Raw genomic sequence first — 72,089 nt, 5'->3', positions numbered from 1 at the left:
TCCAAGAAAGCCAGAGTTGGAAGAGACTTGAGAGAATTAATCAATACTCCACACACACCCCTACCCTGTTTGCAAGGTGAAGTCCACACTGGGGAGTGCCCTGCCCAGTGACAAGGCTACAAGTGGACATTCCTGGCTGTTGCCTGGGTTCCCTGGCTCCGAGCCCAGCATTCTGTCAACCAGAGCGGAGAGCGCTGTGTGTGTCCATCTCTGGTTTTCTCACATTCAAAACACTTCACTTTTATTTATCTCCTTTATTTTGGTCTGGACTTGTTTTTCTGACTAGGTGACTGCTCCCAGTGGGACAGCCTATGACTCATACTCTGTCCTTAAATCACCCCATTTAAAGTGAGCAAATGCTTTGCTGGGTTTCTTTAACCATCTGACTTCAGGGGACAGAATTTAACCTGAAGGGCCGGGCAAGTGTCACTTCGATGACATTGTTGTCAAGCCCTGCCCAGTGCCTTGTCTAACACAGCCTGTGAGTGATGTCCTGTCAGATGAACTGCGACCACCCCCATCACCTACCTTGGCATATTCTTAGCTAAGGTCCCCTGTCTCTCATAAAGCTGCCTCGTTTCTCAGCCAACCTCCAGTATTCCAAAAATAATCAAATTTCACAATTCCAGATCCATTAATTTAGTCTTTTTGATAAAATTCAACCAAGGCTTTAAATTTTTTGGTAAGCAGGGCAAGGAGGAAGACTAGTAAACTACCTTAAGTGAAACAACTTCTCTGGGCCAATATAACCTAGCAGTCGTGTGACATGAAAGTCTAGATTCAGATACCATCCATATAAAACCGCTGGGCTCGTCACAAAACCATTTTCACCTATTCTCTTTTAAAGGATCTCCGAGGAGCTATACCAAATACAGGTGGGTTAACCCAGTTTGAGTTGTGTGTACCTGAGAATTAAGAACTTTCTTTTTCATTAAATTGCAATTGAGACTTCGGTCATTTACCACCACATCTTAGCGTTTCTAAATGAAAAAACCTTCCTCTGAGCTTGCTCTGCAAAAGCACCACGGAGTGGTTCTGACAGGGGTTCAGGCAGGCACTCAGGAAATCTGGATTCTCCTCATAGTGCTTCCTACTTGCTTAGTGATTCAGAGAAAGTAATTAACCTTACCAGGACTCTCTCATCCAGAAAATAAAGACTCTACTATAGGTTGGGTTGACCTCATTAGACTTTGAGTGATAGAATGAAATCATTCAATCAACCAATCAATGAACACATCCACTGAATATCTACAATGCATAAGGGCCTTTGGAAGATACAGAAAGACATCATTCACTCACTCATTCATTCATTCATTCGGTGAATATTAATAGTACATCTCCTAAATACCAAGCATCAAACTAAGCCATTCAGGATATAGTGAAGAAATCAAGATAGACATGGTGCCTGAGCTCATTGAGTTTATTATCGTCTAGTGAAGAAATTTGATAATTAACAAGAAAACTAATAAATACAGAAAATAAATACAGAAAATACAGATCCTGTTGAGGAAGATGACATGATTTAATGTGAGGAGTCTGGGGAAGCTCTACAAGGAAGCGATATTTAAATTGAAATTTAATAGTTGCAAACGACCTGGCCATGAGAAGAATGAGCAATGCTTGGGGAAAAGTCTTTTCATCAACACAAGCCTTAGACGCCTGCAATATTGTGATTTATAAGAAATATATATATATTCAGAAGACCGAAATCTATTTCTCAGATGTATTCAGTCTTCATTCACCATTCCTGGCTCACAGCTCCCAAATCCCTTAAAATTTCCTAAGTGATGAGAATGATTATATTGTCTTTTGTTATGTTAATGAAGTATTTTTTTGACCCCCACCCAAGGGTGGGGACAGGTTCCCAATAGGAGCCTTCCATATGATTAGAAGATTGGAATGTTCGGTCTCTCCCACTGATTTCCAGGACTGGTGAGGGAATTGAGGTTGAATCAATCACCACTGGCCAATGACTTTGTCAATCATGACTACATAGCGTAGCCTCCTTAAAAACCCCAAAGGACAGCTCCTCAGCCTTTTTTCTGGAGAGCTTCCCTGTTGGGGGCCCAGAACCCTCCCATGTGCCACTGTGCCAGGCCCCAGGTTCTAAGAAGACAGAAGCTCCTTCGTTCAGGACCTCACCCTATAAATCTCTTCATCTGGCTATTGATTTGTATTCTTTAATGTCCTTTGTAATAAATCAGTAATCTAGTGAGTAAATGGGTTTTCTTAAGTTCCGTGAGCCATTCTAGCAAATTAATCAAACCCAAGGAAAGGGTCTTGGAGACCTCTGATTTGTAGTTGGTGAGTCAGAAGCACAGGTAACAACCTGGGCTTGCAACTGGCATCTGAAGTGGAGGGCAGTCTTCTGAGACTGAGCCCTGTGGAATCTGATCTTGTCTCTGGGGAGATACTGTCGGAATTAAGTTGAATTCTCAGATACCCTGCTGGCATCTAAACATTGCTTGTTAGTGTGGGGAAGCCTCACACATGTTGGAATTTGGTCTGGGAAACCTTTTTAGTGCCAAATTTCCAAGACGAGATATAGCAGGGAACATGCCAGTAACAGTCAGATGGGCAGTGTGGTTGGAGCTTACAAACAAGTTGGAGAGTGGTTTAGGCACAAATCTCATCCTTAAGATATTAGTCATCAAGATAAGTTATGTCTAAGCAAAGATAATTTAAGGTAAAATCCTTAAAAAGGACTAAATCCCATAAAAGAAGAACAGAAAGAAGGTTGCAGGTCCAGGCACATGGCAAGACGCAGTTGAGGACAATGGGAGAAATGGGGCTGAGTCGAAGCTAAGAGGATCACTCTATCAGTTGGCTCTTGCACATAACAAACCACCCCATAACTTAGTGATTTAAAACACAACTAGTGATTTATCTCACAACTCTTAAGGGTTGTCAGAATTATGGGGGATCCAGTTGGGCAATTTTTTCGGCCTTGGCTTGGATGGAGTGAGTCTCAGCCTCCATCAGTCTCTCATATCCTTCTAGCTTGTCCTCAAGTCAAGGTCACAGGGCAAGCAAAAGAAAGCTAACGATGCAAGGGACTAAGTGGAAGTAGACCAGGTTTCCTGAGACCTAAGCTCCAACTCAGTGCTGTGTCCCTTCTGTTGTGTTCTATTGGCTAAAGCAAGTCACAAAACCAGCCCAGGGTCAGAGAGTAGTAACAACAGAGTTACAGGGTAAACGGACATGGATTCGAAGAGGCCATTAATTGGTGTTATCAGTATAATCAGTATACCACAATTGCTCAATTAGAGAAGTATAAAGCATTGTCCTTGGAGGGAGAATTCAAATGGTGGATGATAGTGAGCAAGACTGCAGTCAAGGAGACAAAAATGTGTTCAATTTGAAGACTGAGATAGAGAAATGGGAGACTCAGCGATGGAGGTAGAGGCCAGGAGGAATAAATGGATGAGGCTTGAGGAGTGGGTTCGGCAAGAGGTCCAGAACTGCCTTCGTGCCCAAAGAGGGGACGTTGCTGAGGCCTGTTTAACTGTACCCGGTGCAGCCTTGTGTGCTGTCTGTTCCACGTTTTATCTCAAGGTCTCTTGTCACAGCCCCACTCCCAGTGCCATTTCCACATTGTGGAAAGGCTGTTGTCTGGGGCAAACAAAAACAAAAACAAAAACAAACCTCATCAAGGGGTCGTTTTTTATTTAGGCCTTGAAATTGAAGTAGGTTTTATGGACTAAACACCCTTTAGGCACTTACAGTATTGCATTAACATTGTATTTATTCTTAGGCGAGGAATTAACTGAAGTCATTGAGGCCAAAAGAAATAGAGCTTGTAGATGTCCCAATTCTTTTATCTCAATGATTTTAAACTTAGCCATTTTGTACAATAGAATTTTTACATAGACCCCGATAGAAAGCAGAAAACATGTATTAACAATACGCATTTGCTTCCTAAGTTCCTCTTTACAACCCTTGCTTAAAAACCTATCATTAAAACAATGAGGCTATTCTGATAATATAGTAACTCAGAAGGTATAGATAAGAGTTACGATCTTAAAACATCTTGAGCACCTAATATATTTTGCTATTTTGTTTGAGAGGTGCAGTATTGAGAAAAATCTTCTTTCACACAGATAAGTAGTGATATTTGCTTACAGAGTTTTATGTTAGTGGAAAATACTGACCTGGAGTTAAAACAAAATCCCACTGTAGGGTACAAGGTTACAGGCTTCTAATAATTAATGGCACATTCACATTTCAGAGATAGATGATTGATAGATAGATAGATAGATAGATAGATAGATAGATAGATAGATAGATAGATAGATAATAGGAAGGGAAGGAGGGAGGGGAGGAGAGAGAGAGAGAGAAACAGACAGACAGACTGACTTACTATGGGAGAATACACACACACACACAGACATACGAAAAAAATAAGTTAATTCTTTGATGGCCATTGTTGAAAGTTGGTTATATGATGTAATGAAGTGTGTACATTATTTTTAATGATAGTTTTTAAAGTAAGTTTTTTTAAGTTAACTTATACACTTGTATAGTCACAATTGCTTTTTTCCAGAAGCACCCACCATTCCCTAGAGCACAGCTTTCAAAGAACTATCCTAAAAGGATAGAGAAGGCAGAAATATAAACACGTGGTCTTGGGAAAGAAAGTAGAGGAAGAACATGGACTTTGGGGTGACATTTGTGTTCAAATTCTACCTGTGTTACTTACTGGCAATGTGATCTTGTCCAATTCTTTAACCTCTTTGAGCCTTAGTTTTCTCTCTTTATTGTTAGTATTCCAATCCTCATTTCATCCAATTGTTATGGATCCTTAATAAATGTTACTTCTTTTTTCTCGACTTTGTTCAATTTCTTATATCAGGAATGAAAGAGAGATCAAATGTTTGATTTGCTCAAATGTTTCTCTAGGTGCCCCGATGTTCTAATAGCATCAGCCTGTCAGGTTGTATCCACGATGTTTGTAATTCAGGTAGCAAATTGATTTTTGAAAGCACTCTGGGCCTGCTCTGTCCATGTCGGATAAGCTCCAAGCATTAATTATGCACCAATATCGATGTTTTGTCTGACAAGGTCTAATGTCACCATATTCAAATCTAGCTGCTTCCTTGTTAGAAAACCCTTCAAAATGTGGCCTTGGAAGAGACAGAATGTGTCACCTGCAATATCTGAGATGTCCCAGAACTGAAGCCTTCAATTAGAATTAAAGACAATGCTTGTCCTTGTCCTGGGCCCCAAAGAGAAGGAGCTGGGTGATAGCATTCGCGAAAGCAGCTTGAGGGCTATATCAAGCATTGCCTGAAAGAAGGCAGTCGTTTCTGCTGGTGTACTGCATGTGGTGGTGATGTGAACACTGACTACATTTGGATTTGCAACATACACAAGTCGAGTAGTCCAGTTTGTATTTGGAACGCTATTTATTTATAAGTGGTATGATCAACCACAAACATCCAGCCAGATCTGCCTGATTTCACAGAACCATTAAAAGAATTGGGATCAACTTATTTTTAAAGAATTATAATCGTACCAATGGCCAGTGACTTTGACTTGAACTGAGCAAATAAACCAATGACAATCTCAAATGTTCTTATTGGACCCGTTTAATTCATCCAACAAGTGTTCCCTGTGCTCTGACTATCTGCCAGACACTATTCTAAGCACTGGGAACACACAGGGCACAGACAGGCAACCTCTGCTCCTGTGCAGCACTTATTCTAATGAAGCATAGTTTAGGTGTTATCGTTTTCGAGACTTCAGCAAAGATGACTTTGTAAGGCAGAGAAAGGCAGCTGGATCAATTTCTTCTGTGAGTATAGGATTTTTATTAAAATCAAGGAGTTTGCTAATTTCATCTCAAGCAACTCCTGAGAAACATACTCAAGATTTCTGAATATAATTAATGTTTCACTCATATTGAGCTGTACTATGAATGTTTTCATGATGTCAGGAAATAGTAGGTGGGCTCTTACAAGGGATAATTGTCCTACTTGCTCTGCATTTTCTGAAGGGGAATTGGGTCAGAGATGGTTGGCAGTTTCTATTTGTCCACTGTCGTAAAAAGAAAAGGACCCTCACTTCTGGTTACGAATAGTTAATAAAAGCAATTTTACAAGTAACTGAAAAATACAAGGGAGAATTTTTTACATACCCTAAGATACTTTCTTTTTTATTGTTTTCTTTTTCTTTTTTCTTTCAAAAACATATTGAGTATGTGCCTTATTCTCGGTGCTATATGAGATAAGGGGGATACAGACAAGTGAAACATGGCCTTAACATTCACAAAATTCACAATCTCATTTTTAAAAAAATAAAAATATGAGTAAATGAAATCAATTTAGTGTAGGACTTACACTCGATTTCTTCTGGAATTCATCGAATGCTCACAATGTAATGGAAGGACTAACGAACCAGGTATCAAAAGAATTATTTTTGCATCTTTTCTGTGTTACTTGGAGTGGAAATTAGACCCTTATCCATTTTAGTTTCCTCACCTGAAGGAAGGGATTTCATAGAATTGCTTGTAAGAACCGTTTAAAACCGTGGATGTGAAATGTGATGGAAGCAGTAAAGCCCCAAATAGAAGCGATGGACTGTGATGGTTATAATTCATAGTAATTCCTATAAACCTTCCAACTCTGAGAAGATTGGCAATAATGATGACAGTAATAATAGCTAATCTTTATTGAATACTTATTTATTCCAAGTACTTGTCAAAGGAATTTATAAATACTAACCAATGTAGTATTCAAATTAGCCCCATGGGGCAGGTATTATTCTCACCTCCATTTTTAAAATGAGGATACTAAGTTACAGAGATGTTGAATGATTTTTCCAAAGCCATATAGTAAGTGGTAGAGATCATATTCGAAGCTACAAGTCTGGCTCCAGAGGTCTCCTCCAACATATTGAACACCTGTAACGTGCTATGTACTGTACTGGGTGTTGTAGGAACTATAAATATTAATTAACTATAGTCTCCATCTCAAAATGTTTACAGTGTACTGAGCAAAACAAAGAGGCACTCAATTGCATAATGGCACTGGGATATGGGGTGAATGGATTGAGTAGACAATTCCATGAATAGATAGGATAGATGAAGTTGAGAAGTAGTGATCTAGAGCATCATGGTAAGAGATGTGACCTTAGTCTTCAGCCAGTGAAGTTCTTGAGCTGGGGAGTGTATTTTAGGAAAGCCACCAGTGGCTGTGGGAAGACCGAATGGGAGAGAATCAGAGAAGCTGAAGATCAAGAGACGAGTTGGGAAACCATAGCATCGGACCAAGTGAGAGATAATCGGTCTGATGAAGAAGCTCAAAATTCATCCAGTTCCTAAATTTGTTCAAATTCTAGGAAGGAAGATGAAATCCAGACATAGAAGTCATCTTGCAGGGGAAAAGAATACCCAAAGCATTGGCTAGGAAATCCCCATGGGAAATATGAATATTGAGTGTGGAAACAAGGGGCACCTCCCTTGCCATGTCCGAGCCTCCTCCGATAGCTTCCTTTGCAGACCACACAGAGTAAGAGGAGTAGCTGTCTTGTAAGTCAGAGCTCTGGACACTACTCTGGCCACATTTTACTAAGGAGGGGGCTACTGAGCCTCCAAAGCAGGCCCCGTGTTTTCCTCATCACTTTCATATCCAGATAAGGCTGTCTCTTGGGGAAGACTAGCCAGTTTCTGGCAGCTTTACCTTCTACACCACCCAGAAAACTCTATAAGCTGAAGTAGGGTGGCTCTCAAGTCATGGCCGTTCCTCTGTCCCCACAGCACGCTGGCCTCAAGGAGTAGGTCTGATGCGGGTGGAATAGAAGGGTAGGGAGCTCTGCATGGGCCTCTGGCCTAAGCCCTGTGCTCGAATCTAACTTTTATCAGAAGGCTTTTGCTGAGAGAGCAGGCTCTTATAGAGTTATTGATATAGTCTCTTATCGTTCCATCCATAAAACTCAAAAAGACAACCGATAACAAATGTCGTCAAGGATGTGGGGAAAGGGAAACTTTGCAAACTGTTGGTGGGAACAGAGTATAAACTGGTGTAGTCACCATGGAAAACAGTATGGAGGTAGCTCAAAAAATTAAAAATAGAACTACCAGATCATCCAGAAATCCCCCTTCTGGGTATCTAACCAAAGGATATGACATCAGCCTCTTGAAGAAAATTCTGCACTCCCGTGTTCTCTGCAGCATTATACAAGTCAGACTCACAGAAGCAAAGGGTGGAATGGTGGTTTCCAGAGGCTGAGGGGCAGGGAGCAAATGGGGAGATGTTAGTCAAAAGACACCGAGTTACACTTATGCAGGATGAATAATTTCTAGAGATCTAAGGTACGTGGTGACTATAGTTGGTAAAACTCTATTATATACTTGAGATTTGCTAAGAGGGTAGCTCTTACGGGTTCTCACCACCCAAGTAAAAGGAGGAGACGATAACTGGGCTGTGATGGATATTTTAATTAGCTTGATTGTAGTGGTACACCTCAGATACATACAATTTTTGTCAATTATAACTCAGTAAAGTTGAAAAAAATGTTTTTAATTAAAAACATGAAATGATATCCCTAAGACAGTACCTGATTATAGAAGAGGCCCGAAACTGTTGGTTCCTTTCATCCTTTTCTTTAGCACTCAATAAATTTCTACAGAATCAAACTGAGTTGGTGACCCCACTTGTGAAGGGAGATTTATATTTCATGGTGGTTAAGTACATGGTAACTGAAGTAAAATCACTTAGATTGGAGTCTCTACTCCTCCACTACTAACAAAAGTAAACCAGCAAGTGTTTTAACTACTCTGAAGCTCCTGGCATATGTCATGGGTGTAACAGTAGCTACCCCATGGGTTTATTATAGAGAGGAAAAGCATGCAAAATGTCAGGCACACACAATTTATATCTGTCTGTCAGGACTTTGGGGGCTGTTGTCTTCCTCCTCCTCTTGTTCAGATGATTATCTTTGAGAGTGTGGAATTGCCATGCAATCCAGTCTGATAGTCCCATCCCACATCAACACCGCTGCCAATGCCAAAAGTGTCCCGTAGTATCAGAGGCTGTGAGAGCATTAGAACACTGTTTCCATTTTCTAGGCAGTTGTCTTCTATCGCTGCTATTGCCTTGGATGTCAGTAATCAGCATCACTAAGGCCGGCAGCTGGCCCCAGCTTCTGCAGAAATCTCAGCCATGGGAATGAAATGGATCCAAGGCTGGAAGCAGCTCCTGCAGGAAGGAGGCCCGGGTCAAGCTGGACTCACAGGAAGCAGATGGCATTCATATCTCCTTTGGTCTTTATATCTTACCGCTCTAGGGGCTCCCAAATTAAGAAATCAAGGTGCCAACAGACAGCCCTGTACATATCAAGCAAGAGAAAAATACGGGACAAGGAGAATCTCACATCCCTCAGAAACCACCAAACCTTAATGAATGACTTTCCCGAAGTTGCTCAGGGAGTGAGTCTTTTCTCCATGGAGGGCCATTGCGATACCCAAGTCCCAGAGGTGTCATTTACATAGACTGCAATGTGAACGGTGCCCCTTAGAGTATTGCATCAAAGCAACTCTACCTCTTATCTCTCATGTTCTTTTCCTCTATCAAAATCCACATAATTTATGAGTTACGAACAATTTTATTTCCTGGTAAGACCTCCCTTTCCTCTGTCTTAACACTATCATCGACAAAAGTGAAGTGGGCACAAGTCTTCTTCCTTCAACACACACAGAGTCCTCATCACAGTCTGCCTTGGGACCTTCAGGACGAATCCTGAAGTTTTGTCTGTATCCCTGTTTATATCGATTGCCACAAAAGCGAGGACTTTGAAGTCATCTCACTTAGCCAGACTCTCATTCCCATCCTGCTCTCCCCAAATCCCACTCCTCTTCCCGACCCCACAGGTCCTTCCACGGTGCCCGCTGCAGATCAGGGTCTTCCAACCGCAAGATCCCCTGTAACTTCGGCCACGTCACTGGAGGTTCCTTCAACAGCTGTGGTCTACCTGAACTCTAGCTGATCCCTGAGGAAACTTCTCTAGGAGTTCCCTCTTAGATGGTGCCTGAAGAAGACGGGGTGGTTGGTCTTCTTTTTCCTCACCACCTTTTCTAGATCATCCTATTTTCCTCCTTCACACTCACCCCGCTACACACACACATTAGCATTGAAGCTGATACCACTAGTCCATGCCACTTCTACCCCCTCCTGGTTCCCGTCATCACCAAACTCTTAAGGCACTAGCCCTTATTCTTTAAAGGTCTTAGTTTATGGATCACTGTCACTCTCTCCATTACTTAGAATATAATTTTTTTTTTTTTAGCACTTGAAGATAAGCCTCAATTTTATCCTCTGTAAAATGGGACCAATAATCCCAACCTTTCCTACATCAAAAGGGAGGTACAATTCCTGTGGCGAGAATCAAACGAGAGGATGCAAGTGAAAGCACCGTAAAAAGTACAGAATACCTTTCTAAAGATTTAATTTTTCAGGCCCTATAAGGTGTCTCTCAATCCCAAATGTGGGGAAAACAGATTAGGAAATAGTCATAAATTTAACTCTTTTGCAAATGTGTCTGTCTCAAAGGAAAGACAAGATCTGGCTTCATTTCAGCTGATTTTCTAGTCTAATGACCTAGAATTCACTGCTATGCTTTTATTCTCATCCCAATGTGCTACAGCCCACATGAAAATGTCTGATAAACTGAGAGCTTCTTTTGATGCATGGCAAAAGACGATGTTTTTTATTCCAAGCACCCATATCTTTTCAGAATATTTTTCTTCATATTCTTCTGGGAGTTTTGATCTCACATTATTTCTCTTTTGATTCAAAGGATGGAGGAAAAAAACCTACAGGACTTTTCATTTATTTATTGCAGAAGGCATTTAAGGCCTGGTTTCAAAGTTGATTTCTGGATTTCTACACTCTCTCATGCATGTCGGGAAGCTGGTCTGACCTCCTGGGAGGAGAGCTCCATGAAGGTCAAAAGATGTGTCTGACTGACATACAGGACCTCAGACGTTCTGACCCAGACCTCTGTCTCCAAGCTGGGGCAGCAGCATCAACGTGATGGAAGGGGCTGCTGGGAAAGTCTTTCAGCCACCCGACTCTGCAGTTTGGACTCTGACCTCTACTACGTTTCTGCCATGAGAAAGAAATGCACGCCTTTATTTTAAAATATTAGAACTTGATTCAATTTCAATTCGACAGATACTTATTGAGCACCTACACTCATTTTGTGCCACACATTGGGCTAAGAACTACAAAGATGCAAAATTATTCATCATGGGAAAGGAAATCAAGAGTACCAGGACTCGAAATACCTGAGTTTAAATTCCCAGCTCCACCACTCACTGGATGTGGGATTTTAGGCAAGTCTTCTCATCTCTCTGAGCCTGAATTTCTTCATGTGTAAAATGGGATAACAACAACAACGACAACACAATAATAATACCAACCATATGGTGTTTTAATCCATATAGAACACATAACACAGCACCTGGTCTATGACTGTCCATTAATATGATGAGGAAAAAGATAGGGTTCTAAGTTAAAGTAAGCAGAAGAAATATGATCCCTGTCTTTACACTCTAATGAGGAGCATGGACATTAATCAAATAGCTACATAAACTTATAATTGCAAAAGTGCTACAGTAGATTATGTTAATTGCCCTTCCGACATCTATCCCAACCCTCCCGCATCATGTAGTAGCCATGTGCATTTGGCGTGGGAGTAGAAACTAAACGCAGTTTCAGCTCTTCAAATACATCCTAAATGGCCGAATCCAATTGTGTAATTTCCATTCCATTGCCACTGTGATCGATTCAGAGGTGGCCACATGGCCTCAATCAGTCTAATCAAAGGGAAGCCCAGGTATTGTGTAGGGAGAAAGAGATCTCCCTTTCTCTGCCACTGGATATGACAGAGGAAGTATTTGACCCAGCAGCGGTTAGCAGCCATTTTCAACCACTAAAGGAGCCAAGCTTAGGAGGAAGCCAATACTGTGGAAGGAAGAAATAAAATTGATGAAGAGAATAGGTCATTGGTAATATTGTTGAGCCACTGGAGCTGACCTCACCTGAAACCCAAAATACCTTGAGAATATTCGGACGAAAAGCAGTCTTCCATAATAAAGAGAAAAACAACCAATTTAAAAGTGGGCAAAGGATCTAAATAGACATTTCTTCAAGGAAGAAATACAAATGACCAATAAGCACATGAAATGGTGCTCAATATCATTAGCCCTCGTGGAAATGCAAATCAAAACCACAAGGTATTACTTCGACCCCCTAGGATAGCTAGACTCAAAGAGTCAGATACCAATAAATGTTCATGAGAACATAGAGACATCAGAATCCTCATACACCACTGGTGGAAATGTGAAGTGTGGTAGTCACTTTGGAAAAGAGTCTGGTAGTTCCTCAAATGACTAAATATAGTTACCATGTGACCGAGCAATTCCACTCTTTGATATATACTCAAGAGAAGTGAAAACACCTGTCTACACAAAGATTTGTACGTGAATGTTTATAGCAGCATTTGTCATAACATCCAAGAGTCAGAAACAACCCAAATATCAATCAGTTGATGTACAAATAAATAAATTAAATATTTTTAATTTATTTATTTGTAAATAAATAAATTGTACAATTAAATATCATACAATTAATATTTGTATACAATTAAATATTTCATACAATGAAATATTATTCAGTGTAAAAGAAATGAAGTAATGATACATGCTGTGACATGAATAAATCTCAAAAACATAATGCTAAGTGAAAGAAGCCAGTCACAAAAGACCACAATTAAATATTTCATACAATGAAATGTTATTCAGTGTAAAAGAAATGAAGTAATGATACATGCTGTGACATGAATAAATCTCAAAAACATAATGCTAAGTGAAAGAAGCCAGTCACAAAAGACCACATATTACATAATTCCACTCATATGAAGTGTCCAGAACAGGCAGTATCTAGGGATTCTGTCTTGTCTTTAGAGATTCTATACTTTCTGGTATATCACTGGTTGCTTAGGGCTGAGAGGGGTGGGGACATAGTGGGGGATGATAGCTCAAAAGGATGGGATGTTTTTGCAGTCATGAAAATAGTCTCACATTGACTGCACGGATGGTTGTGAATATACTAAACACTGAATCTTACGTATCTCTCGAATGCATGTACAGTTCATGGGTGAATTGTATGATATGTAAATTATATTTCAATAAAGTGGTTAAAATGAATAAATCGCCTTTATTATTTAAGTCAGTTTTGAGTTGGTTTTTTGTTACTTGCAAGTGAACACTTTCTAATACAATTTCTATGAATAAAAACCCTGGGGGCCGTGAGAGCCTCTACCTCGGTTACTTGATCTAATGTGGACGTAGACGTGGGGGACCTTCAGAATACAAATCGAGAACAGAGGTCCCGGTGGGTGAAAAGTATCAGCCGCAGTCTGGCTCTGCTCCTCTACATCAGGCCTTAGAGGTTCCCTGTCTTCACCTCTCCCCTTTCTCCACGGAGGCCACCACTGGCCCTCACCTGCAGAGGGCTTGAGAGTCCATTCCAACATGAGGCAGGACAACCAGGCCCTCAGCATCATCAGCTGATCTTCTGGTATGTCACTCATTTTCAGCCTTAAAATCTTGACCCACTTCTCATCACTGTACCACCTGCTCCTTCTCAAAGCCTCATTCTCTCTCTTTTTCTCTAGCTCTATGTGTATGAGTTCCTAGGAATTTAGGTAGTTTTGTAAAATATGTTCGTATCCCAGGTCCTATCTAGGTCCAGGCCTTGACTTTCTCTTGTAATTGTCCATTATAAAGACATAAAGAAATTATACGTAGAAAACAACAAGCATAATGCCCGCCCCTAGTATGTGCCCAGTAAATGTTAGTTTTATTCCCTCTCAATAGACGTCCCATTTGCTCGCCAACTACCTGACTTCTGAGTTTCTCCAGTCTTCTGCTTTGGAATTTTTTTGGAAGGCTGCTTATTGAATCACCCCCCAGCTATAACCTTGTTCATTGAATATTCCCAGTAGGCAGTTAGTTCCCATGGGCCCTTCATCAGTGACTACCCTATCTGGCAATAACTAGAAATCGTGATGCCCAGCAAAATAACAAAGTACATCTACAAGGCTATAAGCTTGAGTATAAATAGCACAGGACGAAAAATGTCTATTCTGTTCACCCTGTACCACATACAATAAGACGAATATTGGCATATGGTCGATCCTTGGGAGATATTTGTTTAAAGAGATAAATGACCCCCATTTTACTGAAATTATCATCTAAATCTCTTTCTTATCTTCTATACTGGGACCTGCCAGTGGACAGCACTGTTGTTTGATCATCTTCAGTAACTCCAGAATCTAGCACAGAGCCTGCATCAGAGTAAGGCACTTAGTATATATTAGTTGAATTCTTGGCTTCTTCCATAAAGCCAATTGCCCAGCTAAATAAGATGCCTGTTCCCTCTGAACACTCACAACTTCTTGGATGAAACTCTTGATGCACTAACCCAATTCTGCCTTGTACTGTAATAACTTGCAAGAATGGCTGTTTCTTCTCATGAGATTATGAACTCTTCTAAAGCTGGGGGTTCCATTTCATTCATCTTCTGGGGCTCCCACTGGTGACACAGAATAAAAAGCAGAATAGAAGCGTAGTAAACATACTTGTCGAATAGCAGGTAGATGGTTGAATAAATGAATGAATACAAGGAGAGTGAATCACTTGGCAGAGGGAATGAAGCCATGGTGTCTGAAAGGTTGCAACATGGTCTGACCCCGTGAACAAGATATATTAGTTGATATCTCGTTTGCTTTATTATCTCCTTCCCCAACCGGGCTATAAGTTCCCTGAGAACACAGTACCCATATCTCCGGTGCTCTCCACTGCATTCTCACTGTTGAATACACAGTAAGTGCTCAGTAAATGTGTCGACTGAACAGTCACACACCCGGTAACTCACAAGGTCCCAGCACTCACTTTCACCTCTCCTGCTTTTAATCCTGCAGTGAGCAGTGGACGCTCGCTTTTTGCCTTCCAAATAAGAAGGATACAGTCACAGTGGTGCTCAGCCTCCTTCCTGGTCCCCCGCTTTCACCTCCTCACTCTTCCAACTAGCTTGAGTCGTTTCATCTGCAGTTCTTTCGGAGGCATCCAAGCCAGGCTTTGCTACATCAGATGATCAAGATAAACGACTAGAGTATTTTTATGAGTAAAATCTCTCCAGATTTCAGTACATAAATCATTTGTTGTGAAACTGTTCCTTGTCTTTAGGCAAGGCTATTACATGAGGGAAAATTCTGTCTATTTATGAATCAAAAGTCAGGGGATTAGGAACAGTTTGGAGGAAAGAGACTACAATATAAAAAGATTTATCTCTTAATATTCTACTTACATATATCCATTCACCCCTTTCTCTGACTTAATTTTCAGCCCAGAATAGGAATTCGATTTCATGTTTGTTCCACGGAATCACAGAAGGAAAAGCAGATCTTAAGAGGCAGAATTTAGAGAACTCTTTAGTCCCATACTAATTCAATTAATCCTGTTCAGATCTCAAGTTGAAAGTCACTTCCTCGGAGAAGTCTTCCGTGATGACTCAGGCTAAATTAGGTCCTTTGTATTAGTCACTATCATAGTACATGTTATTACTGTTTTTTTAAGTATAGTTGGCATACAATGTTATATGAGTGTCAGGTGTACGATATAGTGATTTGATATTTTTATACCTTACAATGTGATCACCCCACTAATTCTAGTAATCGTCTGTCACAGCACAAACTTACCACAATATTATTGATTAGACTCTTTCCCTTTTCACCCATCCCCCTACCTTCTCCCTTCTGGTAACCATCCCTCTGGTCTCTGTTTCATGTTATTACTTTTATTGCTCTTGTCACAGTTAAAATTGTTCTCGTCACAAATGAAAATTATATATTTGTTTGTCTGCTTGCATAGTGCCTGTCTCCCTCAATAGACTATAAATTCCTTTACAGAGGGATTATGGCTATATTTGTTTTCCACTGTATTTCCAACCCCTAACACAGTGCCTGGCATAAAGTAGACACTGAGCAAACATCTGTCTTAGATAAGTTCATGATGAGAATTTTCCCAGCTCTTTTTCAAAGTTGATCACAAGAAAAAGATGGAGCATTACTTAATTCTTTCAGGTATTTTAGATTTTATTGACTAGAAAATGTCACTTTTTAATAAAATAAATGTTTATCCTATTATATGAGATAACCGTTGCATGTTATCTCATATGATAGTCTCAACAATGCCAAAACCTGATACAATAGATATTATCCCCATCTTACTGACAAGCTTTAATGACTGGTCCAACATGTCAGCCAGTAGTGGTAGAGATGGGATCAGAACTCAAATATGTTAACTCTCAAGTTCAAATTTCTGCCACCGTGCCCTGTACTCTCCTTCCTGAAAATCACAGGGATATAGAAGGAATTTATTTCCTGAGGGAAACTCATTTCTCCTTTCTGACTCTTTATCACTAGGAGGAACAAAAGAAGTAAAAGCCACTGAAGACCAAAAAGAGGATTGTTTTCCTTTTCTCTTTACAACTTGCGGAAAATCAGCAGCCACAATTCTGGACATGGTCAATGTTATTTAGACTGTGCAAGCATCAGCCTGCAAAAGGGTTTTTCAGACGACCTTACAGGCTGTCAGCCCCTGGGGCCAGGTCTTGTTCTATGTGAGATTCATCTTTTGATGCATTGATCCAAAAGGCTTCACTTCCAACAAGCTCTAACAAAAGCAGGTAGACACAGAAGCGCACCCACCCTTGCACACACACAGAAGCATCTGAACTGAAAGATATACCATCAAAGCTCATAAATGTGCTCATGCACGTTTTCACAAGCAATACATCGTCCGCTTCACACCGTGATAATCACAGCATCAGATGAATGCACTAATTCACACATCTACACACAAATGTGTCCACAAACATTTAATAGTAACCCGTGTCAGTACACCATTTCGCAACATACAGTCCTTTTATGTCCATTTCCCCACTTTACTCCCATAATAACCTATGTGTCATTTGATAAAAAAGACATGTCAGCCCAATGGTTTAATAGGGGTCATTAACCCCAACCTCATAGGATGGGTTTCAGAGGGTCTCTGACCTCCTCTAAAATGAGATGTGTGTCCATTTTTTTTTTCCTGGCCGTTAAGGTCCTTGGATTTCATGTTTATGCCCCTTCTTTCCAAGAGACGTTTTGGACCACCAAGTTGTGGGGATGATCTCATTAACCTTAAACTAAAGATGCCAATCAATATAAAATTCACAAAGTGCTTTTCCTCCATTTCCTTACGTATTCACACGTCTGCAGCCTCATGGAGTGAACCTTGCCATTATGATTTCTTGATAGCTGAAGACACTGAGCACAGACAAGTGTAAGCTCATCTCCACGAACACCCACTCAGTTTTTTTTCCTGCCTGCCACTCTTCTGCAATGGGAAAAGAAGAAACACCGACATCTGAGCCCAGATAGAGAATTTCACACAATTTCTCCACCTACCCGAGCTATGAGGTCACACACAGGTTATTCATATGAAACCAGCTCACGCAACTAAAAAAGAAACTATTTAAATCAAAATTTTAGTTTCTTCCTCCCCACCAAGTGAATATAATATTTCGAACAAACAGAGGATAAAAATTCCCTAAGAGATTATCCAAGTCTGTCTTTGGCAGCTCTATAAGCAGATGTCCAAAGAGGCAACCATATTTTCTTCTCCTTGCCTGGAATACTCTTTGTCCAGATAGCCACATGGATCACTCACTCACTTTCTTCCTTCAAATCTGTGTTTGGTAGCATATTACAATGCACGACTTCCGTGACCGGACAGTAAAATATCACTCTGAACCCTTGGCAGCAGCCACGAATCTCATCTCAATTTATAAAATTTTCTGATTTCAAAAATGTTATATAACTGAGATCATACAGTATGTAACAATTTTGAAATGGCTTTCTTCACTTGGCTTAATTCCCTGGAGATTCATCCAGGTTGTTGAATGTTCAATAGATTGTTCCTTTTTCTTGCGGAGTACAATTTCATGGTATAGATAGATGTCCCACAGATTAGGTTTGTTTAACCATTTACCTGCTGAAGGACCTCTCGGCTATTTTCAGTTTTGGGTTATTATGAATGAAGCTGCTATGAACATTTATGTACAAGTTTGTATGTGAATATAAGTTTTCATTTCTCCGGAATAAATGCCTATGAGTGCATTTGCTGGGTCATACGCTTGAGTGATTCGGTTTCTCTGCAACTTTGTCAGCATTTGGTATTGTCATTAGTTTTTATTTTATCCATTATGATAGCAAAAATTAACAGGTGGGACTACATCAAACTAAAATGCTTCTTGACAGCAAAAGAAAACATCAACAAAATAAAAGACAACCTATGGAATAGGAGAAAATATTTGCAAACCATGTCTGCTAAGGTAGTAATATCCAAAATATACAAAAAAAAAAAAAAAAACAAAAAACTAAAAAAATCAAGAAAACAAGCAATCTGATTAAAAAATGGGTAGGGGAATTAATAGTCATTTTTCCAAAGAAGATAAATTAATGGCCAAGTATAGGAACCAGCGATCCTACTTTTGGGTATATATCCAAAAGAAATGAAAACACAAAGAGATACCTGCACTCCCATGTTCACTGCATTATTTACAATAGCCAAGCTATGAAAACAAACTAATTGTTCATCAATAGATGAATGGATAAAAAAGATACTATATATATATATATATATATATATATATATATATATATTCATATATATATATTCATTCAATGGAACATTATTCAATGGAACATTATTCATGAAAAAGAAGGTCATTTGCAACAATATGGATGAACCTTAAGGGCATTATGCTAAGCAAAATAAGTCAGACAGAGAAAGCCAGTTTCTGTATGATCTCACTTATATGTGGAATCCAAAAAAGAAAGAACACATAAAAACAGAATAGAGCAGGGGAGATGGGGAGATGCCGGTCAAAAGATATAAACTTCCCATTATAAGATGAATAAGTTCTAGGGATGTAACATACAGCATGGTGATTATAGTTAATAATGCTGTATTATATACCTGAAAGTTGCTGAAAGAGTAGATCTTAAATGCTGTGAGGAGAGAAAGGGGAATCGCGTAACGTGATAGAAAATTAGCAGATGCGACGGTGATCATCGCTTTGCAATATGTAATGTATCAAATCAACGCATTGCACACCTTCATTTTACCAATGTTATATAGCAATTATATCTCAGTAAAGCTTGAATAAAATCAATTGGCCATACTGGTGTGTGGCTCTATGTACCACACCATCTTGGCAGAGTGGCTATATAGTAAGTCTTTGTACCAGATACAGTGATATCTCTCACTTTATTTTTGTTAAGATCATTTTGCTAATCTTTATTCTAGAGCCTGTGCCTTTCTGTATAAATTTTAGAATAAGACTGTTTATGTCTACAAAAAAAGCTTTCTGGTATTTTGATAGACAATTGCATTAACCCTAAAGATCAATTTGGGGAGAATTGATATTTTTGCTGTTGACACCTCCAGTCCATGACACAGTATGATTCTTTGTTTATTTAGGTCTCTTTGGTTACTTTCATTAGTATTTTACATTTTTCAGCATACAGATAATGTACATGTTTTCTTAAAAGTATATTTAAGTATTTCATTTTCTTTGGCATGGTTGTAAATGGTATTTTTAATTTCATTATATGCATGTTCACTGTTTGTATATGGAAATGCAATTGATCCTTGTGTATTAATCTTGTATCCTGAAACCCTGCTGAATTCACTTATTAGTTCTTGGAGGCTTTTTTTTTTTTTTTGGTAGGTTTCTTGGGATTTTTAATAGATAACGATACCTTCTAAAAGCAAAGAGCATTTTATTTTTCCCTTCCTATTTGTATGCCTTTTTTTGTCCCCCTTGTCTCATTTCACTGGCTAACAACTTCTGGTACTATTTTGAATAAGAGTGGAAATCCTTTCCTTGGCCCCCGTCTCAGGAGGAAAGCATTCGATCTTTCAGTATTAAGTATTATGTGAACTGTACGGTTTTGTGGATGCTCTTTATCAGCTTGAGGATATTCCCCTCCATTCCTGGTTTGCTGAAGTTTTTTATTATGAATGACTTCTGGATTTTTCACCTGCTTTGTCTGTGTCAATTGACATGATAGAGTTTTTCTTCTTTAGTTTGTTAATATAATAAATTACACTGATTGATTTTTGAATGTTGAACCAGCATTCCCTACCTAGAATAAATTCCATTTACCAGCATGTAGAATTCTTTTTATACTTTGATGTATCTAACAAAGGACTCTTTTCCCAGTGCTCCTTCCTATACCTAGGGGCTCAAGTCAGGCTACCATCAGAATCACTTGAGGAGGAATTTAAAAATAGATTCCCAGTTCCCTGCCCAGATCTAAGGGGCTGAGTCTTCAATGGTAAAGAGACTTTTTAAATACTTTTTAAATACTACTTCCAGGTAATAATAAATGATAAGCCAGGTTTGGAAACTCTGTCCTATATCCCACTCCCTTGCCATCCCCCAAAAAGCTGTAATCAATACAGCTAATCGCTCTTAATAAAAAGCTCACCTGGAGAGCATGACCTTCTGCCTTTGGATGAATTTGGAAATTTCAAAAGGTGCTCAGAGAATAGATCTAGAAATGTGCACATAGCATCCTTTCATTTTCACTAGGAAGGGAAGGCTCTGTGCTGGGCCTGTGTTTCCTTTAGTATATGAAGCAAAATGGAATGGCCAAAGAAATGAGCAAAAACACAGCTGCAAGAGAAGCTAAAAGGAATCTCCCGAAAACTGTTCGTAAGGACATAAATTGCTACCTTCTGTTCATTGACTATTGAAATCTTACTCAGTTGGCTTAGGACTGACTGGGCCCAGTAGTGAGTCCTTCCATGAAGCTACCAGCTTTCTTCTTAGTAATTATGGTCTGCCCTGTGCTGTGGGTCCCTGGCAATATACAAGTATTTTCATCCACACTTACTGTCTATTGCAGTTTCCCAGTTATTTCAAGTGTACAAGATGTTCATTCTAGGAAAGAAGGAGTAGGAAGGTGGCGTCATTAGATCTGGTGTTGAGCTGATGCCATCGGCCTAGCTAGGGACCTTGTTACCTCGATCAATGACCCTGAGCTTCAGACTCGTTCTTGGAGGGTTAAAAAGAGTCTCCTAGAAGCCCTCCAGAAATCCCTGAAAGGATCAGTGAGATAATGGATGCAGAAGCACACACTGAAAAGTACCTTAGAGGTGAGAAATATCGTTAATGCTTACCAAGGGGGTTTGCTGCACTATGTTTTCATAAATAAGTACGAGATTCCTCATTTTGCGTCACAATAAAGCCCAAACGCTTTGACTCAGCTTTTAAGAACTTTCGAGAGTTGCTATCCACCCACCTGTCCGACGTTATCTTTGCTGCTCATCCATTCAGCTCATAATAATTGAGTACCTACTGACTTCCGGGGCCAGGCACTGGAGAAGCAGTGGCAAACGTGATGGGGCTTTAGTGTGTGGCAAGGAAAACAAAGATCGAATGATGATAACACCAGTGTGAGGGGTGTCACAACAGGCAGCTGCAGAGTGTAATGAGCATGTCTGATGTGGGGTCACAACTTCTTGCTAGAGGATCAGGGAGACCTCCCCCAAGAAAGACATTTAAATCCAGTTGCAGTTAGCTAAGAGGTGAAGGGTGAAGACAAGGTTCTAGGCAAAGGGATGAACATAGGTGAGACTCAAAAGTGAAGATGAGTCTGGGCCACTAAGGAGTTAAAAGGCCTTTGAGGCTAGAGGTAAAGAGCAAGGATGAGAGGGGGTGGAATGAACTAGAGAGGTAGCTCTGGGCAAAGTGACAGAGTGAACAATTCACTGTTCGCCAAGCACCAGATTTAATTTCCTGCTTCCTTGTTTTTTTTCTTCATATAGATGTTCGTCCTTGATTGCCAGCCACCTCGTGCCCACTTCTGGTGTACAGTCTTTACTTCAGAGTTCAAAGTTAATGGCAACACCTCCACGAAAGCTGCCCTGTCCTTAGAAGGAACAGACACCCCTCCTCCTTTCTCCTTGCATCATCGCAATTAGTGGACAGGTGTCCTTAGCATCCCTCTTCGCACGTTATACACATTAGGCTGACTGAGGATAGGTGCTGTGACATCCTCATCTTTGTCCTCTGTTACCCAGGTTACTACACGCTTGTTCTCCTTATATAAGAACATCTTTGATCTCCACCTTTGATTTCTTTCATTGTCCACATACCTAAATAGCAGTTAGTAAATGTCTATTAGATTTATTAAGAAATGGAAAAGAGAAAAATATCGTCTAAGAAACAGGGGCTGCCCCAAGAAGAACATGGCTGAGGTTGGCCCAAAAGATCTAGCAGATGCATGCTGTCACCTAACCGCAGTCCTTGTAGCTCGGCCATGAGCTCTTTCTAGAAGGATCTGAGCAGCAGCAGTGGTCGTTAGCCAATGTTGGACATTGATCAGCCGATGCCACTTGCAAGTTTGTCGGTTAGACATGCTGTAGGACATGTCTGTTTCACTGTGGCAGCATCCCAAGGGATTTCATTATTGTCACAGGCATTTCCCATCCCAGGCCCCAAGTGAGAGCCACAGCTGTCACACAGCCTCACCCTGTTATCAGCTGCCAGCCGGGCACTTCCCGACAGTGGCAGCTGTTGGCACCCTGTGGACAGCTAAGTCCAGGGAACGTCTGCTTTGTTCTGAATCTTGTCAGGGTACAACCGCACCCTGACCCCACCGGTCCAGGGAGTCAGGATGATGTCGTGTGCGCTCTATGGCTTCTGTCACAACTGAAGATCGCTTCAAATGCTGTAGGAGAGACGAGTGGAACGAGCCACAGGACCTGCTTCCCTCACGTCAGACACATCCCATGTGCTGAAAAGGAGCCCGTCCTCTTTTCCAGCGAAAGCATTTGGTTTTTTAATCCAAAATTTTAAAAATATAAATGTATATGCTTGATGGCGTTCAGAGTTGGAATGGAGGTAAAAGCTGTCATTTGCGAGTGAGAAGTTACACCTCTGATTTAGAACCCTGATACTCATACCAGCTTTGTGACCACAGGCAAGTCAGTCTTCACGCTCTGACCTCATGTCTGTCTAACTCAAATGTGATAAGGAAGGAAGGGATGATTCCCGAGGCCTCACCTGCCTCTGACATTCTGGGATCTCCTACTGTAGAGCCAACAGGAAGCACCTTCTCTGGGCCCACAATTGTGTTGAGTCCTTGCACATATATAGTTTTTAATGTTCCTAATGCATGTTCCTGTGTTCTCCACAAGGAACCTGCAAGGCAATGGGGGTAGAGGAGTGACTTTTCTGAAGTCATCCAGGTGGCCCAACTCACGTGACATCTCCCCTGACCTCAAAATTATCCTCACGTTCCTGTGACAACACCGCTACCACCAGAATGCACAGTGCCCTATGTCTGTCACTAGTTGAAGAAGGAAAGGAAGGAAGAAGGAAGGAAGGAAGGAAGGAAGGAAGGAAGGAAGGAAGGAAGGAAGGAAGGAAGGAAGGAAGGAAGGAAGGAAGGAAGGAAAGGGTTGATTAAGCTGCAGAATGAGAAATTTAAATTAGAGTAAAAAGAAAAACAGCCTGAAAGTATCTAGGTACCAGAGTAGAAACAAGAACAGGTTCATTTTTGAAAACATAGATGCTCGTTAGCCTAGAATGTTTGAATCTGGTTCAGGCTGGAAATTGAAGCATAGGTTAGGAGGTCTGGAAGCCTCTTTTCATGGCCGAAGTAAGAGTAAAGTTTGGAAATGAAGATCAGCAGAATGAGAAGCAGAACTATTCTTGATGGTCTTTATCTTCTTAAAGGTTTTCTTGATGAACTAAAAACCCCCGATCCCTTCATTTTATAGACTATCTTTTATTTAAGACGCTGTTTCATTACTATGTCTCATATAACTCAATTTCAGAAATGTTAAAATTTGCACAAAAATTATTTCCATGAGATAGAAACATTGTTAACTACATTATGTATATAAGAAAACTGAGACCAAGCAAGGAAAAGTTAAATTAGACGAATTTTCTCCTGATCTCCAGATTTATAGTCTTCACACCTCACTGATAATGGCAGAGACTCCTGGGTGCCTAGCCAATAGCCATGTTATTCCATTTTTTCCCTTACTGGTAGACTCTAATTTTATTTGGAGCATCAAGGCATCAAGCACAAAGATTATATTTCCAAGCCTCTCTTTCCACGACGGTTGATCACATGACCATGTTCTGAACAAATATTAGACTTCTGTGGACAATTCCAAGAAGACCTTTTAAATAGAATTGAATCAATCAGAGGATTGTTTGTGACCCTCTCCTCTTCGTCCTGCTTCCTGGCATGAAAAGCTGAAGCTCCATCTACCATCTATGTTGAGATGACCTTGAGGACAAAAGCCAGGTATTAGGATAGAAAGCCAAAATAGTAATGAGAGGCTGGGGTCCTGAGCATCCTAAGGCTGCCATGCCAACCTTGGCTTGCCTTTCTCTGGAATTCTTATGCGTGAGGAAGAAATAGGTGATTTTTGTAAAGCCACTATTATTTGGGTGGCTTCTTTTACATGTAGCTAACCTTTATCCTAACTATTACCACCAGACAGTTTAATTAGAGAAGTAATACAGAAAAAAAGACCCTATCCACTGTGAGACCTGGTTCTTTCACTTGGTTCACATGATCACAAGAAGAAGTAAGAAATGATGAACGTCACATAATTCAGCAGACTCCGGATGCCATCAACTGCACGACACACTATCATTTTATGCATCAACAACAAAGAAAAAAATGTTGCCAATTATACTCTGACATGTTACTGATTAGAAGATGCAAATCAATATCAGAAATGTTAAAATGTGAGGAAAAAACAACGTATGAATTATGTGTACTGAGAGTTCAGTGAAGCACAGAGTTTAGATTTAAAATTCATCAAACCAAACTATCCTTCTATCCCTTTTTTAAAGAAAAGAAAACTGAGGCCCAGCAAGGGACAGTGACTTCTCCAAGTCCAGCAATGGAACCAAGACGAGAATTTTGACTGCATATCAAGAACTCCTTAACAGGTCCCACTAGATACAAATTTTTGCTCATGTTACCTTGACTGATAGTGACATGTTTATTTAATCGACCACCTGTTCCTATTTTTTTGCCTCTAAAAGATGTGGCATTGAATAGGCAGAGACAAAGGCCCTGACCCCTCCCACACACAAATGGAGTCAGCAGTCACGCAGGTGATGGAAACAGATTTCACAGCAAATTTATGCTCTGTTCATCTGTTACTAGGCCTACGCCTTGGTCAGCAGCTCTGGAGGGGATGGGGAACATGGGGAGGCCACCGAGAACTGCACGTAGGAGCCTTCTGAAACAGGACGTTGTGGCGACACAGCAACAGCCGATGGCTGGGACCCCAAGGGGACTCGTTCAAACCTCTGTCCCCTCCTCTTACCCAATGAGGAGATACTCTGGTCCATGGTGCCCATCATGGGGGCCACCAACGGTCTAGACTAGACTCTCAGGGTATCTGAGATGGAAGGGGCCTGTGAGCTCATGCATCACTCCAGCGAACGCTAAAGACAGAAATGGTTATCATCTCTCGTAATCTGACTTGGCTTAGAAAGACCACGCTAATGCCAATGCGGTTGATTCTGGAGGCAAAGAATACACTACTGAGGCCACTTCAGCTGTTTGAGTAAAGGATACTGGGGACTAAATATCAGTAACACTGGAAAGAATAATAGGGATGATCTAAGCAAACATCAGTGAAGCTCCAAAAACATCAAGCTTCTGAAATCATTTTCTTGTTCTTGGTATTAAATAGCCTATGTCCTCACTCTCTCAACACCCTTCATGGCAAACCATCCTTATTTTAGACTATGCATAAATAAGGTATGAAGGACTAATCACGGCGTAGATGGCTGATGACAGCTGCACTCAAAGAGGGAATCCAGGAGTTAAACTAAATAATGCAGTTGCGATGGCAGAATTTCAAACATCGACCTGAGGATGGAGAGGCACGTGAGTCATGGGGGCTTCCCACTGCTACTGGCATCCTCAGAAGTCTTTCCTTCTCTGAGAATGCTCACATGAAAAGTAAGCATGTTTTTCCCATTTTTTTCCTAGCAAAAATCTCAGCCTCTCAATGTGTGTGTGTGTGTGTGTGTGTGTGTGTGTGTGTGTGTGTATGAAAGAAGACTGGGAATGAGTGAAACTTTTACACAATGAAACAATGTAGAGAAAGGTGAAGGATTACTTTTCAAAATATACAATAGTGTGGATTGGATGCATAGCAGGGGAGAGCAAAAGTGTCTAAGGGCCCTGCTTTAGCCGAATACCTAAGAATGGTTTATAATTAGCAGAAGATTTGGAAATGGGTCTTTCTCTGGTGCTGCGATCAAATAAGATGGAGTTCATGAAAAGGCTTTAGAAACCAGAAAGCGCTACAGACATGTTTTCCTTAACACCACATGATTCCTTGAAACGGGCTCACCCTTATAGTGCGCTGAGTATATTGCAATTGAGTCCTCCCCACAATCAGAGCCAGGATTATCTTTATTTTACAGAAGGGGAAACAAAGCCTCAAAAAGTAAGCAGACCAAGACTGGGACTGTGGTTACCACTCAAGGTGGGGACAGGGTATTAGTTTTCTCCTTGTGACTGATTCTAGCAAGAAGAATCCAGGACTGGTATTTATCGAGCACTCTCCATGGTCAAGGAAAACTTGTAAGCATCACCTCATGTGGTCCCCAGAGCAAACCTGGGAAGTAGGCACTATCATTATCCCCACTATAGGGATGAGAAAGATCAGGTTCAGAGAGGTTAGGAACCTGCCCAGGGTCACACAGCCAGGAAGTGGCAGGACCAGATCTCAGACCGAAGTCTGCTGAACACAAAGACCTAGCTACCTTTTCCCAGTCCAGAATTTTCCACCCTCGTAGTCATGAATATACAGTTGGTGTCTTTGGAATAATAATGCCTCCCAGCTTCCCTGGGGAGAAGAGGACCCAACGGTGCCTTCAATCTGGGTAGATATCGCCTTGCCAGGAGTTCGTTTATAGAGTAAGCAAATAGTCTCCTCTGTGTAAACCTGCATTCCGCCAAATGAATATATAATGAGGCCTTCGGAACATTGAGACATTATTTTCCCTGCAAATTCTGGACCATTTAGAAGGAGATCAGACCTTGCTTTGCTTGGCAAGGAGTTGTGTTAGTGATTCATTCCAAAATATAAAAAGATGATACAGAAACAGTCACTGGAAGAAAGGTGTCAAGAGCCAAGAGAAGAAGTCAAGGTCAGGGGTGAAAGGGAAATGAGGAAGAGGAAGGAGGAGGGAGGAAAAGGGTGGAAGGAAGGAGGAGGCAGCTACTGTGAGCGCTAGGCAGAAGATGCCTTTGAAATGCAGACACCAGGTCAGATCTCAATATAGCAGCTGATCCTAAGCTTCTAGAAAAGGTACTGGAGTTAGCACTTCTGTCTGGCCACAAAGGCAACTGGAAGATGGAGATAAAAGAACAGGCCACTGGCTCTCTCCCCCCACACCCACCTGCCTCCATCACACACAGCTTCGAATGCCTCCAAATGCAGGGGAGAGAAGGGATGCCAGACACAAAGATGGGGGTGGGCCGGAAGGAGGGAGAGGCCTGAAAGCTGATCAAAAATGCTTTCAAGTTAAGATTAAACTCCACAGATTGCAGGAGGCCAATTTAATGGGAACCATTCCCTGTTCTCCCTGTCCCCTCCTCTGGCTTCCCATGGGAAGGGGACTGGGCTGTGATGTTGCTCATCATAGAAACCCCTGGGTACCAGATCTTATCCAAATGAGCAGCTGTGAAAGGCTAAAAAGATAGAACTGGGGGAAAAAATAGTTTACAAAGTGTCGAAAGGGAGAGAAGGGTGGGAAAGAGGGATTTTAATTATCCTGCATCCTTCCTGTTGGGCAGGACACCCATGGACATTTAAAGGTCATTAGCTCTGTAGGATGAAGCTGGCTGGTGCAGGGAGGCCCTCTGACCTGAGAAACAGGGTACCTGGGTTCCAGCTCCAGCTTAGCCATTTTACTTTTCCAGGTCTCAGTTTCCCCATATGGAAAACGGGAAAGGTGGGGTGCTATTGGGATTGTGCTGTACTGAACCAGTACACACAGTGGGTAAGCCTATGAAGTCTGCTCGAACCCCTCCTCTCACACCGTAAGATGTGTGACCCTGACAATTGCCCCCAACCTCTCCGAGCCTCAGTTTCCTTTCTGCGAAATGGCAGTGATGGTCATTGCATCCTGTTCTGCCTGTTAGGAGTATGGTGAGGGTGAAATGAGTTAAACCATGAGACAGGCATAAAACAGCTTATGGCCCCGTGCACATGCAGCATATAAGTAACTGTTATCATTATTATTAGCTGATTAAAATCATCCTGCAAAATTTGGTGGGATTTTAAGGAAGGGAGGACTCCTTAAGGGCCCTGCAAGTTACCTAGATTATCCCTAAGCCTGACCTTTTTCACCCAAAGTGATGGACTTGTGGGTTTTAAATAAGGTGAGCGACTGCCAAGTGCTCTGTAAACTCAAGGTCAACACTGGTTCTCTCTTACCACCGGTGGAAATGGGAAGCTATTTTCAATGGGTATGATTTTCAATTATGCAAGGTGAATGAGTTCTAGGATCCACTGCACAACATGGTGCCCGTAGTTAATAATACTGGTCTGTGCACTTAAAAATTGTGTCAAGAGGGTAGATTTCACATTAAATGTTCTTACCAAAACAAACAAAGAAGCAAGAGGAAATTTCTGTAAGTGAGGTATATGCATATTTCCACATTCATTGCATTATACATACTAAGTATGTGCCCTTTGTTATGTATCAATTATACCTCAAAAAATCTTTTTAGAAAAGAAAATGTTGTTATACAAAGACAATTCCATCTTATGAATATATTTCAGAGAGAAAAGGATAATTAAACAGAAAATGGTTAGATATCCCATACCTTTTCAATAAACATAAGTTGGATTTTGCTTGGCATTCAATACTATATTACTGTGTATAGATAGATAGATAGATAGATAGATAGATAGATAGATAGATAGATAGATAGATAGATAGACAGACAGACAGACAGACAGACAGACAGGCTGATAACTCCTGTTAAATCTAAAGGACTTCCCATGCTTAAATTCTAGGGTGATATTCTGAACCCTTTAGAGTTGTGCATCCTCCTGGCTGACAAGATCCACATGTGGTCGAGTCTCACCCCACAGTGCTCCAGGAGCATGTTAGTGTGTCTCCAGCTGGACAGGCATGAAATTAGAGGCAGAACCGAGTGTGGCTAATTGGATGTCTTGCAGGGTCTCTGCAGGCAGGGCCTCCAACCTGCTTGGGAAGCTCCATGGCCAACAGTGGTCACAAGCAGTAGGGCATTTTCTGCCTCCATTTTTCCAGTGGCCAGAATACAAGATGCTTGACCTGGAGAAAGGCTCATTCAAAGTCACTACAGCCCCAAGGGGGTTGACCCGCTGTCAACTTTTCCTCCCAATCGACAGCGTGTTCTGGTCTTTTCCATGTTAAGAGCAAAGCTTGTTCCTTCTATTCAGTTACATCACTTGCTGCAGGAATTGGTGCCATATAAAGGATAAGGGTTCACATTCTGACCTCACCACTGACACTTACTGTGCCATCTTTTCAGCCCTCTCCCCTTCTCTGGGCCTCGATTTCTCCATGGAGAATTGGAGCCAGAGATTCCTAAACTATCTGGAATGTATAGTGGTCTACGTCTATATTTCCAGCCTCAAAGTGAGCATCGTATAATCGTGGTGGACAGATATTAAGGAGTCCCTATTGATCCCCGCCTGCTGATGTTCACGCCCTTGTGTAATCCCCTTTTCTTGAGTGTCAGAAGGGCCTGTGACTTGTTTTGAACTAATATGGCAAAGATGATGCGGTGCTTTTTCTGTGATTAGTTACATGAGACTGTGACATCGGTCTTGCTAGGAGACTCTCTCCCTTGATGCCTTTAGATAAACACATGATTATGTTGGGGAGGCCCATGTGGAAAGAACTGAGGGCAGCCTCCTGCAGATAGCCAGCAAGAAATTCATGTTCTTGGTACCATAGCTGCAAGAAACTAAATGCTATTTAAATAAACGTTAAGCTCTCAACCCCTCACAACTACCAAGTCAAGCCTTGAGAGGAGAGGGCAGCCCAGCCAACACCTTGATTTCAGCTTTATGAGCCCCTAAAGCAAAGGGCCCAGTAAAGCTGTAACTGGACTCCTGACCCATAGAACCTGTGAAACAGTTAACACGTGTAGCTTTAAGCCATCAAGCTTGTCATACTATTGGTAATGGCAATAGATAACTAACACAATACGATGAAATGTTTAACTCTGTGACTGTGGGACATCCAATGAATAATTGTGGAATGAACTATGATAACAATCGTGGTTCTCAAAACCTAACATAGATATTGTTCCGTGCCCCCTGGTGAGGGGAGCTGCCCTGCACATGGTTCCCGCCCTCCAGGCGGGCCCCGTTCTGCACGATGTGACCTAGTTCTCCAGCCCCACTCCAGCAACGAGAACCCAGCACTGTCCAATGGAAATACACTGCGAGCCGCATCTGCGATTTTAGATTTTCTGGTAGATACATTAAACAAAGAATGTTGGTTTTAATACCATATTCGATTTAATCAATATGTAAACACATGGCATTAGCCACACTTCTAGTGCTCAGTAGCCACATGTGCCTGATGACTATGAACACAGGGCAGGGGTAACTGGACACCCGAGGCAACTTGTCCATAGACTGACTATTCATCAGAGAACCAAGCTGGACCACTCACCATTTTTTTTTCTCTAGGCAATTTAAACGAAGAAACATAAAAAGACTGCCACTTGTTAGGAGCTGCAGCTGAGGGGTGAGGATGGGGCTTCAGAGGCAGTGAGGGACAAGGAGCGAGATTTGGTATGTAGGAAAGGATCTCAGAAACTCCGGAAGCAGAGAAAAGCAAAAGAGTAACAGAAAGCAGCATATAAAGGGAGTGAGCTGGAGGCATGTAAATAGCAGGTTATTGGAGTAAAGAAATAATCCTTCCTTCTTTCATTCAACGAATATTTATGGAGGATTTCCCATGCACTAAGCACTGTGCCAGACAGTGGGGGTACCATAAATAGCAAAGCAGATACAGTCTTTGCCATTGCAGAATTGACTATATGTATTTATAATGGGAAGTGACAGATATGGAACAAATAGTTGTCCAAGCAAATATGTAGTTACAAAAGAATGCTTTGAAAGAGACTTAAAATCTACTTAACATGTATGGGGGCCGGCAAAGTCCTCTTAGATATAACGGCAATGAAGCTAGATCCCGATAAATAAGCAGAGTTTTTCCTGCTGATAAGAGGGAAGAGAGCATCCATGCAGAGGGACACATGCAGGAGAGCATGAAGGCAGGGAGGACCCGGGCGCTCAGGGGCTAACAGAAGGCCACAGACAGGAGCAAAGTTTGATTAGGCACAGGGGTCTGAGTTGAGGCTGGAGAAGTAAGCAGGAACGTGAAGTGAAAGTCTCAGCCAACCCCTGCCAACTTGTCCTGATGCTCGCGTGAGACAGGGAATGCAAAAGGCTGGGAAGGATAAAGGTCCTCAGTGGAACAAGAAAAAATAAAACTAAAGAAATAAAAATAAAGACAAACCGACATTGATGGTCATTGGTTCCAAATCAGATTCCTTCACACCGAGTACCTGGTACCTAGTGGTTAAATAAATGAATAGGCAGATGGATAGATGAGTGAATGGTGGCTGAGAAGAACGCTGGACCAGGGATCAGAAAACCTGGGTTCTAATTCCAACTCAGCCAAACCAGAATCTTACCCTCTGCCCACAGGGAGCACCTAGTCCCTTCAGACTCCATGTCTTCATCTCTAAACCCAGACCTACACCCAGAGCCGGATAAGCCCTGTCGCGGAACCCTGAGCATCCCAGCTGCCTTGCTGTGTGGAACTCGGAGAGCCTGGGACCCTCGTTTCTGATACGATGCAGCAGGGTGAAGGTAGCAGCCCCAAGCATGCTGAGAGCTCCTTTGCCGACCCCATGACAAGATCACTTTGCATCCCTCTCGCCCTGGCGTGAGGATGTCTGCATTGGTTCTCGCAGGCAATGCAGAGGGAGTCCTTTTCCACCAAATGCCGTTCACTAGAAGTGTTTTTCAGTGGGACTTTGAAACTCAGAATCAATCGGTGTGCAGAGAAGTACCCACACTAGGGTCTCCTGTCATGAAGTCTTGTTGGTTCTGCTGGTTCAAATCCCATCTCTATATCCTGTATTCCTTCCTTCCTTCTTTCAACAAGTATTTATTAAGTGCCCGCGATGTGCCAGGCACTGTACTAGACACTGGTTATTCGTGGTGGACTAAAGAAACCCATCGTCTGTTCTCTTGATACCAATAGTCTCTTATGGGTTCCAGATTACCACACAAGTAAACGAGCACAGTCATCACCACGATGCTAGGTACTGTGAAGGAAAATGCAACGAGCATGGAGGGTGTGCCCACAGAGCCGAGTCTGGTCTGGGAAGTCAGAGCAGACTTCCTTGAGGAAGCAGGTTCTGAGCCGAGACCCGAAGGACGTGTGGTGAAGGGGCGGGTGGGCATCCAGCACCTCTTGTTTACAAGAACAAGAAAGGGCATCATCTTTTTTCGTAGCGTCCCCAGCTCCACCAGCCACTCCTCCTCACTTCCAGGATGCAAACGTCCTGAGCTCTTATTGCAATCTAATCTGTCAATTTTTCTAAGTCTTTATCACACTTTATCAAAATGTGTATCAGTGTGAGAAAGCGAACGTCTGCCACCCCTCCCCTCAGGCAATTGCAAAACTGAAATCCTGCGAAGACAGCAGCACGTTTCCTATTTTAATTATTTTTGCATCTTCCTTGGCTGGTCTCTGTTTTATGATGACTCTTTTCATTCCCTCCGAGAAGCAGACCCCACTCCCTCCCTGGGTGGAAAATATGCTCATCTCTACCGATGTAGAAAATGTTTCGAGTGTGTCAGGATGTCGATCGGAGAAATAGTGTGAGGGAAGAGTCTGCTCTCTTCGACGTGCTAGCCGAAAGCTACTTAAGCAAAGAACATTTCCAGGAACTTGGGGATATTCTAAAAAGCACTGAACTTAGAGGTGAGCTAGGACTCAAATTCTGACTAACGCTCTAACTAGCAGGATGACCTTGAGTCTGCGAGTTTACTCGGCGCCAGAGCCTGTTCTGAGTGCTTGACAAGGACTGGCTCATTCAGCCCCTAACACAGCAATGAGATAGGAGCTGTTGTCATCTCAATTTATATTTGTAGGGAGGTGGGGTGGGGAGTGGCGGGGGAGGGGAGGAATAGAGGCATACATGCCGCCCCAAATTCCCCAGGGGGCAGTGGCAGAGCTGGGAGAAGAACCTAGGTTGTTTGTTTCTTTGCAGAATCCCTGCTTCTACCACCAGGCTTGACTTCCTCAGTACAGTAAAAATGTGATTCTCCTTTTAAATATAAGGAACTTTGAGACACAGAAGGGCTGAACACTTGCCAGAGTCTATACAGCTAGTAAATGGCAGAGCTGGGCTATGAACCCAGGCCTCTGGCTTCAGAGCCTTCTCTTACGCACTCTATGTGGCTGCCTTTGAAGACAGCCATGCCTCCTTAAGCCTGGATCCCATTCACCGGCCACTGGCTTAGTGAAGGATTCCTAGGTTCGGTGGTGATAAAGAGGAATAAAATAAGCAGAGTCACTACCTTCCCTGAGATGGTGGTCTATAGGGGAAGACGGTTGTCAGGCAGACAAATAAATGGCAGGCTGCTCTGGGAGCTGGAGTTAGCTTTAAATAATGTGATGATGACACGCGGTCTAGTTGAGTGTCTGGCTCATCGTAGAAACCCAGTAAGTGGAAAGGATTCTTTCTTTCTTGGTCCATGAACATGGAAAGGTTAGGGGTAAGAATGAAGAAGAGGAAAAGGGACATCGAGGTGGGAAAGACATCAAAGTGGTCAGTGGATAGAAGCCCAATACGCAAAATCCTTAACATTCTCCTAGTCACTGTGCAAACGCCTTTCGTGACAGAAAACTCAAGTCATCAAATAAGGAATGAATGCACTCTAAGTGATAAAAATCCTGAGGCTGGGGAGGGGTTAGAATTTATTAATCTCTAAAAATGGGGGAAGATTATCTTCCCGTCAGAGTTTTGTGAGGGTCACTTAAGTGAGTCCACAAAAGCTCTTACAACAATGCTTAACCCATAGTAAATAACCAATAAAAGTTAGTTATTACTGTTCACGACGTTGCTGCTGTTGTCATTGCTGTTTTTGTGTGGGGCCTAAAAGCACCAGCTTCAGCATCAACAAACCTGGACTCAGACCTCACATCCATGATTCACCAGCTGTGAGACCATTCACAAGTCATTTACCATCTCCAACCGTCAGTTTTCCCAGCAGCAAAATTTGACTAATAATATCTGCCCCAAAGAATCAAAGATTTTCGTGCCTGGCATACTCAGTCCTGTGCTCTGACTCCTAGTATGTGTTCGATAAATAGAAGGTATTTAAAAAATTTTTTTCACCACTCGAAAAGCATTTATGTGTATCGTGTTTTCTCTTTTTAATTTTTATTTTTCAATTAGAGTTGACATTCACTGTTATTTTATATTAGTTTTAGAAGCCGTCCTTATGAAAATGAAGTGGACAGTTGGGCCTAACGTATGAAGAGGTGTCATAACCTGCTTATCCCAGAAGAGAGAAATTCGAGAGCTAAGGTCGCAGCTATTTTTTCGGAGGGAGCTGGACCAGAAACCATCTCGGTCCTACTATTATCCTATGAAAATAGGATAATAGGCCCCACTTATTCTATGAAAGCCCTGGACTCCCCGGAGAATGAGGATCATTTTCTGACAGCCAGAGCTGCCCAAAGGTGAACCTGGCCATCTTAGAAGGGAGGGAGGTTCTGCCAACGCTAAACCTCCACGACGAGATGCTATCGAGAGAATTCAAACACTGACTCGGGGGAGGAAGGAAGAGCATGAAAGGAGAGCCGGGCAGATGGTGTGGAATGGAACAGTGTTAACAGACTGTGTGTCCCCTGGAATTCTGACCCTAGTCTGTGTCCTCAAGTTTAGCCACAGAAAATGGAGGAAGTCAAATGGCCGAGGGTCCAGGCTTTCCTCCCCCTTCCTCAACAAGATAATCTTCATTTGTATCTACTTACTTATTTTGGGGGATGGAGGTTTATATTCATTAGCTATTGCCACAAAATTGCTGTTATAAAATACCACAAAACTTCAGTGACTTCAACAATGAGCATTGTCTCTCACTTGTCCTCATGGTTCAGCTGTCCTAAACTGGGCCATTTTGATCTTTGCCATGCACACTCTTGATGGGGGAATGGGGGTAGGGAAGGGATGGGGTCAATTGATCTAAGCTTGGTTTGGCTGGAACCATTTGGCTCTGCCCCATGTGTCTCTCATTCTCTTTCTGGAACCAATAGGATAGTCTAGGCATGTCCTTCAAATAACTCATCGCATGCCTCTCCCATATTTTGGACTCTTTGGAAAAGCAGATACTTCTCTATATGTTTAGGCTCATAAGAAAAGCAGATGGCCAAGAATATTGAAATCATTTGCCTTTTTGAATTGGATTTGGTTTTTACCACATAACTGATAACTGCAGACTGGGGAGCTGAAGCTTACAAAAACAGAATTTTTGAGAGAGATGACTTCATGGTGTCCATAAACATGACTTGCATGGTGTCCGTAAACATGAATTGTCCCTTAGAACCCGAGGGACCCAGAAAAACAAGTGGAGTGCATAAAACCGCAGAAAGGGGAAGAAAATGGATAGTGCTGGAAGAAAACTTCCCCTCCCCTGAGAAAAGAGATTAAAGTGTGATGGGATGACAGGAGGAAAAGCACCAGAGGAAAAGTACTAGATCTTGGGGTCCCCCAGGTTCCCGGCCTCCTGAGCTAAGTTACGGGCGTGGGAGTGTATCAGTTCCTTATTGCCACACAAACACTGTGTAACAAACACAAAATTTTACAGACATATTACAAGAAGTTTTACGCCCTTAGGGCTACAGGTCAATTTGTTTAGGCTGGACTTGTCTGGGTGGTTCTGCTATATATATTTCTCCTATCCTCCTTGGATCAGAGGGAAAGCTGAAGAAAGATCTCTTGGTCATGGCAGAGGCACAAGAGGACACATCTGAACAGAAAAGGGCTAAGAAAGCTGAGACTCAGAAATGACAGGTCATTACTCTTGCCTCATTCTATTGGCCAAAGCAAGTCACGTGGATGAACTCAAAGTCTAGCAGGGCAGGAAGGTTGGGTGGGGGAGAGGGATGTGCATTGCCTTTATGGAAAGAATTCAAAGTCACATGCAAAAGGCATGAATATCAAAAGCGGCAAAAAAAAAAAAATATCTCCAGGCCGGTAATACAAGTCTTCGGGTAAGCTTGGCAGGTTACGGAGCAGAGGTTACAGTTCCCTGGACAGGTCAGCAGCCATGGCTGCAGAAATGTACAAGCCACACTTCAAAGAGGCCTGCAAGAACCAAATGCCCTGCCGATAACAGGTAGTTAAACATAAAGGCTGCTGAAAATTAGCTCACGTCTACTTTGGGGAGAAGAGGAGGAGGAGGGAGATAGAATCTTGACATGCCTTCACTGAAATCCCAAACCGATCACCTTTAAATCTGAAAGTCACTGAGTTATTTGAATGTACAAGATTAAGTTTCCTGCCCCTGGCAGAAACGGGGACTCATGAGCTAAGGACAGTCACAAAGAAATAATGAAAGTTACATCTAAGCATGGTTCACAGATGGTGGTGACTGTAAACCTTAAACCTGCTACTTAATATGTGCTCACTTCTGTACATTGTAATCACATTTTTCTTTCTTTGTCTTTTCTTTTTTTTTGCTGGACTTCTTATTGCCTTTCGTCAGAGGATCAATTACATTGCTAATGGAAGCCTTTTAAAGGCTTGTATCAAAGCCCTATGTGAAGGACAAGAAGAACCATCCTTATGGAGATTCGAGCTGCACATGAACCCTGATGGCTTTCTCAGCCTACCCCGCCCCACCGCCACCACGACTGCCAACCCCCACAACCTCTTCCTTGAGCTCTCAGAAACACTAAGGATGCTTTTTTGTATCAGCTGATGTGGAAGGAGTCTGGTTGTCTAGCATTCTCCAGGGGAAGTTGTAACTTGGGGCTTAGTGCATTGATCATGTTGCTTTTTTTTTTTCATTCTGTGTTTCTGGGAGTGGGAGGGGAGTGAGGGGTGAGACCGGATTGGAGCCAGGCTGTCCTCATTTGACTTACCAGTATTTGGAAAGCATTTCAATTTTTCTCTTTTCTATTGGAAGGAGAGTGAAAGCCAAAATTCCTAGCTGTCTCTAAATACCAACTGACTAAGCTTCAAGACTCCCAAAATAAACAGCTTAGCATTCCGGAAAGTTACCAGAGAGACCTGGGGGTCTGGTGAATGAAGCGCGCCCCTCTTGCCCTCCTCGTTTAGATTCTGCTGGAACGGCCCTTGCCTTGCCAAGGAAGCAAACATATGTTTGTTTTGTAGCCAATCGATAAGAGATGAGTTTCTAACACTTCGGCTTGTGATTCTGGGGCCCCAAAATAGAATATTATATTGCCAACAGAATGAAATTCAAATTTAGCACGGATAGATTGTTCCTTTTTACCTGTCCAATACCTACCTATCCTTAAGGGGCTGATTCAAGTCTTACGCCCCCTCTCATAATGCGATTGCCTGGACTCACCTCCTAGCCTTTACAAAGCAACACTTATTTTAGGGACACTTGGCACAGATGTCGTCCCTTCCATGCCCTGCCCTGTACAGACATTACCAATTGATCATAGCTCTTCTTCCTGCCGATTTCACATAAAACCTCACAGTTCTCTGCCCCAGGCAGCCAAGACGAGAATTGGCACTTAAGGTGAAACAGCTTCGCCATACCAGGTTTAGATTCTATTTTGAACCTCTAGGCACTGAGAGTAAAAATAAGTATAATAATAGCTATCATTGATCACACAAGTACTGCGTTAGATGCTTTTCAAATATCATCTAATTTGTTTCTTTTCACATTGTAAATGAAACATCGTGTTCCCCCACGTCATGGATGAGAAACGAGGCCAGGTAACTCATGCGAGGTCGCACAGCTAGGATGGGTGGAAATGGAGTGAGAGTCTATTATATGTTGAGGCCTCTGGGGATTTGATTTCTCCAGCAGTACACTATATCCTACGCTGGTTTGTCCCTAACATGCCGTGCTATTTTGTACTCTGAGGCCTTTACTTAACTCCCTTTTCCCAGAACGCCCTTTATCCTTTCTGGCTGGCAGGAACCTTATCTCCAGAGAACCAGCACCGCAGGCATCAATCACATCCTCCAGAAAACCCTTCCTGACTCGGACATGACTGGCCATTCCTTTTTTTTTTTTTGCCTCCCCCCTCCAACATTGCAACACTCCACTGGATTCTTACCTTCAAAGTTCCTCTTGAAAGCAGCGTCTATATCACATCAGTAATGAATGAATGAATGAATGAATGAATGCATGCATGCATGCTGCATGCAAGCCCTGGACCTGAGGCCTTCAGGAGTGGGTTGTTGACGTTTTGGTTCTCCAAAAACTCAGTTGACCCCTTGTGGATAGTTCTACTGCCTGTTTGCCAGGGTACTAGGTACATTGATCCCTTATTCTGCCTGGGCAGGAGGATCCACGGGCCCATTCAAACATGAAGACATAATTAACTGAAGCCACCCAAGGAAACACACCCAGAGTGGAGACCCAGAACCTTTGACCAACAGAGTTAAGGTCTCAGCCAGGACATATAATGTCAAGTATCAGATCCAAAAGGCCAGGCCAGAGGAATGATGGGTAGATGTGGCAGCCTTTTACTGGTCTCCACTTCTGTCTGCCCATCCAACTCCCTTCCATACTGCCCTAGGGTTATGTTCTCAGGCAAACATCTGGTCATATCCCCCCTCAAAACACCTTCCACAAGTCCCCATTACCCCCAGGAAAAAATTCCAAACTTTTGAACATAGCACACAAGGCACTTCATGATCTGAGCTGAAATACCTTCTCCAAACCTTCTTCTGCCTCTCTCCAGTCTACCTCTGACATCTCAGTCGCTTTGAATAACTTGAATCTCTACAGGAGCCAGGTGATTTCTGTGCCTGGGCCTTTGCTCATGCTAGTCTCTCTTCCTAGAAAGACCACCTCCTTCCTTTTAGACTGGGTCACTCCTACTCATTCTCTATGACTCAACTCCGGCATCGCTTTCTCCTGCCTCCCAGACAAGATCAAGGACACCTGTGCACCCACAGCCCCTACTAACCCATGACACTCGCCTTACCTGGGCACCTGTGAGGCTAGCACTTAGCACACGCAGTAGCTGGCTGGTAAGTGCACAGGCCACATTGGATGGATTAAAAGTTGCTGGCTGAATGGGTTGGACTCAGAATGGATATCTGTATTGAGGAGTAGGTTAAGGCCAGTGGTTCAGAAGAAACACCACGATGGCACTTTGGACTGGAGCTTTGTTTTCATGGGTTGCCAGCACATGTGACAGGGCTAACATGCAGGACGGGAGACACAACTTAACCCTCTGACCACTCTGTGCAAAGAGAAGGGTTAGAATTCGTAACCCCATTTGAAAAGAAAACTATGGCTGTCTCCCCTCACTCCCAAATCTCTGGGCCGCTCGTACTGATGAGACACACACTATCTCTCTATATCTGGAGCTCTCTGGTGACAAGACTGAAGCTAGACCAAACTCATCCACCTCTCCTATGATCAGGCTCGACTTGGATGGCTGGGCGGGGTCCGCCCCTTTTCGGCTTCTGGGACTCAACCTCTTCCCTCCTTCTATTTTCCACTTACTATAACAATAATAATATCAAATAGCTACACATCCTAGAATGCTTACGGCCAGCCGGGCTCCATATTTCACACGCGTTATCATCACATTAGATCCATACAACAATTTTCTGATAACACACAGCAAATCGTTTTAATTGCTAGCCTTCCAACCTGGTTCTCTCTGGTTCCAACGTGCTAAGAAATTCCTCTTTTTACTCTTAAAAATCTTCGCATCTAGGGCATCCTCGCTCCCTGCTACTTACTACGAACTTCCAGCAGATGAAGAAAAAGCCACCTGTAATATGTTCTCTCCTCCCTGGTCTTTTCCCTTTCTCCATAAATCAATTTAAGAGTAAAGTGTTTGATGGACAGTTTAATAGAGCTCTCTTTAAACCTGGCCACATTAATGATTTCTGGCTGGCTAAATGTCAACTTCCGTAGCTCAGTAGCTCTTTCCCTTCCTTAACCATCAGTGTTTCACTCGGGGTTCTTTATTTCGTGGACAGGGTACAGTGCTTTAATGGGTAACCACTAAGTCAGTGGACCTGGGATTTAAGCCGGACTCGCTGTGCCACCTTGAGCACGTCACTTAACCTCTCTGGATCTTAATGGATGTAAAATAGTGACGGTGATGTCCAGGTCCTGCCTACATAGTACGAGGAAGTATTTCATTGTGTCTGTAATGTTTGTTAAGCTCCTTGAAAAAGGGGCAAAGATCTGTAAATATACGTTTAGCCCCACTGTGTTCTTATTTTTAAGTATTAAAGTGCAAAAGTTCTCCGAAGATTGTTTTGCTATCTTACTGCCTCTTGGATAATGCAGATGACTTCTTTCCACTAAAACTGTAATGATCTATAATTTTCTGGAAACTGGAAATCTTGTTTGTCTCTAGAAGACATTTTTTAGATAATAAAAATTGTCCTTTTTTTCTACACTAATGTAAATGGAATTATCTTCTATGAGAAAAAAGAAGCTTTATCCTAATTCTTTCATATACCATATGCCATAGACACTCAGCCCCATATTACAGATAGAGAAATGGAGTCTCAGAAATGTTAAGTAACATCCCAAAGTTCACACAGCAAGGCAGTGGCACACTTGGGATTCAACTCTATCCCTTTACCCAGCAAGCAAAGCCACCTCCGAAAGGATTAGGGTATCAGAAAAAAGACACAGGGGAAGTGGGGCGAGGCAGAGTGAGTTGGAAGCATCTGAGCAATAGGGCAGCTTTCCTCTCTGGTTGCAGAGTGAGCTGAGATGTTTAAAGCCTTGGAATCTATGTTAAAAGCCGTAAGCAACAATCACTTTTATTTTCTAAAATCTTTTCTTACTTTTAAATTCCCCGACTCTGGCCCCCTTCCAAAGCCTCAGGTTATATGTTTAGATAATAAAAATTGTCTTCCTGGGTTCTGCTTGTATGAAATTGTTGCTGCAGCTCAGCCCCATGTCCTGTGGGGAAAAGCAGAGCGGAGAGCTTGGCGTAGGTACAACCGTCTTCATTACATAGTATCCCAGGACTGCAAATGTATCTTTTGATATGGTGACTCCTCACTTATTTGGGGATTAGATAAACTGACACTTTCACCTGTTCCGAAGCTAATCTGGTGCTGCAACCTCCGAAGACCCAGGTCCAGCCACGCACTTAAGTGCTTCATCTCATTTAATCCTCACAACCAGCCCTTTTAAAAGCAGAGGAAAACAGAAGCTCAGAGAGCCTGAGTAACTCGCTTGAGGCCACACAGCCAGTAAGTGGTAGGGCTGGTCCACATACTGGCTGCATGTTCTTAATCACCATTACTCAGAAAACAAGGACAACCAGCACAGCCACACAGCCCAGAGAGAGAGTTTACTCCAAGGCAAGCAACACCTACCTACTCCTGCTTGGGGTTCATTTACGCCAGCTTCACAACAGAACCTGCGCTGCCTTCTAGAAGCAGCGATGCAGAAGTCAGGGAGGAGGCTGCAGACGCCCACAAAAGCCAGAGAGCTTAGTTGGGGGGGGATCACAGGTCTGGGAATGAGGACGTCTGAGTGTTTCTTCTGGTTTGTCTGCTAACTCAAAGCACTTAAGTTCTCAGCAGTGAGTCGAAAAGTTTGACTAAGTGGTCTCTGAGGATGCTCTGGGCTACAGAGCTTATAAAGAAAAATAAAAGAAGACGGTCTTTGTTTTTGAAAAATGTACATTCTCCTAAAAGAGACAGATGAAATGTACACCTCTAAGGCAGGACGCACAAAAGTCAGTGTTGATAGAGGCAGAGGTGGAGTGCTTTTCATGGGAGCCAAGAATGTAAAGATTCATTCCGAAGCCAGACACATGATAGTCAGTCCCTGTTGCGAGAATGGCATGCATCTGCTTTTTTTTTTTTTTCAATGGCAACTGATAATCATTACTTTCAGATTAATGGCACAGGGTAGACTAGAAGATTGCATAGACCGTTTTGTTAACTGGGGAGTGCTTAATACCTCAGTTATGGGGACAATTCGTCTGTCCAGAAAGTCTCCTCCCCCGCCCTTCCCTGGCATCAAGGTTATATAGCCCAATAGCTCAATGTTTCTACAAAAGGGGCTTGTACTTGGCAGTGGTTCTGGCTTGTTCTGTTATACAAAGCAATTTATTTTATCCTAGTGAAATAAAATTCAGTTGTCTTTGATTCTCTCTTCTGAATCACATCTAATTTATTCTTTATTGGACTTAGGGTTTTTTTTTTTTTTTTTTTTTCGTCTTAAATTTTATGAATGGTCCAGACCTGATACACAAGTGAATTGATGTAATTGGAGGGCTTCTGAAACTAAATGAGAATCCAATGGTCCTTGGAGGATCAGGGGGCCTTGAGGTCTGACCCCTGCCCCAACAGGGGCCTCAGGTGGAAGGGAGACACAGCCCACCTCTGAACTCTGGTTATTGGAACATTTGAACCCAGGACTTGAAAACCTCACTGTGACCTAGATCCTGTTTACATCACCAGCCCCTGCTCTCTCCTGCAGCCCCGCTTGACATTTGGGGCCACACTGATATTGTTTGTTGTTATTCCTTTAATGCTCCACGATTGTTCTCATTGAAATGCTGCATATCCTATGCCCTCTGGCTGGAAGACACACTCAATCCACCCAACCCTCAAAATTATACTTGTAACTCATAATTATTTTCTACTTATTCATCACTGGCTCCAGAAGGTTTTCTCTGATGCCCTAGGTACCTCCTCTGTGCTTTCCTGTACATCTACAGCCCTGACCAGCCTGCAAGCTAACCATCAGTCTGTCTCTTCCTCATTAGAATCAGTTCCCTGAGGGTGGGAACCAGGGTTGCCTCTTTTGTCCACACTCACACATATCCATCAGGTTATATGACCCTGAGAGGGTCATTTAACCTCTCTGTGTCCATTTCCTTATCTTTAAACTTAAGACAATAACATAGGACTTTTAGATAGATTAAATATCAACACACGCAAAAAGCTTAGAGCTGAACCTGACACACAGCAAGTGCATAATAAACGTTAGCTGCTGTCACGACTGACCACTGTTTGGCCAACACTCATCACAGTATCCGTGACAGAATTCTTGCTCAATAAACATTTCAGGGCATAAATAAATAAACATTGTGCCCTACAGTTTTCACTGTCCATCTTAGACCAGAAGGGGCCATACGGATCAGCTGGTACGTACATAAACTAAATTTCCTTTTGAATTTATTATATTTATTCAGGAAAGTTCAACAGGTAATAAAAATAGAAGGGCCTTACCCCACCCCCACTCCCCTAAAGGAGACCATCTAGTCTTGAAGCCCGTTTGCAGGGGAAACAGCCAAAGCTCAGAGAAGGGAGGTGACTTTCTCAAACACAGGTAGTCAGTGCGTGGGAAAGGGTTAAACAGAATCCTGCACATGAAGCTCAGCACAGTGCCTGTCACTCCTGCAGTGAGGCTGGACATTCGCTGGTTATCATCATCCTCACAGGATCGTTGCTCCCCTGTACCCTCTGCTAGGTGGCCCCAGGCAGCATTAGCCACAGTCCAAGGGGCCCACAGCTCTTTGCCATTCCTCCTTCTCTGACCCTGGCAGGAGCGTGGGTGCAGGTCCAGGGTAGACAATGCGGTTCCCTCACTCCGGCCCTCGGCACCGGGCGTGAGACCCATGGCAGGAGCAAAGTGAGGTGTGCTGCTTTCACCTGTGTTCAATCTCTCCTTGGCTGGGTGAACCACTGAATTCGTGTTTGTCAAAGACAGAAAAAGGCTTGCCCTTGAGTAACCACGTGTTAGAGTCATATCAGACAAAGCCAGGCTGCCATCAGGTACAACCACCGCTGGCGGCAACAGCACGCATGCGGCATACGGGCGTTGCTGGAAGGGCTCTGTGCCCTCTCCATCCTCCTGACAGCCCTATGGGGTGGACACCTTCTCCATCCTCACTTTGCAGATGCGGAAACTGAAAGCAGAGAGGTCGTGGGGTTTGATGGCGGCTGAACAGCTTGTAAGAGTTCAAACCCAGGTGGGTGGGTCTAGGTCTGAGCTCTAACGCCAAGCTCCACTCCTCCCTCAGGCTTCCTTTCCAGCCCCGCCTCCTCCCTTAGGCCTCCCTTCCAGCCCCATCTCCGCCAGGACCTTTGGAGTTCCAGGCCCCCACGCCGCCTTGACACAGACTTTGTGTCTCATTGTAACTCTGAGACTATAAATCTCTGATCTAAGCATTTACATTCATTCATCCTTATCCTTGACCCTAAACATAATTACTGCTTCCATTCCCTGTAATAATAGACTTCTGGGAAATAAGAAGCTGGGAGGGGTTCCCCACTGAGATGGTCAGGCCCATCTCAGTTCTCTGAGCATGGGTCACACTCCACTTATGCATCAGAATCTCCTGGGGGTTTTTAAAAATGCAGATGTCAGGGCCCCGCCTCTGCCCCGCTCCCCACTAAATCAGAAATGTACTGGGGTCAGACTCAGACACCTCTGTTTAAAAAGGATCAATCCCCAAGGGCAACTAGAACCCTGTTCCAAGGAGCAGAGCCTTCTCTAGAGTCAGCCTTGCCCCTCTTGTACCTGGCCTGTGACCTTGAGGGAAATGTGCAACTTCTCCAAAGAGCCGTTTCGCAATCTATAAGATGAGAAGAAACAATGTGGCTTGGAGAGATGTCAGGCAACCTAAATGTGACAAGGCCGTTAGAGCGCGGAACACGAAGTGGACATTCATTAAACCTAAGACCCCGTTCCCACTCCTGCCATAACCGTAGAGCTACATGGTGCTTGCTCTTCCACTCCGATAAGTCGGGTCTGCAGCTGAAATGAGGATTTTAGGGGTGAATTCCGGCTTCACCTCCTAATACGGTTGTTACCTTAGGCAAGTTGCTGACCCTCTGTTTCCTGACCCGTGAAGTGGGGCTGACGCCATATACCCCAGTAAACATTAAAGGAGAGAGTGTATATAATGCATTGAGCACAGCCCCTGGTTCAAAGTGCTAAGTATATGAAAACTGAAATGTACAACACTCACATCCGCTGCTGCTGCCCACAGTTTTATTCCTCTGTAAAATCAAACCGACACGCTCCCGTTGACTCAAACCAGGAGCGTTCGGAGACTGGACCAGAATTTCAAGGACTTTTAGTCCTCCAGGTGCCAAGTGAACAGATTTTTGTTTTGAAACTATAAGGATTTAGGACTTAATCCATATGAAATGGGCTTGGCAAAGCACCATAAGAACCAGCACAACTTCTAACTCAGTCTCTGCCCAGGCCTTTATTTACTGATGCAAAATTAATTTAACAGTCGTCCCTGACTGGGGTAACTCCAAAAGGAAGGGTGGTCAGTTCCAAAAAAGAGACAGAGGGAGCAAGCACATTAGACAAAAGTATCAGGATCCAGAAGGATGTGAACAGGTCTGAGAGAGGAGCCAAATCGGGGTAGAATGTCACAGGGACAGATGCTCAGTAAACGCTGGGCTGGAAGAAGGTTGAGTTCTATTTCCGGGTTCTAAAAACCAGACACATAAATGCAGGATATGGAAATTATAGTATTACTGGCTTCTGTGCTCAGTGAGCTAATGGCTCTCGGCCCTTCATGTTCCAGTCACCGTGGGGTTGTGGTTGAGATAGGAGCTCTGCAGCCAGCTCGCTTCCACCATTTACCAGCTAAATTATTTACCTCTCTGTGCCTCTGTGTTCTCGTCTAGAAGACAGAGATATAATAGTGTCTACTTTACAGCATTGCTGAGACAATTAAATGGCACAATGCATTGTCCTGGTCCTAGAGATGCAAAATAATTAATAATAATAATAATAATAATAATAATAAAGCAATTTCTGTTCCCTAGGAAGACATACCCTAACAGGAAAGACTGACATATAACCCACCAGGACTTGTTAGTACACCAAGTCTGTCCCTGAGATGTTGTAGGGCAGAGGTTAGCAAACTGTAACCCAAATGCCCAGGATAGCCTTCTACCTGTTTTTATAATGTTTTGTTGAAACACAGCCACACCCATTCATTTCAATATTGTTTATGGTTGCTTTCACACAACAACTATAGAAATGCGTCATGACAACAGAGACCATCAAGCCTCCGAGATCTAAGATGTCTATTATGGGTCCCTTTATGGAAAAGTTTTGCCAACCTTATAGAAGAAGACGTTTACTCTGTCTTAGATGCCAAGAAAAAAGAGATTTTTGGAGCCCCTAATACGTGTTAGGTCATCTAAATAGGCGAACACCTATTTTTTCCGGTTAATAAATTTGAGGTTCTAAAAGTTTCAATAATTGCCCAAAGTCATAAATAAGTGTTAGAAGCAGGATTCAAATCTGGGTCTAATGACTCCACACGTCAGGCTCTTTTTGCTGTCCCAGGCAAACTAATACAATTAGAGAGTATATTTACAGTATTGAATAGGAGTCTTCCAGGCAGAGATAACGTCCAAAGACAGATGGAAAAACAGGAACAAAGTATCCAGGACATGAACATATTTGGAAAATGCAAATAATTCGGTGCCAGGAAATTTGAGAATGGGATACCTAGGGAGGAAGATGCTAAAGAAGAAAGGAGTCCAGAGGGTGGGCAGTAGCTGAGGGAAAGCAAACAACTGTCCACTTGTAAAGCACCTCCCACAAGGTCTGAGGAATAGCCCTCCCACACAAGTGGATTCCAGGAGCAATAGGCACCATCACAGCAAGTCCGATCTCGTCAAGCCTACTTATTGTACAGATGGCAAAACTGAGGACCCCAAACGAGGAAACCTTACCCAAGGCCACATAGCACATCACTAGTGGAGAAGCCAAGATCCCAAATCCTGCCACACCATGGAGCTGAGATTCTGCCAGCAGGGGGCGCCGCAGCCAGCTCACCTATGGTGGATGATCTTTGAGACTCCGCAGTCAGTTGATGAAAGTCTCTTGTTTCCTTGGGACCGATAGGTTCAATCACATTATCTATCTTGTGTGATGGCGTCCCAGACCCATTTCTGTGGGGTCGCCATGCTCTTTAGGATGAGTGATGCTGACTGGAGGCCTGCCAATGTACCTATGGTATTTTGATAACTTCACATATTGCCAACTTCTCATATTAAATATACAACTTACCAGCAAGGCAAAGTTTAACTCACTCTAATCAACTGTAAAATGAACTGGAGACTTGCTGTTCCCCTCTAAAGACCTGTGTCTGCACCATGCTCATCATTAATGGTCACGGAGCTCTCTGCTTCCCGAGATTGGTTATTAATGAGGGCTGGAATTACAGATTTCAATTAAGCGCTTTACGTTGTCCCTGAAACAGTGGGATCCACTCTGGGGAAATATAAATGCTGAGATGAAATGCAATCCTCTCTCCACCCCCTCGCTTCCCCAGGTACCATCCTTTCAGCCCCATCTCTGTGGATCAGCAGCAGCAAAGTGCAGGGCAAAGAGGATGGGCATCGGTCTAAGCCCCAGCTACACTATTACACTATTTGCAGCCCTCCCCTTGCGTCTGGGCTTCCTCCAACATGGGAAGCTGAATACGCGTTAGGGACTCGAGTATGAATGCAAATAAACATGCTCCCGCCAGCCGCCTTGTCTCTCTCTAAGAACTGTTGTGAGTTTCAGCATCACTTAATAAGTCAGCATTGATTAAGCATCTACTATGTGCAGGATGATGTCCTTAAACTGATACCTGAGAAAACTCTCTGGAGAATTCTTTGAAAGCCAACAGAACTGAGTTTAAATCCTGGCCCTGCCCCGCTCAAACCATGGGGTCTCAGGGAAGTTACTTAGCTGCTCTGAGACCCAGTTTTTTACCTCTGATGTGGGAATGAGGGCTTCTACATCTCACAGTTCTAAGGATTAAATATTATAACCCACGTGATTCACCTAGGTATTCCTGAATGCTATTCCCCAGAGCTCGTGGGAACCATTTACAGCAAGTAGGCATTTTTTTGTTCTCCCTCCACCATTGCCCATCCTTGAGACTCTTAGCTTCTTAACATCTCTTTCCCTTGCTCTCATAAGCATTCAATAAAAGGCCATTACTATTGCTATTATTACTGATCTCTAGACCTTTACTGAGCATCTACCACGTTCTTAAGCCTATAATAGGTGCTTTGAAAAAAATGCATCATTCCATGATTAGAAAAATATCTTCTCTCCAGCACTTTAAGCTCTAGTTTTAAAAGCAGGAGTGTCCAACACTGAGAATGATTCTGTGTCTAATGAGGATTGTGTAGTGCCTAGTTAAGAGAAGGGGGGATGCTAAAGCAGGCTGGGGACCTCGGGAGACTGGTCTGGAAAGAGAGCTCAAGCAGCCAGATTGGAAGGCTGCCAGAACCAAGACTGGAGGCCAGAGAGGTGACAGAGAAGCATCTTCTTGACTGGCTTGCAGGGCACTCCCAGAAAAGCGATGGGGTCTGTAGCAAGAGCTGCCATGTGGCAAAGAAAGCCCTGGACTCTCCCAGCTCTGCTGTATGATCTTGAACATGTCCCTTTCCTATGCCGGGCCTCAGTTTCCCCATCTATAAAGCGGGGACTGTAAAACCAACCTCCTCGTGGGCTTGTTGTGAGGATCACACAGAATGAAGCATGTGAAAACGCTGTGAAAACTAAAACTTGTGGTCATAGGGAGAAGCATCCCAGCCATCAGGGAGAAACAAGACAAAGCAGTGACACACATGAAATGGGACATCTCTTGCAGAGTTAATCTTTTCCCTAAACCTAGTTAAGTTTTCTTCCCTCCTTTCTGTGGAAAAAGGCTCCCTTCCTCAAATCCTAATAATTGCCCTGGTGACTCAAATCCTCTGGCTATTGAGAAGGGTCATCAGCCCATTGTTAAGCAGAAATGGTGTTCAACCAGGCAGGGCCCTTAGAGTCTGAGGGGGGAGGGGATTTTAAGCCAAAGGTCTTTCTTTTTACTCTTTAAGAAACATATTAACCAAGCCTGTTTCCCTTTACTCACTTCACAGGCAAAGCAATAATAGAAATTAATAGATGTATGATTTAAATAACGAGTTTGTATCCTCTTTGTCTAGGGACTGAGGTGGCACTTCAGCAGGAAACCCAAGATTTCACCCTGACTGAAGCACAAAGGGAAAGAGCTCCATGAAACCCTTGTAGGCAGGGACTACGGCCATTCTTAGCAGGAAGCATAATAATAAGGGAGTTCATGGCTCTTAGAAAAGAGGTAGGCAGGAAAGTTAGTTAGGGGGTTTCGGGCCTGCAAAGACACTGAGGTCATCCTATCCTAGAAGGGGTCTGCCCTAATCCGCCCACAATTAAGCAAGCCAGAAAGCATTTTTTTTAACTCACACAAAGAAACCAGTAGGCAAAGATTTAGGTACTAGTTTAAGCCAGTCACTCACACCTGCGCAATGAAGACTCCAACGACCTTCAATTCACCTGAGTCTCATTATACCCTCATTATAATATGATGCATATGCCTGGAAGTTCATTAATATCATTATAACAGACTGAATTCTGGGAACAAACATGCGCAGAAAGCAAAATGATGAATCACTGAGTCCTGTCAATCTTAGTTGTCAATTAAGGAAGCCCACTCCTCTAAGAAAAGTATCCACCCACAGCGAAAAGGAATTAAAAACCCTAAAGTCTTTGTTACCAGGCCTTTTGAGCCACCTTATCTTGCTCAACGCCCGCTTCCACGTCTGGAAGTGTACTTTCCTTTCTAATAAAACTTTTCTTTTCTACTGTATTTCTATGTCTTGCTCAATTCTTTGTTCGAGACATCAAGAACCTGGACAACGCGCCGGGAGAGGACCCTGCTCTCCGTAACACACAGACACGCGCACACACACAGACACACAAGCGCATCTGTGACTCGAGATCTTCTGCCTTGGGATGTGTGATCCCAAGAGATCTCACGTTGGTCCTTACCATCTGCTGCCGTCCCTGACCTGCCTTCCTCTGAGCTGAGCAGGATCTGGCTCCCTGCTCACAGCCTCACATTCCACACAGGCCAGTTCTCCCTTGAGTCTGTGATAAAGTAAACCACAAACAGATTTCCCATGAACTCATGACAGCCTTGATTCCTGGAAGACAAAGCGTCCTGCGTGTCCTCACTGCTCCCCCAAGGAAAGGTGGAAAGAGTCAGGTGAGGGAGACAGAAAGGTTCAGTTCCCTCACTTTGAGGGGACAAACAGCAGGACCGAAATTCAAGAGAAAACTCAAGAGGATGCATGATGATTCTCCTGTGCCAACTAAGTGCTATGCAAACTTCAATATAGCAATTAACCTCTCTGAGCCTCAGGCCTTCAAACAAAATCGCTCACATGTATACTTATTTTTAAAATAAAAACACACTGGGCCTTGTTTCTCCTGTCTCAAATAGTCACAACTCACATGTGCAGCCAGTTTTGGAATTTATAAAGCTCAGCTGTATCTATTCTCATAATCAATCCTCACAGCAACTTGGGCGGAATGTGGTAGAAATTCAGTTTCCCATTTTGGAGATTGGAAAACTCAGGTTCAAGGTGAAGTCATACTGGATAGCGTGGATTCCAATCCAATGACTGGCATCCTTATAACAGAAAAATTTGAACCCAGAGACATAGAAACATGCACAGGAAAAACACCATGTGATGATAGAGGCAGAGATTGAAGTGATGTGTCCACAAGCCGAGAAATCATCAGAAGCTAGAAAGAGGCCAGGAACAATTCTTCCCTAGAGCCCTCAGTGAAAGCATGACCCTGCTGATACACTGATTTTTGGATGTCTAGACTCTAGAACTATGAGAGTAAATTTGTGTTGCTTTGAGCCACCCAGTTTGTGGTGCTTGGTTATAGCAGCCTTAGGAAACTAATACAATAGCATTGGCAGAACCGAAAATGAGTGGCAGGTGTTATACCCACCAGTATCCATCTTTCCCTGAAGCTCTAGCCCCTTCCGATTGCTAAAGTCTGTGGATTTTACTGCCTGTGTGGTCTGTCCCATGTTATAGAAATCAGGCAAAGCCACATTTCAGCCCATAGCAGAAGGTTTTCAGAAATAATGGTGTAGGTTTTACATTTTAGTGACTTCTAGATCTCTTCCCAATTCCTCCACCTTCCCACAGACTCTCTTAACCGTCTACATTCATCCACTATCCACTCGTCCTATATATAGTATGTCCTAAACACTTGGGGCACAAAAGTGAATGAGATAAGTCCTATGAGAGTCATAGCAGCAGAAGCTGTGGGGAGAAACATAAACATGCAGGGTAATGAATAAACAAGATAATTTCAAATACTGAAAAGTGCTGTGTAGAAAACAAACCCAGGTAAGAAGATAAGAAGGAATGGAAATGGGGAAGGCAGCTTCAAATGGGATGCTCGCTGAGGGAGTGATCTTTGAGGCAGGTGGACAGAATCTTATCAAAAGCGAATAAACAAATAAGAAGACAAATCGATGTCATTACCCATGAGGCTCTGTATCCTGAGAAGAGTAATATCTCAAATCATTTATATCATGACTTCATGCCCTCCACCTCCCTACTGGGCCAAACCTTAAAAAAAAACAAACCTGAATTATAGATTAGATATCCCTGAGGTTCAAATATGAGCCACTATTCCCCTTCCCTAACTGTATGCAACGCTGTCTATAGGTAAGTGACTATAAAATTTATCATCCAAACTGGAACACTTTCGAGTGGGGCAGGGGCATTCTTGATAATTACACCAGGACGTAGGCATAAATTAGGAATGTCCCAGGCAAGCCGGACTGTACCATCATCCTATCTATAGGGGGCTGTAATGGGCCCGAGATCTGTAAGCTTGATTATTTAACAAGAGTATCTAACATCAATTAGCTGGGATGGAGAGGAACAAAGGAAGGTCGTTATGTAAATAGTGGCCAATCAAAGTCGTAGAGCTTAAGATGAAAGCTTTCTGCATTCCTCCAGATTCACCGTGGTTCTCTGTTAACACTAGACTTTTTTACGATGCATCCTACTGCAGCCACAACAGATACCAGCCTGCCTATCTTGACCTTATTAAAACCCCAGAATGTAAGAGTGTGAAGGGAAATCAGAGCTTACAGCAGAGGCTGCTAGAGACCCCCAATATCCATGCTCCCCTTCTTTCAGAACAATGGAGTTTAGCTGCCCAGAATGTGGTCTGCATTCCAGCTTCTCTTGCAGGGGGTATGGCCACGTGACTTAATTCTAGTTAATAGATGTAAGTATGGGTGTTCAGTGGAAACGTCCAGAACCTCTCTGCAGGTGCAGCTGTACCTCTTGTCATTTCTACCTCGCCTTCCACCACCTTTCTGCCACATGGATGACAGTTAGTGTTTCTCCTTGGACCTTGAGGTCAAAGGGCACACCGTAGTGATTGATGGGGGAGGGGTGAATTGGAACATACCTGGGTTCCAGAGAACTCTATGGAATAGTGCCCCCTCGCAGTGCTAGACCTTAATATGAATGAGAAATAAGCTTCCCCCTCATTAAAGCCACTCCTTAGGCACTCTCAACTGAGCCTAATCATTGCGTGAAGACCAAATTCCTCTGATTCCTGGTGCTGATTCTATAGGCTGGGAGAACTGAGTCCCGGAGAGGGGGTGAGGGGATGTCCAAAATCAAACCGGCTAATTAGATAATTAAAAAATAGCAGGCTTCTCAACTTCTAGCTTCCGTTACATTCATTCTCCTATTTAATCAACTTTTTCTGAACACAAACTATGTGTCAGACAGTAAACCGGTGCTGAGTAAACAGAGCTGAGTAAATTATGGTTGCTCTTGTCAGGAGTTCATGTTCGAGAGAACGGATAAAATTATAGTCTATGTATTGTATGTACGTGCATGTGCGTGCGCGCGTGCGTGTGTGTGTGTGTGTGTAGGGACACGAAAGAGGAAGGAGCAGCCCACTGTCTAGGCTCCAGGAAGACTTCACAGGGAAGCATCATTGAAGCTGGTACCAAAGAAAGACTAGAAGTTTGCTAGTTGCGGAAGGGGGGAATGATGGCATTTCCAGCAGAAGGAACAGCTCATGCAAAATTCTGGAGGCCAGAAAGGACATATAGCATGCGAAAGGCACAGCATTGTCCCCAAAAAGGTCCTCATCCCAGTCCCCAGAACCTGTAGGTACGTTATGTTACATGGCAAGCCGGAATTAAGATTGCAGATGGGATCAAGGTTGCTAATCAGCTGACCTTGAGATGAGGAGAGTAACCTGTTATTTAATATAATCACGAGCGTCCTTGAAGGAGGAAGAGGGAGGCAGGAGAGTCAGTGCTGCAGAGTGAGAGACACGCCACTGGCTATTGCTGGTTTTGAAGAAGGAAGAAGGAAGAAGGGGCCATAAGCCAAGGAATGCAGGTAGACCCTAAAAGCTAAAAAAAGGCAAGAAAACAGATTTCCTCCAATTTCTCCAAAAAAGGATGCAACCCTGCTTACACTTTGATTTCGCCCCAGCGAGACCCGTTTAGGACTTCTGACCTCCAAAACCAGAAGGTAATCATTTGTGTTATAGATAAATATAAGTGTGATTAAAACCACTAAGTTTGTTTCCATCACTGTCACAGCAGAGACGAAAGCTCGTCATGGCTGTCACGTAGAGTATGTAATTAGAAAGGAGGCTGCGGACATAGGTGTCCAGGACTACAGTCTTAAATTCCAAAGTGAAGAATTTGAAATGCATAGACCATGGCCAGCCACTGAGGGATTGTGGGAAGAGAGCGATGCGGTCAGATCTCCATTACCAAGGTTTCCTCAGGCGATGCATGTGAACTGGAGGGGTGAGCCCTGCAGGGAGATTCCTGGGAGCAGATCTCAGTGGTCCTGGTGAGAGACGCTGAGTTGGGGGTGTGGGGACCACTATCTCCCCTGAGCCTTTGGGACTACTGGGACCGCTGCATCAGGCAATGGCAGACGGAGGTCACACTGCTTTCTCCTCTCCCTTTCTTGTGTCCTTCCTGAGCCATTCCGTGTGGGAGAAAGCTCTGGACTACGAGAGAACTAGACTTGAAACCTTCTCCACCATTTACTAACTGTGGGGCCTGGGCCAAGTCGCTTCACCTCTCTGTGCCTCTGTTTCCACATTTGCGATATGGTAGTGACAATCCCTCCCTCAGGATACTTCTCTGGTCTGACACTTTCCAAGCTTCCTACAAATGCTTGCACCATCCTACGGCGCTCCCTTCTGGGTTGAAGCATTCTCCCCATGCTTTGGGGACATCTATCTTGATTGCTAGATAAAGCTGCCAAGCACAGACTTCTTCCTCAAAGCCTACTGGAACTGTGCAGTCTCAAGGGCCCAGTGTCTTGTAGAGTATTGGTCAGAGAGCTGGGCGCCATCTAGAGGGCACCAGCAGCAACACCAAGAAGACGAGGAAAACCACAGTCTCGTTACCAAAAATGAGCAAGGAGGATGCAGGAAAGCCTGCTTCTGGTTCTGTGCACAATACAATAACGTGTGAGATTATGGAATCTCAGACACGCCAAGTTATAGATCAAAGACTCTTTGAATTCTAGAATCTAGGAATCATGGAATTATAGAATAAACTCTCCAATCTAATAGTCGCCAGCTAATTGTCCAGTAATTAGTTAAGGCTATCAATTTCCGTCCTGATTCAGACTAGTCTTGGCTGCCTGGAGTTCAAAATCAAGAAGATCTCGGAGGCCGCTGTTAGTGGCCATGCATGTGAGTGCTGAGATAGATCAGTGATATCTACCCTGAGATTAGCGATCGAGTGCAATAATATATGTGCCTGTGAATCTCAACACTGGCAGTTCTCTCTTCAAAGAATGGTTTATTTCCAGGAGGCATTCTTGATTGTCATACTAGACAGAAGAGACACCACTGGCGTTTGGATGCTAGACAGCCTGCAGCACAAAGGAAGGCACTGCCCAGCACAGAATCAGACCGCACCTGATTCAGTTTGGGATTGTCCCACCTGACATATGTGTGGAAACCCCCTGCTGTGATGATCTGGGCCTAGATCCTAGTTCCATTTCACATATATAGGCGTTTCACATAAAGAGTTCTTGCATGATTTTAATAAACACTGGATTTTCCAGGAATTAAACTACCATACAGTTGAAGGAGGGATTGTACTTAGTTTTGTTCAGAGCTCCACTGTTTCAGAAAACCACATCTCTGAAGGCCATGCTGTCCGTGCATGCCAGTGGCCAGTCCCACACAGCCAGTTCAGTTTCCACCAAGCAATCACCTGACTGCAGTTATGAAAGCAGCCTATATCCTATCATTCTCATATCAACACACATATTATTTTATTATCAATTACTTTGTCTTTTATTTTTCTTTTACTTTACTGTGTGGGCATTATATAGATTTTTAAAATGAGATGTCTAAGTGGGTTATGTAATTTATGAATTCCATTGGAGGAGAATAAAGGGAGCATCGCGAAATATCAGTCTGGAAGGGTTGAGAACCACTGGGTCACATGACCCCTGAGGTCCCTTCCAGCCACAGCAAAGTAAGGGTATTATGCAGAGAGAGGCATGCCCAGATCACATGCCACACATTACAGGCAGAGAATAAGGGTAAATTATCTTGTTTTCCACAAATTGTCCTCACCCACTGAATGTCCCTTAGCCATCCCAGAAGGCACAGGAATCTGCACCACTGAATGCATCCTTTCTAATCCCCTGAATGATGAAATTGCCTGGAATTCAGTGTGGGCACATCTGAAATTGCTCAAGAATGTCCCAGCCTCACTGGGTTGGAGCTGAGTACGTGCTTTCTCTTTTTTAATTTATAGTGTAATTGATTTCTTTATAAGCCATTCAGGCCTTATTATTTATTAATTCACCTGTCAAGGTTAATTTAAACTACTTCTCAATAAGGTATTTTGACAATACCTTTGTTTACCAGATTGACAGCCCCGGTGAGTAAAGAGATGGCGGAATGATTCTCCCTCCCAGAACACAGAGCTCGGTAAAGGACCTTCCAGCAGCATTTGCCCAGCCCTCACTTGGAAATACAAGAGGCCTCCCTCATACCTGATGGAGACAGAAATCAGAAGGCTTTATCCTCTGTCTCCAAGAAGGTCCTCGGCCCCAGGACTTGCAACCGACATGGTGTGACCACTGCATCCTGTGGACTGTGCAGCCTCAAATTCTCCTACTGCCATGACCTTAAATCACAGTCACCTTCTCCCGGGCCCATTGCAACATTTCCCTAACTGGTCTCCTTGCCTCTACTTTTGTGTCCCTCCCATCTATCTCAGGTGATCTTACCAAAATGCAAATCTGATTATGCCACACCCCTGAATAGAACCCTTCAATGGTTCCAACGGAGTCACGTTCAAAGTCCTCCATGCCCTGGCCCTGCCTACCACTCCAGCCTCATCTCCCACTACTACCCTTCTGCTACCTTGTACTTTATGTTCCGTCCATATCACGAGCTTGCTATTCCTTGCAGTGTTATTCCCTCTTCCTGTATCCTGGTCATGATGGAAACTCCAGCACTCACACAGTAGTTGCCATTCGCTGCCCTAAGTAGCTCTTCCAGAAGATTGGCCCTTTTCTGCTGTGGATTTATGTTATTTAAAAACACATCCATCAAGTCTACAAGTGACAAGTATGTACTGAGTGTGGACCATGGGCCGGGTGTGGTGCTAAGCACTGAGGACACAAGAGACTAGCGAGACCTCGTACCTGTTCTTCCGAAGCGTGCAGTGCAGACCAGGAGCTTCCAGAAAGCAGTTGTTCTTAAGTATTTCTTAGCACGGGGCTGCAGGGAGCGTGGGAAGACAGGTGAGGCTCATGTTTATTGAATGCAAGCCACTAATGCGCTTGTATTTCATCTTAGCAATAACCCTACAAAGCTAGTGTTTTCGTGTCCCCCTTTAAAAATGATCAAACTGGCATACAGGGAGGTGAAACCGCTTGTGAACGTTCACCCAGCTAATTTGTGATGACTCAAGCATTTAGACTTGAGTCTGACCGATTCCAAAGTCTCAACTCCGTCTCTACATTCTACTGCTCTCTTCTACACAGAGTTCAGGCCTGTTGGATAAATCCATGGCATGCACCAAATCAAATCCCTTTTTGTGTTTCCTCAAGTACCTTCCACAGCATCAGAGTAGAACAACTTTGATTTTAATGACTTTGAGTGGCTCAGTCTTCAGTGGGTGGGCCCATGAGCCATTAGAATGTAAGACCCATGAAGTCCAGGATCCAGCCTGCTTTGGGCGATATTAGATTCCTAGCACCTGAGCATCACTCGAAGATGCTGAGCGTCTGTGCTTAAATGAATGAATACGCGAAGTTCCCCGAGAGACTCTGACAGTGAAGCATTAACCTTGGGTGGATAGAATGCTGGTTTGATCCAAGTCTGCATTCCACACCTTTTCAAGTTCAAAGAGTATAAACCGCTCAGATATTTCACAAAAGGAAGTTTCCAGAGTCAACATGATCTCCAGGTGTGGAAGTTTAACAGGCCGCCACGCAGCAGACCTGTGTAAGGACAGACCCATCGCCCCGTCTCCAGTCACTGAACCAATTTAGTCACAGTGATGCAGTTAGGATGGGAGAATCCAGGGGTACAGCAAACTTTGAGGAGTCCACGTAAGATACAAAAAGAGAAGAGGATTTTCATTGTTATTCCATTTGCATTTATAAAAAGTAGCTGTCGAATATATAATAAGCCCAATTTAAAAATAAGAAACACATTTTGGATCATGTGGGCTTGCAATGTTCTGCTCCATCTCACACCTCATCCAGGCCTTGAGGTGGGAGCAAAAACATGTAAGTGGAGCAGTTATTTAACCAGCCGGGGCCCATCTTCCCATCATCTTTTTGGACTTGAGCACGGAAGTTAACGGCAACAGAGAAAAATGAAAAAGAGGTGTCAGAAGAAAGAAGGCAGAGTCTTGAATACATCCGTGCCAGTTCATAAAGGGGAATGTCACACCCTCTGTGTGGCTTTGACAGGCCAATTATGTTAAGGACAGGACATCCGCCTAGGCGTGCAGGGACAGTATTGAAGGAGCATGTAGGGTTCCAGACGCCTTTCACTAGCTCCACTCACAGGAAGAGGAGTCGTTCGTCTGATTGGCAGGAAGCCGAAGTTCTAGACCATGTTTCACTCACGGACAGGGTGGGTCCTGGCATGTTAAAGGCCCGCCCTCTTGCCCGATATTTCACTGATGCTCGCACGCAGGAGGACTGTTTCCCACAACCCTTGAGGGGTAGACATGCTCATTCTTCTTAGGCTTCCAAATGGCCTTTCTTCCCATGATGGAGATAACATCCAGCCATCGGTTTTCTGGAGGCAGACATTTGGGGATGATCTAGACACAGATTCAGGGCAATTTTGGGGGGAGGTTGAGAGGAGGCTGGGGGAACCTCACTCAAGCCTCCTGTATAAGACCTCATTCTGACCTGCACTTGGCACCGGCTATGGGGAACTTCACTTTGTAAAGTCAAACTTGACTTGCCATGTGTCTGTTGATCTTTGTGCAGAGTTCCCTCAAAACCCCAGAAAGGAAGACGGTGGATTTCAAATCCTTAAAATGTTTTAGGCTGCCAGACTCAGGATGGGCACAGTGATGTCTGACTTCCTGCCACCAGTTTTTGGGCAGCAATCAATCTACTAAGAGCATGAGCGCAAGCTCCAAAGGGCTCCACGAAGACGAAGGAGCAGCCTTCCCTCAGTGACCGTAAAAATCCGAGTCTCCCTCCGCCTCCCGTTTCAGGGACCCGGAGGCCTTTGCTGTTTTGCTGTGGAAGTGGCTCCTGTTAAACACTTCAGCTCTGGAGACCTCCTTGGCTCAACTTAAGAAGGAAGCAGTAGCAGGCAGTTAGGAAAGTCAGGGGTTAAGCCCAGTTCTGAAACTAGAATAAAGTACAAAATACGTAAAACCACAAAGCCCTCTACCATCTAAGCCCCACCTATGTCTACACACTTACCTTGATTCACGCTGTTTCTCACTCCCTACACATTCCAGACATATTATTCTTTTCATGACTAAATTGGGCCAGACTTCCTCTTGCCTTTGACCTTCAAACACATCAATATCACTTTCCCTGAATGCTTCCTCACCCCAGCTTCTCCCTCACCTGGCTAACTGCTCTGCTCACCCCTCGAGTCTCAGCTTACACATCCTTGCTCAGGGAAGCTCTCCTGAGTTCACAGCACAGGTTAGGTCCCCTTGCCATTCACTCAAACAGCAGCCTACGCCTCCTCCCCAGAGTAACACTCATACCCCTCACAGTACTTCTGTGGATGCTGCTGGATTGACTGCTGGACAGTGAGCATCCTTAGGACAGAAATATCTCAGTCTAATTCACTAGTGATCACTGCCAATTCAGTCAGGACAGGTGAGGATGTGCTGCAGAAACGAGCATCACCAAAGATGTAGTGGTTTAATAGGAAAATGAGTTATTTCTCGTTTATAGTACATGAGTCTTCAGGGGACACTTCTCATTGTAACTTAGGCTGATGAAAGTTCTCTCTTGAACATGTGCTTCCATGATCACATGCCAGGGGAAAAAGTGTCTCACTCTAGCAATTAAATGTTCCAGCTCGACTGTGTCACACATCACCTCCACTCATGACTCTTTGGCCAGAATTGGTCCTGTAATCCTGTGACCACACAACAGAGCCCAAAAGTGCAGACTTCCAGATATTGGTGAACAGCACTAATGGCTACCATCATAGCAGTAACTCCTGGAGCCCAACAAATGCTCAATCAATATGTGCTGAATGATAATAATAGCCCCTATTGATCAAGCATTTTGTTTCAGACATTGCGTGTTAATTGTTTTACTGAAATACGAATCCATTTCTTCCTCACAATGGCACACACAGGTCACAATGTCACCTTACAGCTTTATAAAACCTGTTGACTCCAGAACCCCAACACTTTTCAGCACAGTTACCTGGAAGATCCGTCTGCACGTGTTACATCCCCTTTCTCAGCTCCCATCCTAACTTCATTCCACGTCAATCGAGCTTAAATCCCACCACCCCAGAGAGACTCTTCGGACAGTCCGCTGTGGCTCACCTCTGCCAAACCAGCAGTGAGGTCTCTGCCCTCCGCTCACTTGACCTTCCACCAGCTTTTACATGGTTAACCCCCCAGCCTGAGATACTTTCTTCCCTAGATGTCCATGGCACCTTACTCTTCTTGTTTTCCTCTCCTGTTCCTGACCATACCTGCTCAGTCTTCTTCTCTGGCCCCTCCAGTCTGCCAGATTTCCAAATACTATCGCACTCCAAGATCCTGTCCAGCCCTTCTCTTTGCTTCACTCTCTAGAGGGTCTCTCTAGAGGGTCTTAGCACTCCCATATATTACACGTCCCCAGTACATCTTTCCCAATCTTCTTCCCTTCTAGCATCTCTATTTGATGTCTAAAATTTAACATCTGCAAATCAGAACTATTGATTCCTACATCCTGCCTCCACCCCACGCCTTTCCCATCTTAATAAGGAGCAATACTATCCCCTCAATTGTCCAAGCCCAAGACCGAGGGGCCATCTTGAATTGCCTTCGCTTCCTTACACCCCACTTTCAATCCTATGGTAAATGTTCTTGGTTCTATCCCCACCATTATGATGCGGGAAGAATCCAACCACTTGTCATTATTTCTTACTCTTTTTCAAGCCACAACCAGCCCTTATCTGGAAAATTACCACGGACTCCTGATTCACCTTGGAATCCTTCGATGGCTTTCCCATAGTATCCTGAATGAAATTCGCATGCTCCCCTGAGGTCTACTGGGTGCTAGGCCACCTGGCTGGCACCCCCTCTGCAACCTCACTTTTCCCCTCCCCGTTGTTCAGCCCATTGCAGCCACCCTGATGTGGCTGTCCTTCTAATGCCGGTCATTTCCAACCTAGGGTCCTTCACTTGCTGTGTTTCCTCCTCAAAGCATTCTTATCCCAGAATTTTGCCTGGCTGGCTCCTTCTCATCATCGAGAGACCAAATTGAGCATCATCTTTCTAAAGGGAACCTCTCCATCCACCCCAGGCACTTTCAGTCTAATCAATTGGCCTCAAGCACTAATCAATACTTGAAACTACTTTATAAATGTAAGTACTGGTTGCGGTGGTTGATGTCCCTCTCCTGCAAGTGTCAGCCCTGTTGACAGCAGGACTGTGCCTGCTGATTCACTGCCGTATCTGCAGTGCCTAGAACTGGGGTTGGCCCGTGGCAGACATTCAATAAATACTTGTAGGCTGACCCACTCCGAGGTAAGGCATTACTATCTTCATTTTACAAAAAAGTGAGGTTTTCACATTTTTGTCTAGGAGCTCATAGAATGTCACACAGCTAGAAAGTGATACGGCCAAAGTTGGGAAAATTTTGTTTGCTTCTCAAAGTCTTTTTTCTTAGCACTACACTGCTTGATGCTAGAGAGTGGTGGCTAAGTGCATTATCTTTGCCTCTCTGCAATTCCTTTCAGTATTAAAATTCCATTTTCTTCCAAGTGCATTTTTGCAAAGGCCATTAAAAGGTCATCTAGCATCTAATCTTTCTTAACTTTGGACCTAAGAGAGTTCTCTAGAACTTTCTCAGCTGTAAAAAAAATAAAGATAATACCTTGGGAGACTTTAAAGACAGGCCTGGCAAAGTGTCAGGCACACAGTAGGGACTCAATGAATGCTAGCTTCCGTCCTCCCTGAGGCCATTCGCTTATTCCGCAAATATCTGTAGAGCAATGTTCCATGCTCGCTGCTACAGGGATTAGAAAGGTGAACTGGAATAGGGCTGTGTCCTCTAGAAACCCAAATCCTCATAGGGGACAGGAAGCATTTACCCAAATCATTCTGAGGAAATTGTTCTTTAACACGAGATAGGAAGTGTGAAGTGCTTGAACATTGGAGTCCAACAGACCTGGGTTCAATTCTTAGGCCCTTCTGACCAGCCATGATGTTCAGGAAGGTACTCAATCTCTCTGAGGCCCGTTTTCTTTGTCAAATGGAGTCAACACCTAGACTCTGTATTATTTACAGGAATTAAACTAGTTGATTCACATACAGTATACAGCGAGTGGTCAATAAATGAAAGCTGTTAGGATTGCGTTAGTTGACATTTACTGAGCACTTACTATGCACTAGGCCTGTTCCAGAACAGAGCAAAGAAAGCTGAACTCCACCTGCGCGGTGCAGCCAGGCTTCTCGATGGGGCGGGGGTGTGCAGCTCCCAAGTTCTCCTTAGCTCCAGCCCGTGCCCTCAACTCTACATCCGTCAGAGACTGGAAGGTTAGACCTCTCCCACTCCCAAAGTCTGGCAAGATGGAGGTGTAATGTTTGAAAATTGCCCAGTAAAGTGTGAGAGCAAACCGGGCAGAATGCTCAAAGACCGGAACACACAAAATTTAAAAACAGCCTCTGTCCGTGCAGAAATCAAGGAAAGGTTTTTGCAAAAACAACTTTTTTGTTTCCAGCCAAACGGAGTTTTAATCCACCTGGTAATTTAGCACGTCTGCTCTCCTTTCCCTGAAATAAAATCACTTTACCCTGGGCAGATAATAAGGCGAAGCTGGAACCAGGTCCTCAGTTATGAGAGCATTTCGCCACCCTGGCCGTGTGGGTGAGGGGTGATGGCGGAACAGAAGTAAGTCAAGGGAGGTATGAGGGGAGGTGCTTTGGGGTACACAGAGTCATTCTTGGCCCATGTCAGGAGGAGACCCTTGGAAGCGGGGCTCCCACCAGTGGGGGCAGGGAGGAATTGGGGGCCTGAGGCCACGCAGAGAGCTCAGTTGCTTCGTAGATCTTGGGAGCTTTTGTCAGAAGAAACCCTGAGTTACGGTGTGGGAGCGGACTACAGAGAAAGCATGGACCCTGGAGTTGGACGGGCTGAGGTCCGAACCCCAACCCTGCGGCTTCCTGCCTGTGTGACTTGGGGCAAGTCCTTCTGCCTCTCAGAGTTTCATTCTTCTGTGAAACAGAAGTAAGAATATTTGCCTGGTGGGGCAACAAGAAGTCAAGTCCCACACCATCAGCCAGAGACACAGGGTCAGGCACAAAGCACGAACTTAACCTGTGTCCCTGTAACCTCCCCGTCTATCCCCATCTGTCACAGTGTCACGCAGGTCCCCCTTCAGGAATGAAGAAGTTTCTCCTCAGCAGGCTGCTCTTTCTGGAAATTGCCCTCTGCTGAAGAGAGCTTGCCTTGCCTTAGGTCGCGCCCCACTTCCCAGGGGCCATCCGCACCCAGTGACTGGTCAGTGGTAGGGCGGGAAGGCCCACTGCCCTCACTGCCACTCTCACTCACACAGCTCTCGAGGGTCAGCCCGGACCCACAGTGCTCTGCGGCTTGGCGACAGCTTTTGTGGAGATTGCACAGTATGGCTTCTCCCTTTGCCCATTCCTGCTTCTTTCCCAAGAGCGTTCCCTCGTAAACATCCTGCCCACTCATCTCTGTCCAAGAATCTGCTTCCTGCGATGTGGGCCTCATCCCTTCCGGTCACTAGCATAGTCCCATGAAGACTCCTCAGCCTGCTGGTTACGCGCCACTAACGAGCGATGGGAATATTGTCCAGAGACCTGCAGAGTGTAGGACACATTATTGAACAAATGATCATAGCTGGAGTCAGGGCCTCGCGGTGGGTGGAGCGAAACACATGCTTCTTTCCAGAATGCGTCTGTCTGTCTGCGTCAATATACATATGAATCACTCGCATTTATTGACCACCTATCACAGGTCGGGTTCTTATTTAATATGAACTCCAACCCTAGCAGGCAGATACCATCATCTCCTTTTATAGATTAAAATACTGAGGCACAGGGAGGATGCATGACCTGTCCAAAGTCACAGAGCTAGTGTGTGATGGAGGTAGGTCTTGAACCCAGGAAGTCCGGCTCCACAGCCCACACTCAGAAGCACTACCCTACTTTCGGACACTTTCCTTCGGGCTGAGGGAGGAAGCACTTGGCATGGACAGAGCCCATCGCACCCTTGGGCAGGTTGGAACCCCCATCGGGAGGGCCCAACTCCACCACTGTATGAGCTGTTCTGCGGAGGAACTGGATGAAATGGGGTGCAGGAGCATTGTTCTGGGGTCAGGTGACAAGATGAGACAAAGAACTAAGAAGCAGGCATACCTGACCTGAAGCTGTGGAAGGCAGACTGGGAGACACTGGAAGGCAGCATCCTTAGTAAGAACCTAGAGCTTTCACTAAAGAAATGGTGGTGATCCCCAGGGGCCAGGGGCAAAACACACAGACGTCTTCAAAAAGATGTTGGGGACGCCCCAGATGCGAGGACTCCTCCAAACTAGGGAAGATGTATGTCTGGGCTGAGGTCCTGATAACTCATCAGTGAGGGCTTGGAGCTATGAAGATGCCAATATTGGAGAGAACGTGGCAATGTGCAAATCCACAGTTTGGGAAGACTTAGATGTAAGGGCTTCGAAATGTTCCCGTTGAGCAGATGAAGGCTTTGGGGTTCAAATCGGTAAGACAATCTGCCCAGGGTTGTACATTACGCCACCTCCACAGCTCAGCTCGCCGTCTGAAGGGCTCAAAAGCACCTCATTTCCTCTTCTGGCAAAAAGCCTGGCCTGCAATCCTGAGTCACACGGGACTTGCCTGTCCTCACAGTTCCCAAAATCCAAGAGGAAACCCTGAAAAATAGTGGGAGCACACCTCACCTCTGAGTTAAATCTTTCTTTTCTCAGCCACCTCTTCCCTTTTCTTTCAGGCTCTAGTGTCGGCTTGCTAATAAAATAACAGATAAAATAAATAAATTTCATCACGAACAATTGAAAGAGTAGCCGTTACGCTGCAGGAAACCTGAGTTCTGATCCTGGTTCTTTATCTCCCTCTAAGACCCCGGGAACCTCCCTTCCCCACCCCAGTCTGTAGGAGGCCCGGTACCAAAACAGCTGGCTTGTCCTGGATCATCTGTGAAGATCATCTGGAAAACCTCGTAAATTCAGATTTATTTATACTATGGTATAAATGACTGCTAACAGCTGAAAAACTCGAACTCCGTCTTGAGAACTGTAACCTAATCAAAGATCAAGCTCTTGAGTTAATACCAAACTAGAGATAGGCTACGCCTGTGGCAGCATTTTAGCAAAACAAGTCCTGGTCATCAGGCTCCTTTAAGTGACAGGGAAAAGGAGCTAACATTCATTGAGCAACTTATGTACATTTTCCTTAGAAAATCGCTACCCTCACAATATCATTAGATGGCGACCGCTCCATTTTCAGACAAGGAGGCTGAGGCTCAGAGGTGGGAAGGAACTCGGTCAAAGTTCCCCAACGACCAAGTATGAGACATGAGTCGGCTCCATCGCAGCTCACTGTCTCCTGCCTCCCACCCAGCGCATCCACCCCATGGGAAAGAGGGTTAGTGGAGACCTCTTGCCATCGCCACTCTCCAGCCTAGAAAGGTCTTTTGTCTAGTTTGCATCGATTTTCATGTGTTTGTTTGTTCTTGATGCATTTGCAGAATCTGAGATCCCGGCTGCCAATACGGCAGATGAAAAGGGAGGTCAGAGAATGAGAAGGTGGACGCCTTTCAGCAGCTCCCGGTGATGACAACATGTCCTGCTGTCTCCACTCTCTTGTTTGTTGCCTCCTTAATTCCTCCATGGTACTGTGCCAGCCGCATCTCCAGCCCGTCGTTTGTCAAAACCCTGGTTGGTGATGGCTCATGAAGGCGACCACAGAAATTAGTAGATTCTGAAATATTCATTTGCAGCCCTCCTGCCCAAGTGCATGCAATAGCCTCTTAACCAATCTTTCTGCCTCTAGTTTCGCGGCCCCTCCCAGCAGAGCCTAGAAGATGCTACAGTATGCAACGCCCTCAAGCACAGCCTGGAAATCTTCAGTGGTCCCTTATTGTCTTCAGAAGAAATTCCTCATGGTGTCCTTGGTTCGGACAAGGTGCCTGTCAAATCTAAGAGCCCACTGCCTCCTTTACCCTGCACCTCAGGAAAGTGGGTCTCTTTTGTTTGCTGTAAAGGGGCAGTGGTTTTCTACTCCACACTTGCTTCATGCTGTTTGTTCCCAGTTCCCAAACTGGCCCATCCTACAGGTCCCGAGCCAATGACAGAGTCATCTCACAGACAGCACCGAGAACCGCGAGTGAGCCTCGTATTTCGTGCTAATGATTTTATTTTGTCTCGCCTTTTCTGCGTGTCCCCTCCCCTCATCCCTGCCACTCACCTTGACCCCACTAAAGGCCGTGAGCTCCGCAAAGGAAATGACCTCATTTAGTTCATTTCTGTGTCTCTGTCCCTGAGGAAGAACCTGGAACACAGTAGGTTTCGGTAAATGCTTGCAAATGATAGAAGCCAATTACTAGAAGCCCCTTACATTAGAACAGCATTTGCATGAATGACCCATTCCTCAGGAGAACCCTACGAAGACCCCGGGAGGAGAGATTACCGCTTAGCGGTAACATCAGAACTACAGTTTTGCTCTCCTGTTCAAGTGCAGTGTCTGGAGGTTTTTCTTTTATAGAAACGCTTTTGTCCCTTCCAGTAATCCTAGCCTCTGTCCCAGACCACTCCCAGTCACAGGCCCTGGCAGGACCTGGAGGCTTCTCAGAGATGCCACTGCAAACCCCAGAGGACTTAGTGACACCACCCTGCTGACTCACCTGCAGGGCCCAGCCAGCTGACAGGTGCCAGCTGCTCCTGAGAGGGCACTAGAGGCAGACCAAAGTGAGGCGGCTGGGGTCGCAGCAGCCGGTGCCCGCCTCACATCCTTGGCATCTGCCAGGCTGACTTCATTTTCAGATTTTGCACCTACAGACGTTGAGATTTCTTGGCCCGTCGGAGCAACAGGACCAGGTTTATTAATTTGCAGCCTCTAATCCATCTCAACGGCTGGTCTCAGCCCCAGGGTCATCACCCAGGCACCCATCTGGCGACTGCTTTGAAGGGTCCTTTGACGACGTCTCCTCTTCAAATCTGCTTCATTCCTGGCGGTGAGCAAAGAAGCCAACACTCATCGAGAAAGGTCAAATGCCTGCACTGTGTTTGTTCACGAGAGTGATATTTCACCAAAGAGCAGATGCTTCCTAAATGATAAATAAGAGCATTGGCTCCCTGCAGGTCTCGGGGGAGGGAAGGTCTCCACTCCGCATACAGTGCAGGCTCCAGCAAAGACTGGGAAGCAGGAAGGGCAGAGTTGAATTCATTAGGATATGTGCATTACAGTACAGTATCCATCCTTGGAACGGATGCTGCACCTAGCACACTGTGTGTCCTCCGTCAGTGCTTAGTGGGTAGATAAGTAATAACTTTAACAGCCATCATTTAATAAACACTCACTATGTGCCAGGCACACTGCTGTATTCTTAAATATATCTTCTTATTTAATCCCTATGACAATTCTCTGAGGAAACATGCTCAGAAAAGTTGAGCTACCCTTCCAACTTCGCTCAGCTAATACGTGATGCATCTCAGGTGTGTCCAACTTCAGGGCCCGTGTTCTTTGGCATGCTGGTACAAGGGCACGCAGCCCAATTAATACGGGCCTGGATTCAAGTTCTGCCTGAAGCCCAGTAGATAGAGGGTAGGAACTCAGAAATGACCTGGACGCAGAGGAGGTCAGCTGCCTGTTTAGCATGGAAGAAGCATGGCATACCTGGTGTCCGACAGACTTGGTTTGGATGTCATTTTCTCTACTCGCTAACTGGATGAGCCCCACGGGAGTTACCGAGTTTCTGATCTTTATTTTCCTGCCCTGTAAAATGAGCTGACTAATAACGCAGGATCATCATAAGCATTATATATATATAGAAAATGCTTATATATATATATAAATATATAAAATGTATAAATATATAAAATTAAAGCATTATATATATATGAAATGCTTATATATATATAATGCTTATATATATATATAATGCTTATATATATATAATGCTTATATATGTATATAATAGGTATATATTAGGTATTTAATAAATGTTAGCAGTTATTACAGGTTTATGAGTAGGAGGAACCAAGGCATGAATGGAGTGGATAATGCTGAATAAATTGAGACAACAGCCAGATTTTCAAGATTAGGAAGTATCTCGAGTCGTTTGTGAGATCGAGGGCCACCTCATAACATCCTTACCACTTGCCACAGGCAGCGTGACATATAAGAAAGGACAGCACCTATCACGAGCATATTTGGGTCCACAAGCCAGTTTACAAACTCAATCTCTCTGCTCAGTTCTTCACCTTTACACCAGGAGCACACCAACCCACCCGCCGACAAAGCGGCTGGTGGCTTCCCAACTCTGCTTCAGGAACCAAGGTGCACCGCAGGGTCTGGGGCTGAGTGGGTGGGAACAAGAGAAGTCCTTTACTCACCTCTAGATGGCACTGTGCCGTGGACATGAAGCAGGCCTGTCCTGCCCTTGGACAAGGCATGGACCCAGCTCCTCTGGCTCCAGCTGTCATCCCTCCATCGATGCACGACACCAGTTGCCTCCGCTGACAGCAGGGGACAGAGGCTATGGAATCCTGCCGCTTTTCTTTCCCACACAGTCTCTCACACACGCACACACACACCACACACACATCTCTTTCTTCTTCCGTCCTCCAAAAAAGCTGAAGCCTTGGAGATGCTGAGTGGGGGCAATGTAGTAGTATCATCCACACCCCCACGTACCCACGTCTCAACTCTGGTCCAGTGGGATAAGGAGGCACAAAAGAAAAAAGAAAGCCATTTGCACTGGAGAATCAAGGAGGGCTTCACAGAGGTGGTGACATCTAGACCGTGATGTCTAGTTAATTGGGAAAAGCCAGAGGGACCTGGAGAGTGGGTTGTGACCTGGAAAGAAGGCCTTGAATACCATGGCAAAGTCTAAACAGTATCCTCAGTGGCAGTGTTACTGAGGGCAGTGACACAAACCTTGGCAAGGACTTTTTATAATACACACGCTTTCCTCCCCATCTCTCTCCCCACTCCACGTCACTTCTAATGTTTTACACCTGGGGTGGAACCTGGAAATGCGTATTTTGATATCATGCACCATACAATTCTGGCATATGCCCTTTTTTCTCCATCCTTGCAAAGCCCTCTTACAGACAATGGGGAGCCATAAAAGGTGTTTGAGGGAGGAAGTGGCGTGATCCAATCCATATCTTGGTACCTGCAGCAAAAGATGAACCAAGGAGAGCCGCACGCGTACGCCGCAGTCCGCACGCCCACCGCTAGCCTGTAGTATGTATGCCTCTGTGCAAATCAGGCGTCCCACCTCCAGGAACATTTTTTAAAGTTAGTACACTACCCTGAACAGCCACAAGCAGCCTGGCTTTGATTCAGCAGGGGCATAGGCACATGGCCCCTCAGGCTATGTTAGGTGCCCCTCAGGTAAAAAAGGGGGAGGTGGAGGAAGGAAAGTGGGGGGGACAGGGACAGAGTGGGGAGAGCTCTGGCCCTGACTTTGTCCATCAGCTAAAATTCACAGCACAGATACTTCATATCTCCGGCTTTTGAAAAAATTGATAGTCAGAGTACATACGTCTCATTAAGAATCAGATGACATTGCCGTTGTGTGAATGTGCCCGCTTGGCCTGGCTCTGCCCCAGGGGAGGTTTCAGAGGTCAGTGAGCAAACATACCCATACCTTCTCCATTCCTACCCGCCTGGCATAGACACACTTGCCGTTTGCAGACCACTGCTGTCTGAGACCCCCAACCCCCAGCCCTTAGATGAGGCAATGTCAGATTCAGAGGGAGAAAAGGTGGGAATCAGGCCTCTATTACGGAGAAAGTGGGAATCAGGTCTCTAAGAAAATAGGTGGATGATCTCAGGAGTCATCCAGAGTGTGGTCAGGATAGGGGCTGGGGCCACATGTCCATTCATCAGCGAGTGTGTTGTGTGTGGGCTCCCTGGGTATGCATGCAATCCTGTGTGCCAGCTGGGAGGCCTGGATTCTTCATGACCACACACATCTTCTCATATAAGTCCATATTCTAATAGGGATGGCGTTTTTTCAGATGTGCAGTGCACAACCTGAACAGCTGTATATAGTGGCTTTGATGGTCTAGTAAAAAGTCTTGTATATCTGGCTCTCTCCCTACAAGACTGTTGGAAGAATCAAATAAGATAAGAGATGGAAAAGCACTTTGATCCTAGATTTTATTATTATTGTTCTTTTACTGCCCTAAAAGAATGTCTCTCCTGGGTCTTCGAATTACCTAGACCATTTCTTTTTCTATTGACTTTGGATCCCCAAGAGAGAATCACAGTTTCAACAAGTTTTAGCTGCTATAGATTCATGAAGTGTTGGAATGACAGACCTGGAAGGCACCCTAGGGATTATCTACTCCCACTTTCATGCGGATGGGGAAACAGAAGACCGAGGGGGAGTATCTAGACCGAGGACACACAGCACGTTAGTTTGCACCCTTCACCTTGACCTGTTTGCATGGTGACGTCCAGTGACTCTGAGGCGACACTGTTGCTAGAAGTCACTGAAAGAAGCGCCTCAGAGACCCTCTCCTTTCCAAGCTCTTTCCAAGGGAGTAATTAGAAGCTGAGCAGGACCGTGGGCCCCATCTCTCCGTCTGCAGCTGAGTCAGCAGGCTTGAGTGGGCTCTGAGCTTGCCCGAGAGGAAGCAAACAGGCATCGGGACACGGGCATCCCAGCATACCCCGTCGGCGGCCTCCTGTGTTCAAAAGACAGGTAACACTTCACATGGAACTCTTGACAGAAATACACTGCTTTGTGCAGAGTTCCTGACAGGCTGGCAGGAGAGTCTCAAGAGAAACAAAGGAAGACGTATTGGAAAGAAAAGAGAAGACAATCGAAACTGCATGAGACGCGAAAGTGAAAACAGAAAGTGGTTCTGGTGAGAAGGTGCTCTGGCCCACCGACGGAAAAAGCACAGACACTTTCCGTCCATCTTGTTCCGCAAACTACACTTCCATGATGCCTTTCTAAACGGAAGGATTTAATTCTCCCTCTTTAAAGTTCCTTGCTACGACTGACTGCCGGAACGGAGCTTGCCACGATAGCTCTATTACCACAGAGGTCGCCCACCCTTGGATCCTACTAGTCTGTGTTTTGGCCTGTCCCAAAGCAGATGGTGACCTCCTCGTTCAGGGACCATGTTGTTTTGGGGACCGCCCCCCCTCCCAGCATCTAACCCATGGCTGAGAAAACAGCAGGCATTTATTTTTGAAGGGACTTTATTTAAAAATAAAATCTTAGGACAACTGATGTAGGAGCCTGAATTTCTTTGGGGGACAAAATAGAATATTTGAAATATGAATGTGCCTGAGAACCCGAGACAGGTGAGCAAGGCATCTGTGTTATTTGATGGCTGAGAAATTATAGTCACCCAAACAATGACAATAACAATAGCAGATACCTTCTGATTACCAATAGATTATAAGACTGCCTTCTCCAATTTCCAACTCCTCCAATATTTATTTACTAATTCAACAAATATCAAACACCTGCTACAGGCTAAATATTGGTGTAGACCTTTGGGGAAGGGGATGTAAAAACAGAGAAACTATGGTCACCACCCCCCACTCCCAGAGGTAGAGCTCAGGGGACAGACACGAATGAAGATAGGCAACACAACCACCGACATCACCAAGGTCTGAGCGATGTGCAGATGAAGCAGAGGGGAGGTCCCTTAACTCTGCAAAGGGAGAAATGGGGTCAACTTGGCAGAGATGGGACCTTTGAGTTGGGCCTTGAAAGATGGGTCGAGGGTTGAGGGAGTGAGCATGGGAGAAACCAAAGAGAAACCTTGAAAAGGGGGAGAAGTTTGAGCAGAAAGTTCAATGGGAGGTTGAGCAATGGTGAGAAGCGAGGCTGTGAGTGCCTGGCTGGGTGGTTGA

At 44.1% G+C, this 72,089-nt stretch overlaps 1 long non-coding RNA gene across 1 annotated transcript; it reads right to left on the bottom strand.

The window, feature by feature from the left end:
* Window positions 1–12,836: 12,836 nt before the first annotated feature.
* On the bottom strand, window positions 12,837–50,324 carry LOC120605779 (uncharacterized). Its single transcript, XR_005653703.1, has 3 exons — window positions 50,258–50,324; window positions 21,424–23,327; window positions 12,837–14,597 (listed from the first exon to the last, which is right to left on the bottom strand). It is a non-coding gene; the product is annotated as an uncharacterized LOC120605779 (long non-coding RNA).
* Between the last annotated feature and the right edge of the window lie 21,765 nt (window positions 50,325–72,089).

Source organism: Pteropus medius, unplaced genomic scaffold, assembly GCF_902729225.1.
Source record: "Pteropus medius unplaced genomic scaffold, Ma_sr-lr_union100, whole genome shotgun sequence".
Taxonomy (NCBI): domain Eukaryota; kingdom Metazoa; phylum Chordata; class Mammalia; order Chiroptera; family Pteropodidae; genus Pteropus; species Pteropus medius.
This window is presented reverse-complemented; position numbering and strand designations above follow the sequence as displayed.